Raw genomic sequence first — 72,089 nt, forward strand, 5'->3', positions numbered from 1 at the left:
TTATTTCATTAATTTTTTCACTATTTTTCTTTTTACTGACACTTTCACTTCCTTCACAACCGAGTTGTGATTATTCCGAGTCATTATTCGAGTATTAGCTGCACTATTGTTGTTGTTACTTCATGTAGTTCCTTGTGTCTTCTTACCATTATTATTATTATAACTTTTGTAGAAACTATCGTTAGTTGTTGTACCTACTATTGTGCAATAACACACCTAAGTACATTGTTCAAAAACAGTTACTTTCACTTTTCGCACACTCTTGATTATTTATCATGATGCTTCTTTTTTTCGTCTTGCAAATTATCGCCAATGATTTGGCAAACTTTTGTCACTTTGATAACTCTCGATACGAGAGAGATTGATGATGAGGAACGATGAGGTTCATTAACCGGAAATGCGATGTGACATGGGTTATTCTTGATTTCAATCAATGCGAACGTCGAGTGTGAGTGAAATAAAAATGCAAAGAGAAAACGAGCGTAATAAAAAATATAAATGTCAACATTTACTTGAAACTGGGTTATTAACCTTGATACTTTTTTATCATTATTATTTTATTTCCAGAAGAGCTCGTTGTTAATCGTTCTAGCTGTAAAGTCGGTTGTAATCATTTATCATACAAGATGTCATTGTGCAGAGAGGTTGTCGATTCGAAGGATGTATTTTATCACATAAAGGTCATTGGCATCATTTGTGCGTGCAGAAACCTTCCCTCTTCGGTTCACACTTTCCTCAAAGAAATTCTCACAATTTACGTCATCGCATTTTAGGAAGAAGATCACTTTTTTTCATTCTTTAATGTAATGTATTGAAGTAGAACATACGCAAGGAACAATATCAACCGTCGTCATACGAACAACAGAACACACACAGCAAACATTGAACTATTGAGTTGAACACAGTTCAAGTACACCATAAAGTTCAATGACCGCGTTTGTACACAAAAATCTGTTTTTTGTGTGTTGTATTTCTAATATCATATTTGACGTGAAGCGTATGAAACGACATCGATGTCGACGTTACACACACAAAAAAGTGCGTATCACTAAGTGCCTGCTGCTGTAGAGCGATATGTATCTTCTATTCTATATGAAATAAATGAAAAATAATAAAATACGAATAAAAGCTCTCTAATTTAACTATTACATTGCGAGTTTGTGGAAGAGAAGAAAAAAAATGTGTATGGAATTGACGACAATGTTAGATTAAACTTCATTACAACAAGAAAAAATGGCAATTTAATTGCTTTATGGATGATGTTGTATGAATTTATTGGCCTCCATTGGAGGTCAAGTGAAGAGGAAATGCTCATTTTGTCATTGAAAGGTCAAAAAGTTGCATCGCACATACAAAGTAACATCATAAAACGCAATATTATGAAATAATTTTTATTTTATACAGCAACAAAATTAAATTTTTCTATATTATATGTATATTATATGCTATGCTTATATATTATATGTTTATAATATACATATAATTTTTAAATATTTTTTTTCATACTAAATATCAAAAACTATACCATTAATCGATGAAAAATATCTTAATAAACAGGAGTGTTTTTGTTTAATTTATACAAATTAAACTTATATTTATGTATGAAAAAAATTTATAAAAAAATTATATATAAAATATTATATATAATATTATATATATTTTTATATATTTTTTCTTAAAAATGAATATTAGCTTGAAATTTAAAAAAATCAAGCTTTAAATCTGTTTCAATTGATTTAAATTAAACATATGAACTTAAAAAATAAAAAAAATATATGTTGTTCAAAGATGCAACATATTTAACATAGAAGTTCGTATACCTTTGTGAGACATAAGCAGCAAATGTAGATAATATTGTACTATTATTATTATTGCATTACTTTTGCCTTTTATATTCTTGTTTATTATTACTTGTCTTCTCTCTCTTTGCGCCCGATTATAATCGTCGTCTTCGTGCTTGCTTGGCTTGCAATATATAGACAGAGCAACGCAACAGACCAACTATAACAGACACTCAGCATTATTATATTACTATTTTATTTTACAAATAAAACAGTTACAAATGAAAGTGGTCTGATGTTCACTCAGATATTCTCTCTCACAGTATTCTATGATGATGTATGATTTATTTTTTCTTTCGTTTTCTTTTTTTCGCTTTTATGCAGTTCTTCTGTGTTGTCTGCGACGACGAAGTTATTTATGCATAAATGTAAATAAACAGCCTTACCTTGATTCCAGCAGTCTAACCATTGTCATCTGCCATTCTTACGTTGCACACAAAATTTATTCTCTCAACTTTGATCTGATTCTTTCAATGTTTGATAAACTATCCAAAAAAATGTATTCCGTCTCCTAAAATAAAAAGAAAAAAAATTATTATTATTATTATGTAACGAAAGTTGATCGACAAGACAAAAACAACTTAACAACGTGTTTTTCCTGATTTACATACAAAATCTACAAGAAATGTACAACAAGAGGAAAAAACAAATATGCATTTATATTTTATAAATTTTCCATTGCATAAAGGCAAATTTTTACAACGCCACAGAAACGACAAAGAGAGGGAAGGAAATTATTCAACAGTCGCTTCAATTCGTTCCGATGCTCGATGCTAGATAACTCCTCTCTCTGTCATTAACTTTTTTTGTTGTTGTTGTATTATATTGTCTGACAGAGGTAACGGGAACATTTGTATCGTGCGAAGAAGAAATCTTCAATGAAGAAAAAATAATCAGGTAAATTCTTCTGCTGATGACTCATCTCGTCGGTCATTTGTAAAGGCAAAGCTTATCTTGTGTAAAGTCTAGTTTATTCTTCGCGAGATAATGATCGCACGAAGGTTTCTCGAATGCGAATTTCAGAATTAATAATTAAAAATAGCATTTAGTATTGATTTCATGAAATTTAGAACAAATTAGCTGAATATAATGTACGAGCAAAAAGACATTCACCCTGCTGCTTGCAAAGTACACAAAGTTTTATATTTATATTATATGATATACTCTTATGTGTGCATTTTCACTGTAGTACTATTCTAATATACAAAGTTTTGTATCACTTCCGGGTTCACTCGCTTTAGCGACAATGTTCTAACTATAACACATTTGATGGATTAGAAAAATTATACGATAATCCTTTTAACGTTGGAAGCGTGACAAAAATTACCTTTTTTTTCACTCGTAGATTAATCCACTCCTGATACAAAAAAGTTTTCTTTTCTCCTTTTTCTTGTTGTTTTTTTATAATATCCAAAAATCTGTGATTTATTTAATATTTATTGTATTTTTTTATATTTTTCACTTCATTTCTTTATTATTTTTTTTTTTATTATTTCAATTTGTCACATTTTTGCACTTTTTTGTTTTATTTTTCCTTATTTTTTCTCCTTTGTAAGTGACTTTTATTTTCACCATTAATAATATTTTTATTTCTTTCTTTGATTTTTCAATTTATTCATTTTTTCACTTTTAATTTTCATTTTTTGCAACACGAATTTCTTTTAATTCAAAGATTTTTAATTATTTCATGACATAATATGCACGTTTTTAATTATTTTTTTCATATTTTTTCATTGATATTAATTTTATTATTTTTTATTTTAGTGTAATATTATTTTATGGAAATAAAAAACAACTTGATGGCAGCAAAAGAGTGAATAGTCGAAGAAAAACCGGCCTTTAGAGTTATGCACACAATTAATTTTTTTTTCTTATTATGATTATCATTGAAATATTATTATTAGTTCAAGTTGTAGGAAATTGTGACCGTTTTGTCTGAAATACAAATACACAATATTAGTAGGTATCACGAATACAGCGTCACAGAGGACACAAAACGTGTGTAGCGTTCGTTCGTTTGTTCACATACTCTCCTCAGCGCGGCACATGGGTGTACGAGCGTTAAATATAATAAAGAAAAAAAAAATACGAAGAATAATAATAATAACATCAACAACAACATAGCATAGTGTACCCTTCGTAAAAATTTCACTGAGAGAAATGTAGTGTGTACGACAGTCGTCAGTGATGGGCGAACACACGTTACGGAGAAAAATCCCCTTTGTTTTTGCTGTCACTGCGTTTTCCGAGTTCATTGAACTCCGCGCTACAGCCGCATGTTCTCTATTATATAAATACAATCAAAACAGTTTTAAGCAGTGTGTATTCTCACATCATCTCCTTTAATACGTACACGGCGGTTTGTTATGAATGGCAGTGACTTTGTACGTTGAACATGTGCAAAGCAGCCCAAGAGAGAAACAAAAATCGCTCATGCCCGGTAAATTCAAGAGAGAATTTAATATTTTTTGAATGTGTTGGTGCTTGTATTATTCCGTAGAATTGCATAAGTGACTTCTGAAAGAGATGCAACGATGCACTTCTCATTGAGTACAGCGAGAAAGGGACAAACAATGACAGAAATTGCGATCAGGATGGCAAAAACGACGAATTAATGGGTTATACAATATTAATAATTTTTCTCCGCAAAATGAAAAATAAGTAACAAGGAAGTAAAATATCCATCGGAGATAGGTAAGGTAAAAACGTGCAGACCTTTGTTATTATACTATTTGCACGAGTACTTTGGCAGGAAATATCGTAGAATTGTACGTCGTTAAAAAAGTGAAAGTTGTTAGAAATGTCTTTTTTTCTGTGCAGTAATAACGTCAAGATTACATCAGCTTAGATACTCTTTGAAATATTTATTACAGTTGAAAGGAAATTTGTTGCAAATATTTGTAGGTGTAAAAAAACGACGCGACGTGATATATTAACAATTATGCCAAGCATTTTGTAAATTTATTGAAAACACGAGACCTTTTATTCACCTTTTGATAACAAATCTCTGTTACTTTCATTTTCTAATGACTTTTATACCTTTAAAAGGTTTCAATCTCAACAAGATAAAATTTAATTTAAGAAATTCAGCGAAAAATTTATCGGGTTTCTTTCGTTCTTGCATAATTCGGGAAAACTAAATGTCGTCGAGGAGTCAATCCGGGTGCATACATCACGTCATCGACTAAACTGACAGCATCAGTAATTTTTTCCAAACTATCACGACTTTCAGATGATGAGTTTAAGAAGCCACAAGCAACGCTATAGCCCTTTACGAGTTTCCGCATTTTTGGTTTTCGTTTTTTGTTCGTGTTTTCTTCGATAGATGACGTCGTTGTATTTGTCGCTGAAGATCCTCCTTGTTGTAATCCGCTATTTTTTAACAATTCAACAACTTCACATCGGAATGCTGAAATATCTTGTTTAATTTCGTTCACATCGTCCTCCGTAATTGTTTGACTATCAGTTTTCTTCTGATTTGCTGTGATAAATCTTCGTACCAAATTTCGCATGACATCTTTATAACGCGTATCCCGTTCATTTGCTTTACGAACTTTTTTGATCGTCTTCATTTGCTCCTTTTTGATGATTTTTGAATGATTACAAAATTCACGACGAATCCATTTGATAATGTACCAAATTGTCTTCGGAGACGGAATAATGTTGAAAGGTACGGGAACTGTTCCGCCTTCTTCGAAGTAGCTGATCCAAAGTTTTGAACGAGCAAATTTGAATTCCATGTCAGCTCGATCGAAAATAAGTTGATAAGAGTGATTCATCATGGCAACAAGCAAATTTAATAAAACGACGATATTAATGACGGAATATGTGCCAAAAATTAACATTCCCCAAAAGCGTGTGAAGATTTTGATGCCTTCAAGTTCAAAGCTGTCGAGATCGATTAATCCAAAAACAGCCCAAAATAGGGATTGTGCAGTTTCGAATAAACTAAAAAACAAAAAAAGTTACAAAATTTTTATAAAAAAAATTCAAAAATTTTTACTTTGAAAATCGTCTCCATATGTAGCAAGCATTCGGATCAGTGCCTTGAAATTTGACTTTACTCGTTGTTATGTCGACACATCGTTTTCTTTCCAAACTCGCATAATACCTTAAAATATAATTTTTATTAATTTTTCATTTTTTTTTTTTAATTTTAGGTTTACTTACCATAACAATTGATTCAATCCGCTTGAAAATGCAAACAACACAAGCACGTACAAGAAGAAAAATTTGATGATATCCATTACCATTCGAGATAAGGAAATTTGTAAAGGTCCCAAATGCGGATTTACGGAAAAAATATAAACCAATTTCAATGAACTGAAGATATTTGCTGCACTAAAAAGTCCTTCAGAAAGCAACATTGGATCCCATGCATCCCATTTTTCACGCGGAATATGCGAGTCGCTATCCAACATCCGAACTTGACAATATGAAACGATCCTTAAAGCAACTGTTGCGACATACAACGAATTTGTCACGAAATCGATGATATTCCACATATCCGTGACGTATTCTTGAATCCCTACAGTCCAAAGTTGCTTTACTTCATCCCAAATTTGTCCCATAACCCAGATGAGAATGACCCATTCGATGATTGTTGGGCTTTCGCCACGTTTTATGGGAATATCTTTCAGCTTTTCACCCGTTGCGCTTTCATCGTTGTCCCATAATCCTCCGACTATTGTTTCGATTCGTTGAGATGCGAGAATTAACAGAACTAAAATGAAAAATATTGATCGATAAATCACACCTTTGTTGATAAATTTTGCTTGTTTACTCACACAGAAACATAAAATACGAGGCGCTATGACAAATAAATTTAATGAATGGCTTTCGCATGCTACTGCCGAGTTTCGAGTGAGGCATAATGATATATACTATCGATAAAAAGGGAAACATGAAACCAATTTTGAGAATTTCCAACAATTGTAAAGCCATATTTTTGCGACGAAATCCGGGCAAGCCATCATACCAAATGCTCGTCAAGAGTTGTTGCACATTCGAGTGTGACACAAATTTCTTCTGTTTTAATTTGACTGCTAATTTGAGACGACTTAACTTCATGCGTTCTCCTTGTTCATATGGCGGTCCATACGGATCGTGATTTAAGATGATTTCAAGCTCATTTGAACTTCGAACGTGATCGAGCAACGAAGATGTGAATGTCATACATTTTGCACGTAAATTCTGATATTCGAGTTTGAATTCGTTCTCGAGTTTACTTAAGCGACGTAACTCCCATGAAAGTTCAAATGCTGTTAAAATAGGATCTTTTGATGAGAGACAGATCAAACTTGGGCTCGATAATGCTTGATAAGCGCTAATTCGACTTTTGGAATGTTTCAGAGAGTCATCCATTCGACTGCAAATACATTCGCTGCATCCGCAACTGAAAAGGAAAACAATTAATTTTAATTTTTTGAAAAATTTTACTTACCGTATGTCATGAGGAATGGGCAACGTATATCCTTTATCGAGCAAAATTTTAATAATTTCATAATTGTCACGATGTGCAGCTAAAACCAATGGCGGATCTGTGCTTGTTGGATCAGAATTTTCCTAAAGGTAAAAAAATATGTTTTTCAAATTTTTTTTTTAATTTTTTAAAAAATATTATTTTTTAGTATAAAATTAAAAATAAAATTCACTTACAGAACGAGGCTCCAAATTATCACAATCCAACAAAACTTCTACTGCTTCAACGAATTCTTCGGAAATGGCATGCAAAAGTGCGTCATACGTATTATCGCAATGATCTACCAATAACTCAACAATTTCCAAATTTTCGTTGTCAATGGCGATCATTAACGCTGAACGCCCAAGCGAATCTGTCGTGTTGATGTTAATGTGATTACTTTCCTGATATTGCTTCAGAATTCTGTTCCGCATTAAAACAAGGCATAAATATCGATAATGTGTTCAAATGTAGGTCACGTGAAATTTTTACCTTCTAACTCCTGAAATATCGCCTCTATCGACAGCATTCAAGAAGGATTTCTCATCAGCGGAAATTTGATCCAATTCTTCGTATGGTTTTGTAGATTCATTTGACATTTTTCTAAAAGTTTTTTAAAAGAAAACTTGCGAAAATACTATTTTTTTATGTGAACAAGAATAACAGCTATTCGCGTTGCGCCCCTCTTTCATACTAAAATCATAACTGCTGTTTATTAGTACAGAAAAGGACTAAAGTAGTAGTTAGCGTGCATGTACTAATGTTGCTGTTTGCGTGAATGGCGGCAAATAGCAGTAGAAGTAGGAAAAAGGAAAAACGGGAACAATATGCAGTCAAGTAATAATCAATATTGTGTTCTTTTGTACGGTAAAAGGACTTTTGTTGTGCAATGTGCAATATGAAGAAAAGGTACTTAACAATACAAAGGTTAATAAATTTGCGCTTCACAAGAACTCTCAATATTTTCTTAAAAAATCTCGTAAAACTCTCAAAAAAATTTTTTTTCAAATGTTTTTTTTTATATTTGAAGCTTGAAATTGAACAAAAGTTATGAAAAATGCCTTTGGATGTCTTTTGAATGGTTCTTAAGCTTGAAAATTGAAAAATAAAAAATACGTAATTTTTACGTAAAAAATACGTAATTTTTATTTTGAGGGCCCATTTGATGGTTTTGAAGCTTCAAATTGAACAAAAGTTATGAAAAATGCCTTTGGATGTCTTTTGGATGGTTCTTAAGCTTGAAAATTGAAAAATAAAAAATACGTAAAAAAATACGTAAAAAATACGTAATTTTAATTTTGAAAGCCCATTTGATGGTTCTTAAGCTTAAAATTTATCAAAAATACTTTATATGTAAATTTAACGTTCGAAACATTTGTATTACATGTAACGAGAAAAGAATTTGAATTAACTTACCATATCGACATCTACAAAATAGGACTGAAGGCAAACAAGTAAAAATCGTTGCATTCTGAGGAGGTTTGATGATTAATGAAAAAATTACGTCTTAAAATGCAATTTTATGATTAACGAAGACAGGAAAAATTAAGATATTCTTGAAATTTATCTTTTAAGGAACACATTTCACATTTATTGCAATCAATGACAAAAAACCTTAATTTAATATTAATATTTTGATCAACAAGAATTTTTCACTTCACATTAACTATTTCTCGACTTTCACATATTTCATAGCCATTTCTGTAACGACTTTGAATTGATCCTTCTTAGTACGACATTTTTTGAATTTTTTAATCATCTCAACGGACAGATTCAACATTTCCTCCTGAGACATCAGCTCCTCTTCAGAATCTTCATCTTCGGATAACAACAATTTCAAGTCAATTTCATCTTTTTTAGCTGCTTGAGCTTCTTTCTTTTCCTCTTTTTCAACCATATAAACTACCAAAGAGCGAATTTCATTAATACTTTCCTCATTTTTTAGAATTTTCTTCTTATTTTCCTCCGTTTTTTGATCCACAGAAACAACACGATCGTAAATACTTTTAAAACGAACGTCGATTTCATCGAGAGTCTCGTGCTTGACAACATCGATGCGATTCATCAACTTTTTATACGAATCTTGCGTCTTTTTTGAGTCGATTTCTAATTTGTTGAAAATTTGATCCAAGATGTCGTCATCGCGGGCATTGGATTTTTTCATCAATTTTTCTTGTGTATCGAATCTACGATTAATTGCCGAAATTTGATCCTCAACTTTGACTTGTACATCATTAACGATGCGTTTTATTTCCGAAAGTTTGATTTCTTCGCCAAAACGGGGCACAGACTCACGAATCGGAGTGCTATGAGCAGGCTCGTATGCAAAAGAAGTCAAAAATCCTCCAAAATTGGGAGTTGGACGAGGATTGTATGCATTTGCTGCTCGAGCTCGCATTCCATTTACGCCTCCGGGAGTTGGTCCTGAAGCACAAGTACGAATATTGTGCCCTGAATTTCCACATCCGCTGCACGGCATGATGTAACTTGTAATTTTTTTAATAACTTTTGATAAAATACGAAGTTAACAAGACGACATTTAAATTAAAACTAAGCACGTTTAGCTAATTTCTTCTGCACTTACCAATACAAATAAATAATTAGAAGTGTTTACATACGAAAGTATCTTTTTATCAGTTTTAAGAAAAAAATTAACTCTTTAGGGTGACAAAAAATTTTTTTTCATATGAGACAAAATCTGAATTCCGCTTTTGATCAATCAATCATCAAAATTTATCATTTTTATCCTATTTATAAAGAAAGAGTTCATCATTTATTTATCCCAATAGTAATGATTAATAATAATAATTCTCTAAAAGTACAATAAAAATTGGTTCATTTATCTTCTGGTCGTTTTGTTTCTACTTGAGTTAACAATTGTGCATCAATTAACCCTCTTAAATGATGTTTTCGTTTTGTTCAAGACGAGAAAAAAGACACAAAAGAAACTGTGAAGAGGAATATTATCATCTTATAAACTACTGAGCAAAATACTGATCGGGATTATTCATTATTTATGTTTAATGTTTATTTTAGTAAAAATTTTTGTGTGTGTGAGGTACTGAGATTATTTTAGATTTGATTGTGCTTCGAATGGAAGAATAGATTTTTTGAGCATCTTTGGGACGATAAAGCAAAAAAAAAATAAAATAAAACAAAGAAATCATACTGTTGGAAAGTGTCCGTAAATATATTTGATATAATAAACTTATATACTTTTTTTACGAATAATGATATAAAATTTGTTCAAAAATAAATCTAAAAATATATATAAATATAACAAAATTAACGTTTAACATTAAAATTAATAAAAAAAATGTTCATGGTTTTGTGTCGATTTTTTTTTAGGTTTTAAGAGAGATAGAAAAGATTTTTTGGAATACTGATTTTTGTTAATGTTAAAATATTTCGAGCGTTTTACAAATATAGTTATGATGTTAAAAGAAGACACGCACATTATAATGCAATAAATTGTGTGTTAATAATACTATGGAGAGATAAAAATTTATATATGGGAAAACTAATGTTTTAATAGTTTTTCTTTTCGAGACAAGGAAAAGTTCTTAACATAACGAGCCACTTCCGCCTTGTAAGCTATTCGATGGCTCAGATCCTTCGTAACGTGATCTCAGACTAGATAGTGCATTTAATAATCTGGAATTGGCGGCATCGAGTGCGGCAATTTGTTGTCCTTGCGCTTCAATAACGCGTTGCTTGTGACTTAGAATCATTGACATTTTGTATTGTTCACGGCGGAGCTCTTCTTCCATCGATAACAGTCTAAAATTGAAATTTTTATTGTAATTAAATTGAAAAAGACAATTAGATTAGATAACGTACCTTGCAATAATACTTCGAATTTTGCCGTCACTGTATTTGCCGTCGTCATCTTTGTCATTACTCGTTGGTTCTGTGATATTTTCGAGACTCAGTTTCTTTCGGAGCGAATCAACGGAAGCCTGAAGACGTTGAATTTCGCGTTCGCATTGTTCGACAGATCGCGATGTGTTTCGCCGACGTTTTCCTTCGCTGTGATGATGATGATTCACAATGGGAGTGATTGCTGGTTGGTTTAAACCTAAAAAATGGAAAAATTTTATTGAATTTAAACAACAAAAGCCATCATTTGGGAACGCTCATGAAATGTTAAAAAAGAAAATTTAAACAAAAAAAGGTTAGTACGTTTATTTGTTTCAAAAAAATGTTAGAAAAAGCATACAAGGCATGCGAAAAGAAATTAAGTATCACTAAAAGTACAAAAATCTTCAAGTTTCAACTGAACGAGACGATCATCGAAACATTCCATTCCCAATTCCTCCAATTTTTGAAGTAGTTCTAAAAATTTACCTTCAGTATCTGTTGAGCTATCGGATAGAGTGCGCGCCGATTCGAGACTCAATCTTCGATGATAACGATGATTCGAGCCTTCGCCTTGCGCCTCTTCAAGTTTACTGTCGTTACGTTTGTTGTAATGCAACGGATTTGTTCGTGGCAATCGTGAACGTGAATTGTCTACCAAACTGTTGATGGTATTTGTGATTTTCGCATTTTCACAGTAGTTTCCATTCATGCTCGTATCCAAATTGTAATAATCGCCATTAACTTGTTCTTCGCTACTTGCAGGCGTTAAACTTGAACTTTTGTTGTTATTGTCTCCGCCAATGGATTGAAGTTGATAAAGAGGATTTTTGAATGCCAATGGAGGATTGTTGTTGTTGTTATTGCTGTAAGTCGACACTCCCGTGTATTTGGGGACAATTTGACCGTATGATGAGGAGTTTTTCAGCCCATTGTGATGATGATGATGAATGTGTTGCGTGCCTTCTGTGGGACTCGAGCTCTGTGATTGATTTGTTATGCTTTGGTATCCTGAGCTACAAACGCCGATCGAGACATTGCTTCCTTTTTGTGTTAATTCATTCTTTTGTTTGATATTTTGGTCGTTATTTTGTTCATCGGCATACTTGAGCAAATCATCCAAATCTTCCAAATTGAGCGGCATATTCGAATGATTCGAACGATCTCTTGGTTGTCCGGGTGCCGTTTGAATTATCGCTCCGCATTGAATTCCGTTGTTGCTATGCGGAATTCCGAGAGCATTTCGCCCGAGAGAATTTTCGCTCAAAAGTGACAATTGTGAACCGTTCAAGTTTCTTCCTCGACTTCCATTTACATTCGATTTCGCCAATGGCGTCGGACTTTTGCGGATAAATGCTTTACTCTGATCATACAAGATGGGTTCTTGCTCCGTTGTCGAATCCGTATTTGCAAGAGTCGACATTTGATTGTTTAAAGTGTTGCGCGGAAGCGTACTGGCTCGCACAGCATTGCTTGGCGTCGCTGAATTGCGAATGCCATTAACACTTGTGGTATAAAAGTAATTAGGATTGCGTGGCTTTTCGACTGTGATGTAATGATGATGCACATTATGATTGCTAATATTGCTATTGTATGTATTTGAGGAGCTTTGGTGGGATGAAATACTTGAGGTTGAATGCGAATGTTGAAGCGGATTCAACAACATGCTATTATGATTACTTTGGTTTTGTTGTAAAAACGGTTGAACAGTTGGATCGTTGTATCGGAAAATATTCTTCTCCAACGAATTTGGCGTCAGAACTCCCCGAATAACGCCTCGTTCGCCTGTTGGTTTGATCGGATTGTTCATCGTATGCGAGAAATTCTCCTGATTCGATACGGGCAACACATCCGGCGATTGTAAGGGCAACGTATTCGAGCTAAATTCTTTCGCAAGTTTTGCTTGTGTGATTTGATCCAAAATTGAGGGAAGCGGATGCAATTCTTGTTGTTTTCCAATTGGCAATTTTTGTATACTTTCGATCAAAAGATTATGCAAAATCGACAATTGCTTTCCTTGATCGATGTATCCTGTCCAATCGTGAATTGTTTCAACGGGAGGGCATGCAGGTCTTGTCTAAAAGTGAAAATTAAGCGTTAAAAATTAAAAATTTGTTTAAAGACAAAAAACTTACCGAAATAAGATGTAAGAAATATTTCATCCGAGGCGCTTCTTGTTCAAGGAAGTCATTCAAGAACTCCATAAAGCTCTCTTTGCCTTGGAATCGTGTAAAGTTTGCCAATGTTTGTAAAGTTTTCGCAACCAACGTCAAATTCCTCGTCGCTCGAGCTGATGGCAATTCATTTGTGATATTAAACAAACTCGGAGACAATATCGCAGGACACAAAAATCGCAAAAATATCGAAGCACTTATCAAATTATCTGCCATATCTTCACGATCCAAAATTTGCAAGCGTTCTTTGAATGTAGCAAAACATTCACGCAATTGAGGCGGGAAATTTTTGTGACTTTCAGCAATTGCATTCCATGCTGTACGAACTGCTTGTCTCAAAGCTTGTTGTTGCCTATTCAGAGATCCCGTTGCTTTCAATGGATCAACTTCACAATCCTTATCTGACGTGATGATCTCAGAAATTGGAGCTGAAAGTGTATCTTGCAGATATTGTTCGCCTGTCAACTTGAGAAATGCTTCCATGGATTTTGTAGCTAACGAATTTCCGCGGAAAGTAAGTCTTTGATCGCCAACACGTAATAAGTCTAATGCCACGACGTCTGTTAGAAAAGATCCAATCATTCCTTGAGCATACATTAACAGTACGAGAGCTTGTCCGATATCTTCTTTCGCTTTGACACCGATAACGGGCTCTAATTGCTCACAAACTTGTTTGTAATTCTCCTTCAAGTACTCCAAAAATTCGGAATATGTTTCCAATGGAAGGATATCTGTGCTTTGGAAACGACATTTGATACGTAACGTTGGAATTGGTTCTTTCGAAGAGTTTTTGCTGATACTTTCGTGCTTTTCCGAGATAATTGGATACCAATTTTCCGAAAAAGTTCGTGATGTTACTTCGTGAATGGGAATTTTCACTGAACCGACTAAAACATGCTTGTCGCGTTTCTTCTTTTTCTCTCCTTCACGAAAAACATTCACTGTTATGACGTTGATATCAGGCACGTCGGGAAAATCGAAATATTCTCCCCAAAATAAGAGCTCCGTTCGTAACTTCACTGACGTTCGCCCATACAACGTTTTATCCAAATTTATTTCACAAAAGTACTTTTTCTTCGGCGGAAGTGCTTTGGCTTCATAAATCCACATTTTTAGTGAATTATCTGTTCTTCTTGTGTGTTCCAAATTTGGCGATATTGATTTTCGTAAACTAAAAAAGAAATTTTATGATCAATTTTTTTCGAATTTCATAAAAAAAAGTTAGAATTCTTACCTATAAATCCACAAATCTCGTTCTTGTCGAGATCCGCAACTGTAATATCGTTCTCCTCTCGGATCCCCTCGAACTTGGAAGCAATGTCTTCTTCCTAATACTGATGAATGTACAGGCGCAACTCCAATGGCATTCATACTCGACAAATCTATCGTCGACATCACAGCATGACTCGATAACAGACTCTCATGAGATCTCGATCCTCGTAATCCGCCTGAGCCTCGTTTCGATCTTTCGAGTTTTGTCACAGATTTTGTTCGTTTTAAAGGATTTGATCTAAAAAAAATATTTTTTTTAATTTTTTCACAGAAAATTTTTTTTTTTTAATGTTTACCGTTTCGAAAATATTGAAAATATCGAGTTGGATTGTTGTTGTTCAGGCTTTTGACCTAACATAGGTGTGTTTGGAGCCGATCCTCTTCTACATGCTTTCTCGTATGATGTGTCTGAAACGATAAAATTATCGAAAATTTTATTATTAATGATAGAAAAAAGTTCATAAAAATTTCTCCAAACACTCGAACCTTGATATTTAGACATTTTTATTATCGTTAGTCAAACACACTATCTTATCTAAGTTTAAATTTTGTTTGGTTTCAAATTCATTTTCTACATGTTCGATCAACTGCTGTTTCAAGACTGAAACGAATGAATTTTCAGGCCACACATTCGACTGCACGAACATTCAATTTCGTCGTATTTATGAGGAAATGATAAAAACGAACACTCATTCGCTCACTCAAGTCTTTGTTTTTGTTGTTCCAAATTGTATTATTAAATAATTTTTATTTACAAGAAAAAAAAAGACAAATAACGTCGGTTTAATTGATGATGCCTCATGACTGCGTAAATGATACGTGTCAAAAACTCAAATTCAAACAAAAAAGGAAAGATATTAATCTTAGAGAGTTAATAATTATATATTTACCAGAATGCGGGTCACTGTCGTCATCGTATTCGTTGTTGTCATATTTCGTACTACTTCGATCTTCCTTTGAATGATGTTTCTCGTCTTCAGTCTCTGTCTTGCCCGATTTTCGTTCTACGAAGAACATCTGTTTGACAGACTCCTCAAAATTGCCCGTGTCGAAACAGTGCTCTAACACATCTCGTGGCAATGGAATAATATCAACTTGGAGCATTCGTTGTTCTTGTTCGCTGTATCGATGTTGCGACGAGAAACTCTTCAGCAACGAATTACTTCGCGAGAGTTTTGTCGAATGCGTTCGTCGTACGAAACTGAGAGACTTTTTGGGACTTAACGATGATCTCGGAGACGATGGCGACACAAAATCCGAAGATGAATAGTTAAGATGCCCGAGAATTTTGGGCGTGGATTTGAGCAAAAAGGAACTTTTCGGCGGAAATGTGTTTGCAGATGTTGGCGACGTGAGATTCTGAGGTAATGTTTTTGATTTTTCCTTTGCAGGAGACGGCGGCATAGTTTTGTCGGGCAGCGATAAGATGTTTATCCTACTGCGAGCCTTCATGAGACTGATGGGAGTTGATGTATGTGTTCGTTGGGAATCGGTTGAGACATTACTCGATGGTTGCGGAATTTCGATACTGTCGTCAATGTTAATACTTCCATTCAGTACGATGCCATATCGTTTGAGTTTGTTTTCCTTTTCGCTCGAGACGAGTAAATCTCCTGTGCTGTTAAGCGAACTGTTGAGACTCCAATCGAGACTTCCATTACTGACATCCAAGTTTTTGTCTTCAGACGATGGCGGGACAACTAATGGCACGTAAAACGTTGATCGACGACGCGTCGACTCATCCTCATCTTTGGCAATATTTATCGATGAACTGCTCTTGTTATTACAGCTATCCGTTTGTAACATTTTATTTTTGCTTTTTTTTGTTAGTGAAATAGTTTCGATGGATTTTTGTTTGTGTGTTTCATTTATCGCAGCAACAGGAATGTCCTACTATTCAACAGCGAACCGTTGCTTCGACAAAACAAACCAGTTTCGCATGTATTTCTTACACATGTAACTAAATGGTCTTTTCATATAAAGATATTTTTATTTTTTTTTTAAATTCACTACAGTTCTACACACGAACATTTATCGTGTCTTGTCTCTGATTTTTTTTTTATTTTTCTTTTTTTTTTCAAGATCACTCGCTCAGCTAGATCAGTTGTAAAAATGATATTTTATTATTGGCGATCAAAATTTCATTTTATTTGTATTCCATCATCTCCATTCCGTGTCGTGTCAAGCACATGCTCATTTCATTGTTATTAGATTTCAAGAGTGTGTGTCTGTCTGTTTTTTACTTTGTGTGTCAGTGAACAATCATCATTATTATAATACAATTTAAACAACTATTGAAGAAAGCCCTATAGGCTCAATTATACGACTTTTTAAGTAGGTATTCATGAGATGGTTAATTTTGCTTATGTAAGTCACGTCAAGAGAGGAGGCCAATTGACTAACGATTTTTCGAATAACTTCAAATGAATATCTCGAAGCGATAGTTCTTGCTTCCTTCCTGTTGTGACTTTTCAAAAAAGTCATTGAAAAGTTTTCAGGGGGTCCCATTTGTGATGCAAAAGAATTCGCAAAAAAAAAAATTTTTTTTTTTTCAAGTTCGACGACGAGTGATCGTTTTCAATACAATTTGTGGTTTCTTTTCTTTTTTTTCGAAAACAAAAAAAAAAAATAAAAATTTAAATAATAACACATATGACTGATTTTGAACAACACAAGAAAAAATTTCTTTTGAATTTAAATTCTACTCTTCTCCTGTGTCGGGCATTTGACGTCTTTCTTCACATTTAATAAGCATTAACATAAAACTATAAGTAGGTACAAAATAATAAACGAAGAAGAGACAAATATAAATGTCCATTGTCATAAAAAACAACACAAAATAGGAACGGCTCTTTTGTTCTTTTTTTCACGTATCACGGAGAATCGTATCGTTTAAAAAGCGGAAGTCCTTCTTTTTAAAGCATGATGAATCACTTCCACACAAAAATTCTGACAAAAATATATCTCTCGTGAATTTTGTGTCTCACAAAATAAAAATAAAAAAAATAAAACTGAGAGAGAGGTATTTTGACAGTCAATGTCAATATCACAGCATTTAATATGTTTGTTTATTATAAATCTCTTACTTAGACAAAGTTTCTTAATAGACGTAATAAAAAATTTTCATGAGACATTGAATTTTTTTTTTCTAATTTTTGAGCTTAACCTTTACGTTTGACGCTCGTTCGTGCGTTCCTTGCAACGTGATTCATTTTCTCGTTAATACTCGCAGGTCTTTAACCAAGAAAAAGTAAAATGAATCATAGATTAAAATTATTAAGAAGAATTAAGTAAGGGGCATTTATTAAGAGTAAATATATAAATAAATGAGAAAGAGGAGAAAAAGGTAAACAAAATAAAAAATAATCTAGAGTGTTTTCTATATTCAGAAATTGAGAAGAAGAAGAAATTTCAATCATATGTCATGGATTTGACTCGGTTGTAAGTTAAATATATTTGTATCAACATAATGCCTTTGATTAAATAATTGACATTGAACTAAACGGACCTTTTTGAATAAGCAACACACACATTCACAATTCGATACATTCTCGTTCGAGTCTCGAGAGATGTGTTTCTTTCGTGTTTTTGTGAATAGAAAAGTGTCGATTTTCAAAAATATTTTTTTTCCCTTATGAGTTTGGAATTTTTGTTTGTGCTGCAGTTTGTTGTTCGATTTATCTGCAGTTTGAACGCCGGAAATATTTTTTCTTTGCGCATTTTTTTCGAGAGAGAGAAACAAACATGACATGACACGTTCTTTCCTTCGAGATCGCCCTAAGCGCTCTAAAACAAAAGGCAAGCTGCTTTTTTCTCTACTCTACATTAAACTCAAATAAATTATATTTACGTATAAAACTTCTATCATAATAAATAATCAAGAAGACACGCTTAAACATTTCCATACTAAGCACCTGCCATGCCTTGTTCCCATCTCTCTCTCTCGCTTTCGAGCACCTTTTCAGTTATTTTATGTGTTTTTTTGTACGTTAATGTTTCTTTTTTTGTATCTTTAATGTTGCTGCCTCGTCGAAATGTCGTCGTCAGATACGCGGTAAAGGGATTATAGCAGGAGACAATAACTTTTTGTGCATCTGCAATGTCGTTCTTTGTTTAATATATTTATAGGGTTATTATATTAAATGATCGTGAAGTGAGTACGATACCACAGGAGGCCTTTTTACTTCAAATAATAAGCTTCTCGTTTTTTAATGGTTAATCATTAGCGGTATGGAGTTGCTATTAGACACACAAGGATCCGTTTTATTCACAAATTAACAACAACAATAGTCGATAGGATGATATCATGAAGCAAAAATGATGGTGTGAAATCATTCGGAATGATTTCTTTTGTGTTTGAATCGAAAAAAAAGTGACATGAATGACGAAAACGCATCGATTTTGTCACCTTTTGAGAAGAAGGTCATTAATATTTTATTGAATTGTTCTGTGAAATGGATTCTTATCACACAAAAAGACACCGGAAAGAGTTTTGTTTGGCGGAAGTTGGTTTGATTTTTTGAAATTTATTATTTTTTTCGATTGCATAACGATTTAAAACCGAATTCAATCTTGGTCTGAACGTGCCTTCTTGGTCAGCAAAAACAATTGACCTCAAACACTCATTATGTTTACGTTATTTTAGCGCTTTTTACGTAACACAATCAAAATAGACACACAAATAAATATAAATACTGAAGTGTGAGCTCAAACAAAACCACACTAACAATCATTTTATAGAGATTTCAATTCAATTTCAACCAAAATAACCTTTTTTTCTTCGCTCTCTCGTAAAAATTAATACAAAGATCACTTTGGAATATTTCATGAATAAATTTTTTGTTGTGTTTTGTGTCTTTCTTGCGTATGGAGTAGAGTTTAGTTAGTGCAAGCACATATCATGTGTCATCGTGTACAAATGCCTTCCATATATGTATGATACATATGTGCAACAATATACATTCCAACGAAATGAGAATCAATTTATTCTAAAAAAATACACAGAAATGCAACATATTGCTAGTAGCTGGGATCGTTCGTCGTATTCGTTGTCGTTTAAGGCAAACAGGCAGTGTAATAAAATGGAGACAGCGTAAAAATAACTTTTTTTTCATTATTGTCGATATGCCTACGATACTGCGAGACGAGCATGTGTTAGACCATTTTCGTATAATTTCTTTCGTTTTGAGATGATTGGAATATAAATAAACCGGATATGCAAGTAGTACGTTTTGTTTTGGGTGTATTTGTCTTAAATTTATGATAATTATTACAATTTATTTCCATAAATTTTTTGTTTCACTTTGTCATTATTTTCACTCGAAAAAATCCTCGAATGGCAAAAAAAAGTCGTTTGATTTATTTTATTTAATTTTACAGTTCTATGGTAATTATGGGTTTAGTTTTAAAGCTGATTATTATCGTCGTTGTTGTTGTTGTTGTAGTAAAATATATGTATATCGCATTAGCTTGTATCAAGTATTTGATTTATTTCATTTAATTGGTTTTATTCACGTTTTTTTCCTTCAAACACCGACCGATCGCATTATTTCCTCTTGATTGATTTTTTCAAAAAACATAAGACACTCAACAAGTATTTTAAGAGGTTTTTTCTTTGCCGTTTTTTCGGTTGTGACAATTTTCTTTTTAATTATTGTTATTTATTTTCGATTAGAGGTTCTTACAGCCGATCGCGATACACTCTTTAACTCAACTAAAACGGTTTGTGTTTCATTCATAACATAGTCGAAATGTGTCTCTGTGTTAGTACGGAATAATGTGTGACTAAGCAAGTTATGGGTATGTATGCGTATGCGATATGTATCTCTCTTACAGTGCGACAAGATCTTTAGGGTGATCGTTCGTATGTAACGGATCGAGACATTGATGATATGTCAATTTTAGTCTTTAAAAGAAGACTTTATTATTAAAAATTTTAGAGAAAATTGTTAATTTTAGAGAACTTGTCAAGAAAGATTCTCATGAAAAATTGAATTTATGAAAATTGAAACAAAAATATTTCAAGATCATGAAAAATTAAACTTTTTAAAAAAAAATATTTTTTATTTTTTTTTTTTTGTAATAAATTTTTTTTCTTTAAACTTTTCAATAATGAATATGAATGTATCCAAAAATTTATAAATTATTAAAAAAATAAATTTTTTGAGAAAACTTTGTATATTTTTCTTTCTCTACAATAATATTTCTCAATAAAAAAAATATTTTCAACATGTGTTTTGTGTTTCAAAAATTAAAAAAAAAAAAATAATAAAAAAGTATAAATATTTTCTGAGAAAAAATAAAAAAAAATTTTTTCTTATAAATTTTATTTGAAAAAGTAAAATATTTAGTTTTACTTTTAATTTTAACGTAAAATTTTTCTGAAAATTTAACTTTGAATACTTTTTTATATTTTTATAATTTTTTCACATGATTTATCTCTTATAAAAATAGAAAAAAAATAATTTATGTTTTGTTCTTATAATTTTTAATTAAAAAAGTTTAGGAAAAATTTTTTATAATACTTAAAAAAAAACAATAAAAATAAAAAATAAATTAATTAAAGTTACAAAAACTTTAAAATATCGTAAAAAAATTGAATTTTTGAGAAAAACTCTTTTTGAAAATTTTAATTTTAAAATTTTTATGTTTTTTATTGAATTAAATAAATTATTTTATTAAATAAAAAGAATTAAAAAAATTTTTTTGAAAAACAAAAATAATATTTCAAGATTTTAAGAAATTTTTAACATTTTTAAGCTTTCTATTATCACAATTTCACTTTAAAAGTAGAAAAAAGTTGCATTCACCCTACAATACAAATGGATTAGTATTGCATCCGTAAATATTCACAATAAACGCACACATTGACAATTAAACTCAACACATCGACGGAAACACAGAACACAACCACAATTTTAGTGTGCTACATTAACATACAAAACTCATACCAACTTTGTTTTGTTGTTATTATTATTTCGACTCAAAAAATACAAAAAGAGACTTAGGGCTACTTCATATGTCGTATAACGCGCTGTTACCTGGGCAAAAGGTGTGTCAAAACACAACTGAAAAACAGACGACTTCATGTATCTCCTCTAAGCGCAAGTTACTCGAGTATATGTGACGTGCATATCGAAGAAAGGCGTAAAATTTGTAATGCTAAATAATATTTGAAAGAGCCCTTAACATGTTTTGTTTTTTCTTTCTACGTTTTACATTTTTTTTTTGTTTTGTTTTGTATTCGCCACATATTTAAAGAATTTACACATACGCAGAAATTCACTTTAATATGTGAACACATAGACATCATATTCGACGAGTAACTGACAAAAAACTAGATTTCTTCAGATAGTTGGCAATTAATTAATTGTTGTCCGATGATTTAACATTCCCCTGACAATGTCCCTTCCTCATTTCCTCTTTTTTTTTTATTTTTTCATCAAAAGGACAGTTCCTTGTTTTGTTTGTTTTGTGTCATATCAAACGCATCGCAATATAAAATTGCGTGAAAGAAGTTAGGAGGGTACGGGCCTTTCCTTGCGAGATGCATTTGATTTGGGTTCACTGAACTGAACTATTGACCTGTATCTCATTAAATAGACCTGAAATTATTCAATAAAACTTTTCTTTTCTTTCATACGCTACTCGTCGTTTTTTTTTTCATTTTACGAGGTAACAATGAACGTAATGATGCGATAAAAAGATATTGTCGGGTTTGCACAAGGGTGCCTTTCACATTGTCCTGATTCGATTTTCTTATTGGAATTCACGAAAAAAGTTCATATGAGGAGATTCAACAAGGACTTGTTGCATTATCGATTGACTACTTTCAGGGTTAACAGTTGTTATGCTTTTTTGCCACTTTACTGATCATTGCTGTTGAATATTTATCTCGTCGTTATTTATTTAAAATAACATGAATGGAGAAAAATTATCAAAAGCAGTCTGATCAAAAATAGAAAGATTTTACGCCTCTGCAATAAAACGGTCTCTAAATATAAACATGCCAATGAAAAATGTTCGATTGGAAATATTTGATACTTAAGAATAAATTTATGGGCACATTTCGTGTTGCGGTGACGTCAATGTTCTCCCCTCTGATGTAACATCAGACAGTGTCATCGATCAAGAAATAGTATTTCTGTCGAAAAATGACATTTTTTTCTTTATTTACAAATGAAATTACGCCAAGAGACGCGACACTAAACAATGGATTATTCTGTGATGTTCGTGCATTCAACGACATTAAATGTAAGAATTAGAAACATTTGTAACGCAGTGGGGAAACTATTTATAGAGGAAATAATGATGAGCACGGTTCTTTGTATTAAGTACTTAAATTCTCGAAAGAAGACGACGTGTAGGATGTAAGAGCCCCCTTTTTACGCTTGGCGTAGGTCAGAGCAGGAATGTTGCGTGAGTGTGTTTATTTTTGAACTTTTTATGGCATCCAACGTACAATATGGGGTACTTAAAAAAAGTAATTAATTTGGATTAGACACAAAATGGTTGTTCGTCACTTCGTGAGTGTTGCTCGTAATTTTCTCATAATTAGGCAAATTCAATTTTTGAAATTATTTCAAATTATTTTAGTCCTTTAATTATTAAAAAGGAGGAATGATCGACAGTCGTCAATTATTTTAAGTGAATTTTATTGATTTTTTCTTTAATTTTAATGTTTTTTGTAAATTTAAATATTTTTTTAATTTTTTTTTTAATATCGTTCATAATATTTGAGTCCCTACATAAATTTTTTAAATAAGAAAAAAAATTATTTTTTTTTAAATTAAAAATTTTTTTAAAAATTAATTTTTTTTAAGTTTATTTTTTTTTTTTTAATTAATTTTTTTTAATTTGAAACTTGTATTTTTTTTAATTTTTTGTTTAAGAAATTGTTTAATATAAATTAATTTTAGTTTAATTATTTATGACTTTAAAAAAATTATCAATTAATTATTTTAATTAATTTTTTTCAATTATTTATAATTTTGTAAAAAAAAATAAAACAAAAAGAAATATTATTTCAAATTGCATTCGCCTAATTATGCAAAAAAAAAGCTTGTGTCAGCTATTTCCGTCGATTGCTTCAAAATCAGCTAAGAGCATAATGTCATACTTTAAAAATAGTGTTGAAATGCGATTTGTTTCTAATTTCCAGGTCAACACTTTTTATTTAGTTTACACTCAAACAATGGATTTAATTGCTGTCTGTTATTATATTATCGATTGCAGCAGATTATTATTTACAAGTACGCATAAAACACGACAAACCCACAAATTAAAATAGTTTAATTGCAACAATGCTGGATGAAAAAAAAAGTATTCAACGGATGTTGTGTGTGAAGTGTTGTTGACCTGCTATGGTAAGTAGTACTATCATTATGTCACTCTTGTTTTTTGATCTTTCTTATAAATATATGAGTGTTTCTTTGAATTTCAGTCGTCTTAACGTCTTGTTCTTACTTATATGGGATGGCGGATATAGAATCAACCCACGAGATGTCTATGAGCTCGAATGTTTATGTCATTAAAACTTTAAATTCTCTCAGAATTTTATTGGCAACAATCAATGAACTGATATCACACGTTGAACGAAATATATAGGTAAATGTTGAGAGAAAATGAAATTAACCATAAATCCTGTTTCAAACTCTTTTTTCAGTAGATACGAATGCTAACCGATATTTACAACATTCAACTCTACTTCGTATAATAAAATCATCAAACCAAATCGTGTGTAATTGGTAAAAACGGAAACTGAGTTGTCATGTCACACACAGACATATTTTTCAGTCGTCGTCAACAACAACAAAAAGAGAGCAAAAACGTAAAGTTCTACCGCGGATATCATGACACACATACAGCAAAAAGTTGGCCTGGTTGACTCATTCATCATCGAAAAACGCGACGACTGTGATAGAATTTTAATCAAATCATGTAGTTGTTCAGTTTTTGTTTCGTTCCAAAGCGCTTAATTATTAAAATTATTTTATTAAATTACCTTCGTGACTTGTATCATCAATGTAGATTCGAGGCAATGTATGTGATTTCAACTCACCTAAAACGAGAGAAAAAAAAGAAAAATTTCATTAATTGAATGTTCAATTTGCTGGACAATGCAGGCGAGTTTCAATTATCGCTAATTTAATGAGATCTAATTTGATATTACATTTTGTCGCGTCAAAAGTGTGCTCGTTTGTCACTTCCCCGTCGACGTTCTCAGAAAAGTTCTTAATTAAAACGAAGATTTTGTTTCTTCGCGCGCATCTGTTCGACATTAGATACACTGTTGTTTGTTTCTAATTGCGTTGTCTCGTTTGTTTGTTTGAGAAAAAGAGAAAAAAGTCAATTTGTTTAGAGCATACGATGTGTGTTCAGTGATGCCATGCCTGATTTAAACATAATCAAATGAATTAATTGGAATCAACCGTTGCGCTTTCATTATTTTTCATAAAAATATTTGCCTATTAGCGAGAAACAGCAGCACTATAGCGAATATTTGCATCAAAACAGACAAATTTTTATTATTTTATTACATTTTATATGAAAAATTGTACTTTGCAGTATCAATGTGAGCAATTTATTCAGAAACGGAGCATGATAATTTTTATTTTGCGTTGTTAGAAAGTATCTGCAGTGTCTAGCTGGGCATGAAGAATATTTAAAGTGTCTTTATCTTTGATGATTGAGTGATTTTTTTGTTTCACACAACGAGAAGTTAACGTAATTGAAGAAAATGAGAGTCTTTTTGTGTGTTAGTGTTCTACTAAAAGTGCTACTTACAATCCAAATCATCTCGTTCTCCCTTTAGACATGACGGTAATCCACGTGGAACACGTCGATGGTCTTTATATCGTTCAATTATCCGACTTTCTGACAAATTGTCATTGTTAGAAGATGCTGATTGTACCGTTATACACTGCATGTTTCAGTTTTGTGTGACTTTTTTTGTTGAAATATTTAATTAGATCTTTTTTCGTGTTTGCGTTTAACCAATTTTCTCGTTTTTGCGCAAGAATTAAACTTTAACAGATACAAAAAAAAATAATTTTTATCTCCGCAGTCTATTTGGTACAAGGTGCGTTTGCGGTTTTCTGTGTACAATTTTATCACTTTATTCATTCATTTTATAAGTTTATGATTAAAAGTCACGTATTTTTTCACTTTTCCTGACTTTTGTTACAATTTGATTCATATGGCGCGACGTGAAGAAACTCGCTTTTTATGATGATGATGATGAAACAGCAACTACATTGAAGAAAACACTCCTTATTTGAAAAAGATTACGAGAGAGTGAGATGTCTTGAAATGGTAACTGGATGCAAAAAGTAATTGCATTTCCGTTCTCCTCTTCCTTTCTTCGTCTATTTTTGCGATTGATGATTATTATTACATCCCGAGAATTTTTGCTTTAATCTCTCTTATTATATTTTTTTTTGCTGTTGTGTGATAATGACCACAATCAATGCCTCTCAAAGCACGACTGAATGAATAAGCGAGCAGCGAGAAAGAGAGACGACGAGATGCAAAAATAATATAAACGCCAGTTAATTATAACACAGTCACTTATATTCATTGTCACTTCACATCCATCTATTGTTCCGTTTGTTTTTTGCATTCATGTGAATTAGCAAATTGAATAATGTAATAATTATAAAAATGTGAATCTCGCTTGAGAGACAATACAAATATGCGTCGTCGTCGTTGTTTCGCATTTGCAAGTCAGCGGAGGAATTTGGATGGTCTACATTTAAATGAATTTAAAATTTTTTTGGGTTTGAAAATTTCGTAAGTGATTTTCGTGTGTCTTACAATCATTTTATGGGAGTATTGTCCAGCGTAATTGTAAATATTTACGAGAGAATGAAATTGAACCGAAAGTATTGAACCGTCTAAAAACTGTTGTTTATTTTAAGAATTTTTATAAAAAATTTTCATTTTTTTTTCATGAGACAGTGTTAAAAAATTTTAACATATTTTTTACAAAAATTAGAAATTTTGAAAAATAAATAAAAATTTATGAAAAATTAAAAAAAAAATTAATTTAATTTAAGAAATTTGATCAAAATTTTTCATTTTTTTTTTTTCATAAAATAAAAGTTATAAAATTTGAAAATTTTTTGAAAGTTTAAAATGTTTGAAAGTTTTTAGTTTAGGTTAATTTGTTTACTTCAAGCAATTTGATAAAAAAAAATATTTTTTTTTATTAAAAAAATTATGATAAAAATTTCAAAAATAAAATTTAAAAATACAAAAAATAGAAATTTTAAAAATCATAAATTTTAAAAGTTTCTAATTGAAATTAATTAAAAAAAACATATTTAAATTAATTTTAAAAATATTTTTTTTATGAATTTGATAAATTTTAAATTAAATTGATCAAAAACTTGAAATTTTTAAGAATTATGAAAATTAAATTTAAAAAAATTTCATAAATTATCAAATTTTAAACTTTTTTAACAAAATTTTTCAAACCGGTTGTTTTATTTCATGTAATTCAACCTCCAACTTTTGTTCCAAATATAATTAAACAATAACTTCAAGTAAATATTTCATTTGACTTATATTTCACACATTTTGTGAAACAATTTTCTTTTTGTTTATATCTCTTTTTAAGCATTTTTTCGGTGTTAATAACAACATTTAGTTACATAAAATTATTACATTCCGTTTGTACTCAAAAAACAATTTGAATGATAGAAAGTCACTTTCTCATATAAATAAAATTTGAAACAAAACTTCTTGAAGTTATAAATAATTATGATTATGATTCGAGTTGACAAGTAAAATTTTCCTTTGTTTTTTGTTTTCGTTAATATATATGCATACACACGGCTTTGTACGAAAAATTCAGTGACACAATTTAAAATCAGCACCTTTTATGTTCTATTTTTATACAAAAACCTAAAGCAGAGAGCTATCGGGGTGTTGTGCATTCATTAGTAAATATTTGCATGAACAAGTGACTGACGGAGTGATAGAACTTGTAACGTAACATATTTATTATGGCTCGAAGTGTACTAATAATAATAGGTAATAGATAATCGACGATTCATTGTATTTTTTTTTTCTTTAAAGTTGTTTGCTGTGTTGATATGTGCGAAAAATTTTTATTATATTTAAAAGTTTATTATTATAATGTATTACGTTATTAGTTCTGTTATGTTTTTGCATCGTGTCGTCGATGCAAGTTCCTCATATTCATAACTTTAACTACATATATATTTCAGCTGTCGGTATATAACTCCAACAATGGGAATTGTCTGTTGTTTTATTTCCAACACACAATAAAAAAAAATACCCGAGCAATGTCATCATTTTTATCATACACACGATGGAGTCGCCACAGTGTAACAATTGAGTTATCATGTGAACTCTTTTATTTATGCGAATTGTATTTATTTATGAAGTAACTGGAATGTAGAGCTAAAAAGACGAACGAATATTAATTAAAATAAATCTCTGCTCGCTTATTCAATCGAAGAACCGCACTCGGGGTGTAATATTTCATCTATTTTTTTTTTTTACACTTTGTTATCTCAAAAAAATTATTTTTTGTTATTTTTCTTCATTAATGACAATTTTATCACGCACTTGTCTCGAATGTCACATATATAACTTTTCGTTTCATTCTCTGTGAATGAAATTTACTTTTTTTTTCTTCAAGAACGTTTTATTTATTTTGTTTCACGTTCGTCGCAGCAACAGCAACGTCGTTGTCCTCTTGAATGCAGATGATGAACGAATTATTATTATTTAATTTTAGAGACAACAAACAATAATAAACTAATTGACAAAAACCGCGGCGCAACAACCATTCAAGTCGACCGACACAATTTGACTGAATGGAAAAAAGGTTTGTTATGAAGAGAATCGCACGACGAGAGAGAATGAAATTCGTATGTGCCGGCAATACAGAGACGTCAGTTAGTCAGTAGCATTTGCTATATGTGAATGAATTGAAAAGCAGTACTCTACTTGAATTTTCAACGCAACGCAATGTACGTGTCGATATTTTCTTGTGTGGATCAGCAATAATAAACATGAGTCATGTTTGCATGTTTTTATTAAAAAAAAAAAACAAAATTAGGATGAATTTTTTGGATTGACGGGATTATATCATCGAGAATAAATAATTTACGATTATTGCCAATTTAAGGTTGATTTTTTTTGGGCAAGCTTGAGTAAAAAATAATTCTAATTCAATGACAAAAGTTTTTTTTTATCAAATTATAGCGGAAAATGATAAATTTATCTCTTTAGAAGGATTTCCTGAACGCACTTGAAAAATGCTCCGTTCTAAAAGAATGATTTCATAATCAAAAAATGAACTCATAACACACTTTTCCATTCACTCAAAAATTTTGATTGAAATCAAATCGATTTATTTTTATTCGTACGATTGACGGCTATGGCAATGTTAAAGATCATTCGAACGCGAACAGCAATATATAAAAAAAAAATCTAAAAATTTAAGAAATTTTTTGTATAAATATTCTGTCGCGATTATACAACAATTAGCCATTTATAAGAGTAGATCGTTCGATAAATACACGACTTTGTAGGTGTTTAGAAGGTCATTTTGTTGTACAAACCAGTGTGCAAAAATGTGAGGCATCAAGATTGTCTTTGAGCGTCGTCGTCGTCGTGTGGGAAGTGTCATATATGGAAACTCGCCATAAACGCTACTTTATGGGTTTGTTGTCACAATATTATTTTTGATTTTTTTTTTGTTTTTTTCGTTAGATCAACCAACTTACCTTGCATATTTTGAAGAGTCATGTTCAACTGGATACTCTCGCCGCCATTAGAATTGTTCACATTTGACGATTGTTCGCATTCCCCGTCTTCAGGTTCTTCTTGCAACGTTGGAGGAGCTTCCCAAAATTGCAGGACTTTTGTACGATTCACCTTATCGAGTCGGATGCGAGGCAAATCAGCAAACAGCATATCGGCCAACTACGGAAAGAATGAATGGATTAATTTTTATATGGAAAAAAAAATCGGAAGGAAGTTTGATTCGTGTCTCGTGTGTGAATAAAATGTGTGTCAATCATGTTTTAGAATTTTATTCTATTTATTGATTTTTACCTTTATTTCCTTATCAGGCGTGACAGGAAAAATCTTTTTTTTTTTTGAGCATGAGAGAGAAAGGATGGGAAATTGTTAGTTAATGAACGTTTAAAACTAAATTGTTAGCGATCAGAAAGAAATTTTCGAAAAACAAAACTTACGGATAATTCTTCACTGCAATATGCAGTAAATGTTTGTTCATCCTGTTGCAAGACACAATAAAGAGGTTGCCATTGTTTCTCATTGTTGATGGGTTTCTTCTCTGTCTCGACATCTGTAACGAAAAAACAAACGGTTTTATTTTTATAGCAAATTCAAATCGTTTCACTCAGACACTATGGATTTCACGCGCAATTCAGTCACGAGCCTCATGTATACAGATGTATAACAGTTCAATTTCAGCCGACTCACTCAGTTTCTTTCATTCGCGGGAAATTCAAATTTATTGACAAAAAATTAAATTAAATTTTATTTGAATTTTTTGTTCAATTATTTTCATGTTTTCAATTTTCAAACTTAAGAACCATCAAGAAAACATCCAAAGAAAATTTCCTTAATTTTTTTTTTATCAATTTCTGGCTTAAATCCATCAAAAAAAAAATTTTTTTAAATTAATTAATTTTTTAATTAAAAATTAATTTAATTTTTTTTATTAAAAATTAATTTATTTATAAATTAATTAATTTAAAAATTAATTTATTAAATTTTAAAAAATTTTTTAATGTTTTTTTTTAACTTTTGAATCTATTTGCTTAATTTTCAAATTTTTTCATCAAAATCATGAATTGACTTTTCTCAAATGAAAATACATATAACGTTCTCTTTCTTATTTCCATCTAACTGTCTCGCTCTAACGAATCGGAAAAACAGTAAGATTTTCCCTTAACGTTATGGGAAAACTCGATTCAACATGTTGACGATACAAATGCTTGACATTAATTTGTCGTTTAATTAGGGGATTCAATTAAACGAGGAAGGTTGTGGCTGTTAAATTAATTTAAAATTGGGCCATCAACGTCTTTTTTTTTGTTAACTTTTTTTTTTGATGAACGAGTTGAGTTGAGTTGAGTTCAAGAATGAGAAGATGAAAGAAGACGTCAGTTCAAATTAATTAATAATTTCTTTGGAATTAGATTTTATTGCCATTGTTGATGATAATAAGTAATAATAATTTATTAATTGCCGCGATGCGAATGGAAGAAGATAATTTCCTCTCATTTTTTAAATTTATGGGCGGGAAATGAAACAAAGTTTTTTTTGTAAGAATTTTTTTTTCTAACAAGATCCTATTTACTTTGTAATTTATAGTGTCCCTTTTTTTCGACAGTTACTAAATAATTTAATCATTACGACAAACTTTTCTTCTTCTTCTTCCTTCTAAATATCTTTCTATTTAGGCACATGTAGAGAGGATTGGGCTATTAAAGAATTCTAACATAATGGGCGGAAGATGCTCTGATTCAGCATTTCAGAGAAGAAACTTAAACATAATGGTGCGAAAACAATTAAAAACACTTAGGCAAGAACACTTCCAATGTCTCCGGGCGTTTGTCTTTTTTTGCGATGGCAACGGAAGATTTACATGGGAAAACACACAAAAGGTCCCGACTTCTTTAAATTTTGTGTGAGTGTGAATTCTAACAAAACAATTCAGTTCTAAATAGCTAAAAACAAGAAGACGTTATAGAACGACACGAGAAAATGAATGAAATAGCGTAAGAGGAAAGAACTGCGACAATTTCATTAAATACGAACATAAATCAAAACGAAGTAGAGTACTGTCGTCACTTCTGTTTGTTGTTCGTTTTATTCGCATTTGCGGTTACGGTTGCTTTTCGGTTATGCGAGAGAACACTTTGTGGGTCTTTTGTAGGCGAGTAAACACATAAAATTGTGTCTCTTTGTGGCTTTCCGAAATAAATGCTTTTTAATACATAAATTATTTCTATTAGAAAAAAATTATACCGACGAGCAAAGATGGAAAAAAAACATGTTGTGACCCAAAATTTATGTTTACTTTATAACAAACATTCATTACGATGATTACTTTTATTAAAAAAAGAGGAAAAATATATGAGCAAAATAAAGCATTAGACCGCCGCGTGAGTCAACAACATACGCATATTGTCGTCATCGTCGTCGGAGATAAATATTAAGAGTAGTATGATAGACTTGGCAATTTTTTTGTCACATCAGCAACAGACAGACTTTCCCTTTACTTACTTTTACACATATTTATCAAAAGCAGCGCACAGACAAGAGAAAACATTACCTGCATTTTTAATGACAACAACTTCGACGTGTTGCATATTGCCTCCTCTCTACATTAACGTTATGGATATGTAAGTAACTCTCGCATCTCATCTCAGACACATCTATGTCTCACAAGGGAAATCTCCGAACGATTTCTTCCTACCGTTGCACGGGCTTTTGGATTAAATATTATTATCAAATACGATTTTTTTCTCGTTCCGTTCGTTTTCTTGAGATTTATTTAATATTATTAGCACTATCGTCGTCGTCGTCGTCTGTGCTGTCACGCACACATGCACTCTCTGAATGGAACACTTTTAATGAGAAACGTGAGACCCCATTCAAACGACATCAACGACTTTTATTTATTTATTTTTTTTTCTTTTAGGAAAAAATTTCGGACCCATGAAAATGACGAAATTCCATTCAATTTTTCCTTTTTGAAGCGCAAATTAGTTACCGGAGCTTAACCGATTCATTTAATGGCCCATCAAGTCGAGATGTTATTTTCCGTCATTTGTTGCGATTTACCGTAGCAGTGCTCGAAGCGACGTGTACATTTTACTAATTGATGGTATATGTTTAGGATTTTTGACACAAAACACGTACTGCATGCCATGAATCATACGTCTCTACTTTTTGCTTCCCCCTTTTAGCTAAATGAATTTTTTAGTAGAGATTTTGGAGTGTATGAAAAAAAATAGGGAATTTAAGATGAGTGTATAATATTTTATAAGATTTGTTCCCCTCTTTTCTTGTCGTCTAGTTTTCAGTTTTTCTTGCATTGTAAAGAAAATTTTCAATTGTTCAAAATTTAAGTTTTTCTTCTTTTCTTTTTCAGAATGCTGGTTGCAAGATAGCACATAAAGAAGCTCACCAAAGAGACAAGTTATTTTTATTGTTAAATCGGGAGTAAAAGAGTCTCTTAAATTTTCTCTAAAGCGTTTTTATGACAGGAATTTTGCTGAAAATGTTGAATGTAAGAATCTAAGGGTAGTCGTAAAATAATAATGGAGATGGAAAATTCCTCGTGTAATCATAAAATCATATTTTGTCGTAGTATAATAATACCGATGTAATTTATTTATGGCATTTAAAAAGTATTACCAAGCTAAATTAAAGTTCTGTGCCATTGTGGCAAGAGTGTTTATGATGATGACGATGCGATGATGTTGATTATTGATTAAACAAATTATATTATTTTTCTTGGGAATCGGAATTTTTAATCATATTAGGTGTGCTTTAAGCAAAACTCTTGGGCGGATTGTTATAAAAATTACAGCAAAAATAGGTCATAGCAGTTATTACAATTCTCTCCCCCACACATTTGATCAAATATTTTTATATAACTTGTGAAGATTGAATTAACTAAGATTTTTATATTTTTCTTTTAGATGCGGAAAATTGCCTTGCGGTGAAAGAGATTTTCTCGGAAGCACGGAAAGGGGAATCAATTAATTGCCATTTAATGATGATCGATTGCTCTTTGCGGAGATTTGTCGCCATTGACCATCATCTTCATCAGCTTAAAAGCCAATTATTTACGAAACTTGTTCGAAAAATGACCAATTATTTACTTCTGTTGCCCAAAAAAGATGAAATATGTGAGAATTTGTTCAACATTCGTTCTACCTTCAAAGGAACAAGCAAATTCGAACGATGATTACTTTGTTGTACGAGAATTTTTACGCATATCATTATAAATCTGTGCAAAAAAATAATAATGCGGAGTCCATTGTCTTCTTACACGATGAGAATTTTACTTTGGCGCTGAAGTCATAATAAGTTGTTTGTCTGTCAGTAAAATATTACCACGCACGAAGGCCCGTTATACACACAGTAATAATAATAATATGTACAAAAAAAAATAAAAACAACATTCAGAAGAGAAGAGACTACGTAATTCTTCCAACGAAACAAAAGACCTTAGATTTTAAGAGTTTCTTTAACTTTACTTTACTTTTAACAACAACAACTCACACACACAAAAACGCAAAACAATTGATATTTATCCAAGTAATAAATTTTTTGGAATGTTTGATGCTGATTAATATTAGTACTTTCGATGTAAAATATGCGTGTTTTGTTATTCTATTTGCTTTGTACGAACGAAGAAATAGCTCACAGAGTATAAAAGAGTTATAAACATTTATTAATCTGACATTTTTAAAGCGAAATTTGGCTCATCATCATCAACATTAACATCAACTTTGTCTTTGTCATTCACGACATCAAGAAATTTATACATAAATTTGAATACAAGCAGGGTTTTTGTCATAACTTTTGTCATAATATTATTAATATTTTCTGTAACTCATTTGAATTTTAAGAGATTTTTGTATTTGCGACACCTTGACGTTGGTGTCCTTAAGCGATGCTCCGAAAGAAGAAAAAAAGTGAAAGAATCATAACAACAAAAACTTTTTTTCCGCACAAATAATTTATCATTTCTTTCATTCTTTCGTGTATCATCACTCATTCAATCATTCACAAATCTCGTGCTTGAAGGCATTTGAATGCTCGAAACGAAAGAGATGGAACACAGTCATCATCTTCGGATCGTTTTGTTTGCATAAGTAATAATATTATTATTTTTATATTTATATGAAAATAAAAAAGTCAAATAATATCTTTTATTTCCTCTGGAAATGTATGCATAACTGTTATGTGCCTGCCTGCTGGTGTGAGAAAACTCTACTCTATACACGCCAAATGTGTGTCAAACTCTTTAGAGTATCGTTTTTCTGGGGTGCTTTTCGAACGCACATTGCTTCGACCATCGTCTCGATCGCAATTGACATCGAAAAGTGCCATTATTTTATTCAAATTCACATAAATTCAAGTTTTTTTCGCATAGAATGCCGCACACCGGTTTCGTTGATTAAAAAAAAATATTACAACATACAGCTAATTCACCTTGTTATTGCTTCTAACTACACGATACCTGTTCTTCATATCAAAACCTGAACTGATTATCGTTTGAGAAGATTTTAGTCATCAGACGACAAAGACAAAAAAAATAATCTCGTACACACATTCAAATCTCATTAAGATGTGACATCAACCAAGACGCTGGACAAGACGATGACAAGAGTTTCTCATCGAAATTGTACGGAAATCGTGAATGAGATGATCATTCAAGGATGAAAGAACGCTAAAAGTCTTCAGAAAGGTAAGAGATTGACTTACAGACAAAAAAAATGTAACACACCTCGTTTCCCAACTGCATCGTAATTTAACATTTTTTTACGCTAACGGTCTCTCGTTCGTTCTTGTATTTTATTAATTTTAATTTTTTTTCGTGAGTTAATAGTTCCCTTGAGACAGGCAGACAGCACAGAGCACTTTGAGACAAAAAACTTTTTCCTTTGATTGTTTTAAATTACACAAACTCTTCTTGTTCGTGCCACGAGAGATGGAGACGACAAAGGATATTTATATAAACAAGCTGCCAAGACAAGCAACGAGGAGGATGATGTTGTTGAAAAACATTAACAAACACCTCTCTCATGTAAATTAGGAGTAATTGTTTTTATTATTATTGCTTAACTTGCGATGAGCGAGACCATATTTTTTGCTCTCTGTGTGTTCATCATGATGTTTATGATGAGACTCTTTTAGTTTAATTGCACAACTCGTAATAAAGTACATTTTTTTCACGCTATGATTTTGGCATGTTTAACATATTGTTTCATTTTCAGGGGAAAGATGACGACAGCAAGCCATAAAATCCTAAATCTAAAACATTCCTTTAGATTTCAAGCGAAAAAGAAGAGGAGCCCTTTTTATGTGTGTGAATTTGTGATGATGTTCCATTTCTGGAATGAAAATTTTTGCATAAAAATAAAATATTTACTATATACGAGAAGTAGAAGTAGCAAAAAAAGGATGAGGCGGTTCAAAGGAGACACTTACACGCTTTGGCATCATTTAGATACGTTGCATAATAAATTTTACTGTGAAATAGTGCGGTTTGAAGACAATTTTCTCGAAACGTTTCTAACAAAGTTGCAACCAACCTTTTTTTTTGCTCTATAGTCGGTAAAGTTGGTAATATTTCACAGCACTTGAAACACAGGAGAGCAGCAACGAGAAAAAAACCAAGTTTTTAATACATTAAATGCGAAAACAGCAAGAAATTTATTTGCAACATCAAACAGCATGATGTGCGAAGGGAAAAGGGAAAGCTTAGCGGTTGCTCATAAATAAAATGCTAAATTGTGTACGTGAATCGTGGCATGGAAATCGTTTGAATCCTTGAGGATGTTGGAATTCCAAGTATGGAGAAAAGGACAAAATTATATGGGGAGACGATGGGAATGGGACTATAAGTGGTCCATTAAATTAAAAGGGTAATTGTCTCCTTCTTGGATTTTTTTGTTCTATGTGCCCAATTTGAGATATCTGATTTCTTTTTATTGCATGAATAAGAAAGTAACGGTCAAATTATGGCTTTATGACTTTTTTTTGAGGATGCAATAATCATAAGGAACAAAAAATATCCTTTTTGTTTCATTTCATATTCAAAAATATCTTAAGTTATGAACAATAGTTGAAAAATTTTATTTCTGATTTTTTATAATTTTCATATAGAATCATATTTTCATATAGAATAAAATCTAACTTTAAAACATATTTTTTTTTTCAAAATTTTTGATGAAAATTGAAATTTTTAGATTTTGCATGATTTTTATGTAAAATATGATCGTTAACAAAAATGTAACTTTAAAAATTTTTTTTTCAAATTTTTGATGAAAATTTAAATTTTTAGATTTTTGAAATGATTTTTTTTTATGATTGTTAAAAAAAATGTTTTTAATTTAAAAATATTTTTTTCAAATTTTTGATGAAAATTAAAAATGATTTTGCATGTTTTTAAAAAATAAATATGATATTAAAAAAAATGTAAAAAATTTGGTAAAAATTTTACGTGAATTTGATAATTTATCATTTTCATTCGTCTCTTTAACGAACCAAATTTCAAATTTTTTTTCCGAGCATGGGATAGTCTTCTTGTCGTAGCGATAGAACGATAGCGTCATCACACATTTTAGAGATTTTTGTGCCGAAATTGGTAAATATTTGCATGAAAAACTTGTGAAAATGTCCTGTAAGTGTTCCTAAATGTTCATGCTACAATGTTTTCTTGTTCGGTTTTGGTTTTCATTCGAAAAATTGCATTATTACGAGAGACGCCGTTTTCATTTTGATGGCTGTCTTCTAAAAAAATTGTCTTTGTTTCATTGCAGGTCGCGTATGAAACTTTTTTTTTGTTAAATGCAATAAATACTGCAAAAAATCGTGTTATGAACGTGTGAGTCCTTTTATAGCCGGTTTTAATTTTATACGAAAAGGAAATTAAGCAACTTTTGACATCACCAAATCCGATCGATTTGAACCGGGATTTGTGTGCTATGAAAAATCTAAATTACGAAGAAATTTGAAAGAGAAAGAAGCAAGACTCACAATGGCGTTGGTAAATCTGAACAACAACAACAACGTAATGCAACGCGACAAAGATAAGGAAAACGAACGAACCGATATCCCGAGAGGCAAGAGTTTTATGATTTCGACGGGAACGACGGCGATTGCAAAGAAGGAACACTTGAAATACGACATAAAACCGAAATTCGTGGATAATCAGCAAAACAAGGGCAAGAAAGATAAACTGCGACGCAACAAGAATGGAAGCGGCAATAATATCAACATTGTTTCGGTATCCGTCACGAAGGCATCTGTTGATGCGAACAAAGATTCGAATCGACGAGTCTCCGCAGGAACAATGACAAACATGAAATCACAAAAAAATCCGCGATTTCAATACGATACGAACCAACTTTATTCATTGAGTATGAATCAAAACGGAATGTCGCCTACTTCGAATCGAAACAATTCGTGTTTATCTCCTCCAAAGTCAGATTCTTCGACTTCATCCTCTTCACGTGCTTACGAGACATCAAATCAATTGCGATATCAACCTCAATGGCAACCGTATCAGAATCCCGAACGATATTATCAACCTTTACAGAACGAAAACCATTGGCCTCAACAAAATTCGTATCAAAATTGGAATTCGAATCGTGCTCCAAATTACAATTCGTATCACAATCGTTACAATAGATCATGGCGATCTGGAAATTATGGAAACAACAATCAATTAACGTATCGTAATTCAAAGTCTTACAACGATATAAGTCGTCATGGAGGCGGAGACGGTCCACAAATGAATCAAAATAACAACAAAACAAATCTTGCTTTGTCTCCGATTTCGTCAAAAAATGAAAATGCGACGCCAACATTGAGCAAATCTTCGTCGAGAAGTTCCTTAAATGACAAAAGTTCACGATCTTCAGTCAATTCCTCGCCAGATGCGCATGCTAGCGAATTAGAATATGACTCTGACACATCAAAGGTATCATCTGTTACGTCATCGTTCACATCGAAAACGAGAATTGTTTCCAAAGGACGCCAACTTAGCAAACATCATACGTACGAATCGAGATCTGCGCCCGAAATGTCAACATTGAACGAATTTCGATCATCAACGGATAACGTTACGCCGCCTTATCGTTCGATGCCTCACGAAACATTCACAGCAGACAATCGAAACGGATATTATCAACATCAGCAACAAAATTCTCAAAATGGGTATTATGGATCGCAATATCTTCAAATCAACAATTGGGTCTCGAATTTGGGAATTAATGGAAACATGCCGAATGGATATCAAATGTACGCGCAGGATGTGTCGTATGATACTTTGAACAACAATGGAGAGTTTTTCGTAGATGGACAGAAGAAACAAAGGTAAGATCTTGTCTGATCTATTATTTGACAACTTCTGATCACGTTTCATTTCGATTTTAGATCTCTCAGTAAGGAAAGTTTGAATTCAGTCGCTTGTTCTGATGCGAATTCAGCAATTATGCCAATGCATCAAACAGAGACAAACAATAATTATATGTTTTACATGAATCCGAACAACTTTCCGCAACAATTTCAGACGACAAATCGTTCGAGACACGTAATGAATCACGTGCATCGCTTCAATCCGTCGCCAAACAATAAAAATCAATCGACACAGGTAAAAGCAACAAACACAATAGCTCCAATAGTGTCTCCCGATACATTTTTCTACAATACGACATTGCCATTTGTGAAGGATGAACCAAAAGAATTGCTTTCTGGCTCGAAATGGGATCCAATTTCCAAAGATATTTGGACAAAATTCCTTTCGGCACAGCAAAGCGAAGCAATGTTCAATAAGAAAATCCAATTGTGGCGTTATCTGTACTACAATATTCGACAACATTATCCGCAATTCGGATTGTATATGGTAGGATCAACAATTGCTGGATTCGGAACAGATTCGTCAGATGTAGATATGTGTCTGGTTTGTCGTGAAAATCAAACAGTACTCGATCCACGCATGAATGCAATGATTACTCTTTCACAAATTCAAAAACTTTTACAAGCATATCCAGGTAACTTTTGTATCTAATTGAAAATGACAAAATAATTGGATTAATGAATTTTCAGTATTCGATGAATTCCATTTGATACAAGCTCGTGTTCCTATATTACGATTCAAAGATGTCGATAACAAGATAGAGGTCGATCTGAATTACAATAATTGTGTTGGCATTCGGAATACTCATTTGCTACATTGTTACGCTCAAAGTAAGTTTTTTTTTTCCTATTTTTCATTTACGTTGCTCCTAATTTATTTCGAACTTTTAATCCCAAAAACTTTTTTCAAAGTTAAAAAAAAATATTTTGAAATACTGTTTCATACAAAATGACAAAATTTAAGCAGAAAAATCTCAGAGTATTTCAAGTTAAAAATTTAAACAAAAAAATTTCACTTCAAAAAACGTTGAAACTTATTTTTTTTTTTTTAAATTTTTAGAGAAGAATTTAGAATCTCTTGAAAAAATATAAAAAAAGACCAAAATAATCAATTTTGATGAAATTTTTAACTTTTTTTTTAATTTTGCCTCATTATATTTTTTGCTTTTGAAATGAGACATGGGTCAAAAAATTAAAAAAAAAATTGGAGCGGCATTAAACAAAAAAAATATTTATTTTTTATTTTAGTGGATTGGCGCCTTCGCCCGTTAGTGTTAATTGTCAAACTTTGGGCTCGTTTTCACAATATCAATGACGCAAGAAATGCAACTTTGCCGAGTTATTCGTTAGTTTTGATGGTAATTCACTTCCTTCAATGCGGAGTTCAACCCGCAGTTTTGCCATGTTTGCATAAATTACATCCCGAAAAGTTCTCTGCAAATCGAGATTCAACGCAGATCGACATGAATGAGGTAATTGATCCCGTCAAAAGTGAGAATCACGATAGTTTGGGAGAGTTGTTTGTTAAATTTCTCGAGTATTACAGCAAGTTTGAGTAAGTTTTTTGAAATAATTTCTTTCGATCTAAAAAAAAAAATACAATTTTTTTTGTAGTTACGCACGAAACGCGATTTCCATCCGTACAGCTTCTTGTCTTCCTATTGAGCAATGTCGACAAGTGCGAACGCCAAAGAATGATACGCATCAATGGAAAGTACTTTGCATCGAAGAGCCATTTGATTTCACGAACACGGCTCGTTCGGTATACGATCACGAGGTATTCGAGCGTGTCAAAACAACATTTTTGACGTCGTGGCAACTGCTGAGTAACAGCAATCGTCTCGATTCCGTTTTCAGTATGCCTCTTTTCACGCCCGTGCATCTGTATTCGCCGCCTCCCGTATCGAACAACTTCCCATTGCTTTACTCGCCGATACCATCGCCAACGAATCGTACTGATAATACAACCGAGGTTCCTTCTTCTGTCGCTGGAGACACAAAAACCAACAACAATCATTAGGAAAGCTGTGCGACGTCAAGTCAAGAAGAAGTTTTTTTTTTTTTCTAAATGTACAATTATTTTTTTGTTTTTATACATATTTACGCACATTAACGCACTTCATCATCATCATCACCATTACCAACGACAGACAAACAAAAACAAAACATGAAACGAAGAGAAATGTGCTAATATTTGTTAAGTGAAAGCAAACAGGGGGTGACCATAACACAAAAAATCGCAAAAAAAGAAAGAGCTCTGTACTTTATTTTCTTATTGCTGTCATTTATTTTTTCTTCGGTGCAGTAATTTTCGGACAAGCTCAGTTCAGTTTATTTATTACACGAATCAAGAAAGGTTACCCCCGAACAAATTTGATAATGATCACAAGTGCAAAAAAAGAACAGAAAAAAGACCGAAGACAAACTGTTCATACAATTAATTATGTTGAAGTCTAAAAAAAAAATTAAAAAAAAAAATACAAAAAAAAAATAAAAAATTTTATCAAAAAATTTTGAAACACAAAAATATAAAAAATTAAAAAACAAAAAAAAAATTAAAAATATCAAGAAAAAACCAACAAAAAAAAGAAAATAGTTTAGTAATGAAAGAAGACCTAAATTGGTCAACGACTTTTTTGAAGAGAATAATTCAAAAATATTTCACAAAAATGCAATGCCTTCAACACCCTTCATTCATCATCATTAACTTATTAAAACAAAAATTTTGTGTGGCATTGAAATCCGTACTGCGTTCGATTGTCGAAAAAGAAAAAGAATTCTCAGAATTAGAACAAATTTCAAAGAAGAAGAAAAAAGAACAACTCAATCGAACATTCGCAAGAACAGAAAATTAGCGGATATGAAGACAATTATGTTTTTATCAATTAAAATTCCATCATTTTTTGTCATTCCACAAATAACTATATTTAACATAAAAATAAATCTGTAAAGGCCTCATCATAGAAGAAGACAAGTCAACAACTTCAGACAATACATCAAAATTAACCTCAAGTGATTAGATTTATTATATGAGAAAAAAAAATAGTAAAAATTTTGTTCATAATTTTTTTTTGGCAACGTTTTGTTAAACATCTCACTTATTATTTGTAAAATTTTTCAAAGCATCTCATTCACGAAAATTTTATTATTTTATGATTTTTTTGTCAGTTCTGTTAATCAAAAATAATGATCGTTAGAGAAATTAAAAAATAAACATGTTATACAGATGAGGTACCAAAAAAATAATTGAATGATGTTTTATTTTTTGAAAAAAGTGCTTCGACGATCAGCGACACGCAAATAAGGAGTGTCTTTCATTATGTCGAAACAGGTAACGAGGTCAATTCGATTGATTTCTGTGTGTGGCAATAAATATTTTCAAACAATGGATGACCGATTGACAGAAAATACATCAAAAGTCGAGCACCGTCAGCTTTCCCCCTTGTAGAAAATCGTTTCAAGTGTGTGCACTTCCGATATTTATGACGCTCATAAGCAAAGTTGAAGTAAGAATGTCACCAATCTCATTCCCTTCCTTTGTTTTTTAATATACTGGAGGATGTCAAAAGTGTTTTAAATAGGAAATAAACGTTTTTTAACACATTCTGCTGTCGTCGTCATCGTCATGCTGGGCGTAAGATTTAGAACGTGTGCACTGCTGACACAAACTTTAAATTTCATTTATTATAAATTTCAACTACATTAACCACCTGTCACCGCGCGTACCTACCATTCTTCGTGCATTAGAATATTTTTACGATTCTCTTTTAACATTGATATACACTTCCTCTGTCGTCGTTGCTCTTTTACGGAATCCAGAGCAGTTCATTGTATTCCATAAAGCATAAACGGAGGAAATTGTTTGACATTTAAAAGATACAACAACGAAAAAATGGTGTTTATACCTTTGCTGAATTATTAAACAACAAGTTAATGCTATTTGTTTTTTCATGCTCTTTTGTTTTTATCTCATGTTCACGCTCGCTTCATCCAACAAAGGAAGTTAGATCAAATTTAGAGTTGTTTATACAGCATCTCATTCACGAAAAAAAAGAAGTAATAAAATTCAGAGGAAATGTACACTGAAGAATGAAAAGACATTAAATCAACTACTTAGTGTCTATTTCTCGTTTTATTTCCTTCTATAAACTCAAAAACACAGGATGCCCGAGAGTAGTTGGAGATGTTTACGATTGAGATAAATCTTGGATGAATCAATTACGATTATAACCGTTTCTCCTAACTGTGGTAGCCGGTCGATTACACCGACTTAAGTTTATGTAAAATTGCATAATGCATGTTACAAGAAGAAATACGACGCTGAGAGAAAGAATTTTTTCAATCCAATTGAATTTCTTCACTCATATGTAGAGCAAATGGGAATCGTATTTAATAAATGTTAGATTTATTTATTTTTTTTTAATTAACTAATGTAATTAGCTGTAACTCAATATATGAGTTTTTTAGTTAGTCTATTAATAGACTCCAGCAGTTTTTTGTAAAAATTAATTTAATTGATGCCAAACAAAAAATATAAAAAAAAATTGTGTAACGAATTCTTGTTGACAATTCGATGTGATTCATGACAAATAGTGTCTCTTACATAAATTTTGTTATGAAAGCGCATTTCTAACTTTTTTTATTGCTTTTTTATGTTACATAGCTTCAAACTAAATGAAGCTAAATGTTTGAACAGTAATTTCAGTTGATTTTGCCGTTAGTTGAAAATCGATTTTTTTTAGCTTTTGTTACAGACAGGATTCAGTACATCTGTTCACTATTTCTCGTGGTTGCCCAAAATGACATACTATAAAGTATATTTCATGTTTCAAATTACAACTCAAATTACTTTTCGGTATAAATGTCACCCATAAATCGAATGGTATGTCAACCAAAAATAATTTTATAGTTTTTTGTGTGACCTCACGCTTTCAGTGATGGGTCTCTCTATTATTTTTATTATTACTCCAACTTGGTACTTTATTTTTATTTATACTATCAACAACATCGCTATGGAAACTATAGATTTTTTCTTTTGTGGGTGAATAATTCGAACCATGAACCAAAAAAAAACCATCAACGACAAAAACACAAAAATAACGAAGCTACAATTGATTTATATAAAAATATTTATGATATAATAAAAGTATGTTTCTTACCATAAGCATCGAGCCAACCTTCGACCCGACTTGGATAGACAATTTCCAAAGTTTTGTTGCTTTGACGACGATTCATTTTTTTTTCTTGTTTTTAGCGTTTTTTGCCGTCGTTAATAGTATTGTGCTTAATAAGGTGTCAAGGTCTCTCAACTAATGTCATGTATATGTATTACTGTTCGTCGCTAAGCAGCAATCATAATAATTATTATTATACTAATAATTCACCTTATTTCTTTAATTTCAACTTTAACTTCACTCAGTCAATCATGATTTTACAGAAATATTCTGAGCCAAACAATGTTCGATGATATCATGCGACACGTTACGTTATGATGTCATAATGTTGCTTTGTGTGCTACAATAAAAACGAATTACAGGCAAATAATTGATTAGATTCTCTTTTTGTTTATAATATTTTTTTTCTGTTTTGTAACGCGACGTTCAGATATAAATAAATATATTTGGGAAGCTTTCTCTATTGTTATCGCTGTCGCATACTTCATTACTTAACCCGTTGATTGGTTTAAATTTATTGACCTACAGAAACTTCATTTGAATTACAAAAACAAACGCCGATGTAGTTACAAAAAAATATTTTTTTTTTATTTATATTTATGTGTCCGGATGAACATCTTTGGAGCGCAAGTAACAGTACATCGCATCGATTTTTAATTAAAAATTTAAAAAAATTTAAACAAGTTACACACATAATATTGTGTACCAAATTTTTCTAAAAAATAAAGTAAAACAGACACGCGTTGAACAAATATATAAAATATTTAATGAAATGTGTGTGTTGAATGTTAATAAAAGAAAAGATCATCTTCGGAACAAATGTTATCGCGATTCGTATTTGCTTGTCTTAACTTGCAACGACAAACTTTCACTTTTATCGCACAATGTTATCAATTTCCGATTTACAACTTTTGATAACGAACAAAAAAACCTTCATCTAAAAAATAGCGAGTTAAAAGTATCACACACCTTGTTCAATTCATGTTTTGTTACAATTTCATACTCGATGTGTGTACAAATGGTTATCATTATTAAAACAAGACATTTGATTTTTTTTTCTTTTTCTGTACAATCTCCGCATGTACCCGGTTTTGTTCCTATTTTGACGTGATACGTGTACCTGTGTAATAAAATCTTTACGTAGAAATTTATTTTTTCATTGTGCACCTTGAGTTTAGTTAGAGAGAAACCGAAAACTGCACCTTTTCAAATATGTAGAGTCCGGTTTTATTTTTTTTTTTTATCTTTTTTTATGAATGTAGACCTTTTTTGGAATATTTTCTAAACATATACACAACATATGTATTATCAACTGTAGTATACAGCTTCCCAATAATATCATTTATAAATGAACGTCGAAGCACACACACGACGGAGTCGATTAATTTTACATTTATTAAAATTTTTGGGTAGTATATAAAGTGTTTAAGTTTATTTTTGGGAGCACTTTTTAATCAATTATAACGTTACTGCGAAAGTTTTCTCCTTTCCGATCGATAATGGAATGCACGAAGACATGATTTATCAATTTATTTTTACATTTTACGTTTTATCACTATTTTCAGCTAGATTTCGTGTGACACGAAAAATTAATAACACACAAAAAAATGATTCTGTGTGTACCGAAAAACCGATTTTTGTACTTCTTCTGCCGAGTATATCTTAATCGATTGCCGTGTCAAGTCTGACTGACGAGCATCTACGCAAAAGAAAATACAAATTCATGCCCCCATATGGACAAGTGAATCTCATTCATGGAGATTCTACACAAATACAGAGACACGTCAACGTTTCTTGTCTCGCTCTCTCCTTAGCAACGGCGAAATTCATTCATACGCAACTGTTATATTGAATGAGGGCTTTTGAATGTAATATTTTTGAAAATACGTTTATTTTTTAGTACAGAAGTTACATATTTTTGTTCAATTTATAAAATATATAAGTTTACATCATTGGGAATTTTTGTTCAAATCTTTTAAATCAAATTATCATTTTTCAAAATTTTAATTTTTAAGTAAAAATCAAATTTTACTTGCGAAAATTTTTTGTTAGAGCGTAAAATCGATTCATTTGACTTTCGTTTTGTTAAGTAAAATTATTTCTTTTTACTTTAGAAAGTCGGGAGTGTTTCCAAAATGTTCTTTCGGTTGACAATCTAAATCAATTGGTTCGCAGCTACGTGAATTGTTTGAACTGTCAAATGCGAAACTTGTCTCGAAGTCATCATCATGTGAAAATATCTTCTTTGGGTTCATTTCGTCGTCGCTGCTTGCACTATCCGTATCTGCCAAAGGAGATGGAGAACGTTCACGACGACGAGTCATGATGTCGTTTTCCTTTTCGATCAAAGCACGACGTGCGGGACTCTTCTTCATTTCGTTTGTTGCCTTTTTCTCGGGAGTTTTCGGATTTTCTGCGGGATTTGCTTCAATATTGGATTCGGATCGTTGAAGAGAAGATTGTCGCGTGATAATTGGTTCACGAGGCTCCAAAGGCTTGAGAGGAAAGCGTTTGACACGTTTCGGTTTCAACAAAGCAGGTTTCTTCTTTGAAATTTCAATCGGCGGATCAGGAGGAGATTTTGCACGTAAAGCTTCGCGTTTTTTCAATGCACTTCCTAAATCGCGTTCGCTTCGTGTGCGACGTAATTGACCTCGAGTGGTTGGCGGAGTGTTTGCAACAAGCTTTTCTTGTAATTTTTTCATTTGCGGAGCAATAACAATCGGTTTCTTTTGCTTGAGAATTCCTTTTTTCGGAGGAGGAATTGCAGGAACCTTGAAAACGGGCGATTTTGGAGATGTTGGTTGTACATTGGCTTTTGGGCTTGTCGATTTAGAAGTGCTTGGAGTATTGACATCAACTTTACATCCAGAAGAGTTTGCGTTTTGAGGAACAGAATTCTTCAGAATTGTTTTCGTTGGAGCGTTAGATGTTACGGGAGTTTGTTCAGAAACGACATTCGGTTTGTTTTGAGAGACAGGAGATTTCATCGAAGCATTGGATGTTACAGAAGTCTGTTGATGAACAACTTTCGGAGTACTTGGCGATTGTTTCTTGTCGTTCGGTTTCGTTGAGACACTCATCGAAGTGTTTGCGTCGTTATCCGGAGTCTTGAAATCAAAAAGATCTGAGAGATCAGACAAATCAGATAAAGAACTTTCGGGAGTTATCGAGCGATAAGATGAATTCATGTCGAAGCGAACACGTTTTCCAATCCAAACCTCTTCTTCAGATGATTCATGAGGGCGTTTTAAACTTCCATCGCTATGGCGACGATCGTTTTCAGCTTCCTTATCATTCTTCTCGTAGCTTCGACGAATCCTGTTTCGACGCTTGGATGGTTTGACGACTCCCTTTGAATCACGGAAAATTGCTTTAAACTCTCGTTGGAGCTTGATCGATATAACCTGCTGATCCAAAGAGTCTGGAAGATCAACGCTTTCAGCAGAGTCCGAATCTAAGAGATTTCCTGATTTGCGTTTTGGGCGTTTTTCGTTTTCCAAATTTTGCTCCTTTTTCCATACTTGTACCCATTCAATAATCTTATCGCGATATTCCTTCCAAACTTTTTCTTCGTTCTCACGCATTTCCTTCTCCGATTCATCAAGTTTTTCCACATTTTCACGCAACTCCTTCATGTACGGAAGCTCCATAACAAGTCCATTTTGATGCAAAATCATTTCAAGCGATCGTTCATCTCGATCCATTTCCTTCTCTTCCTCATGTTTGATGTTGTCTCTTACTCTTTCCTCAATCTTATCAAATTCAGCGGATCGAACAACTGCACGAACTTCCTCAACTTCTTTACTCATCTTTTCCATTTCATCTTTCAGGTTGTTAATGATTTCCTCGGCAATCTTCAATTCCTTGTTAGCTCGTTGTTTTTCACGCCGAACCGCATTCTTGACGACAATTTTCTGCAAAAGAATTTGTTTCTTGGTTCGCAACAATTTGAGCTTACTCTCGAACTTGACATAAGCAATTTTCCTTTTGAGCCTTTTTTTCTCCGAAATATGCTTCTTCGGCAAATCCTTCTTATCCATTTTGCTGAAACGAGAATTGTGAACAAGAATTTCATTAGTTTGAGTTTCTAAAAGGAAATTAAATGCAATTACTTGACGAAAATAGGCAGAGCACGTGTAATTTGCGACTCGTATGAATTGCGGCGTCAGTTCGATTTGGATTTCAAAAAAAGTATCCGGAGATGTGAACAAAAATTTTGAATTAGCCTGTTGCGAATTTGAATGATTTTTAATTTTTTAACGAATTTCTTTCTTTTCCTTTTTAAACATGTAGTTTCATTTTTAAGTTTGTTTGTTAAATGAATATCATGAAAGAAATGGAACATAGTAAAAATAAAAATATTTTCATTTTATTTTATAACGACACAAGAAATTCAAATTTTAATGTGTTTCACTTTTTTCGTTCACATTTCAATACTCCTCAATAAAATTTGAAATTTTTGTCCGTTTTTGTTTCTTAATTCGTTTTTCATATAAGAAATTAAAAATTTCTAATTAGAATAAATTGAATTATGTCTTCACAAAAGAAAAAATTATTAAAAAATGTAAAAGTAGGTTAATCTTCCATTCAATTAAACTCAGGTAAAGATAGCAAATCAAAAGTGTGTTAAATTCGTTCTCATCCTTAAATAACAAAAATGAAAAAAAAATCTTCTTATAAAAACACTTGAAAAGGGGAAACTTTTTGCAACCTTGAACTCTTTGAACACAATGAATCTACGAAAGATCATTAACGTCATCGATCACATGCATGCATTGCAATCTTATCTCCTCCTTTTTGCTCGAAACTTTTTACATTGTTAATCTTATGTAAGTGTTTGCTTTAACTAAATAGCCAGTAGTTCGATGGAGAGAGAGACGAGAAAAAAGAAAACATGTAAAGTAAATATTAATGACCGAAAGGTGAAGGTGTGAAGAGATTTTTTTCCTTCTTACCTTCTCGAGTGCCATTGTCTTGTATGTTACTTGCATTTTTTGCGCTTTTAATTCCTCTTTGCGCATTTTGCTACTTTAATGTTCTACTTTTCACACTTTCAATACCGTGAGTCATCAAATTTCTTAAAAATGCATATCCTGAAAATCAATTCGTACATAGCAGCAAATAAATAGTTTATTCGCAATAAGGCCTCTCCAAATGAAACTTGATAATTTTGTCCGATGCCCCATTTTAAAAGTCGAAAATCCAATGAGCCAAAATAAAAAAGTTAAAAATTTACAATTTGATTTTTTTTTTTTAATTTTTCAATTTTTAGTAATTTTTGTATTGCAAATCGTATTTCGACATGAAATTTTATTTTAAAAATTTTTTTTATAAAAATTATTCATTTTTTTTTTCAAAAAAATTTTGACAATTATTTTTATGATATTCATTTTTAAATGAAATAATTTTTAATACACAAATATCAATGTAAAAAAACTCAAAATTGATTAAAGATCAAAATTTTTCAAAAAATTTGGCATTTTGTATGAAAAAAGGTATTTTTATATTTTACAATTTTTTTTATATTTTTTGCCTCCCCCATTTTTATTTCAAAAATTTTGGACAAAACTATTGAGTTTTATTTGGAGCGGCCTAAATAGTTTATTCTCAATAAGTAAGTAATGCGAATAATTAAACTCCCAACAACAACATTCATGCCGACAGTCGCCTCTACATAATTTTAATTAAATGTTTGCATTGTTTGTTCAAAAATGTGTGCAGCAGCAGCTTAAGCGCAGTTACTGGGTGTTATAATACATGAAAATATCTGTAAATGTACATTATTCATGGTGCTTTTTATTTTTTCAATTTCAGCTTCTCTCGACTTACATGATGATGATGCAGCGAACAAACAGCAGCACAAACGCAGAGACTCAGCATGAAAATTCAATTACTCCTTTTTTTGGCATATTTTTCTGATATACCCAAGAGAACGTGCAGCAACTACAAGAAAAAAGGTAATTAACTATCAATAAAGAGTAGAATTAAAAAGATTTATTTTTATGACTTTAATTGGCATTTTTCTGTGGAGGTACGAGGCATCGACAACGACGACGACGGCGACGTGCGTTATTGTAAAACTGCGGAATTCATAAGCATGCAACGTTAATTGTATCTTATGACTTCGAGATGAGTTGTAGAGTCGAGTTTATAAAGTGACATTCTTCGTTGGATCGAAAATTACTGCACTTTATTAGATTAAATCACCGTGTGAACTTCAAAAATTGATTCAAACAGCTTCTTTGTGATAATTTTTTACTATTTTTTTTTGTAACCAGATCATTTCTTTCTACCTGACACATATCTGGAATTATTTCGTCTTTGTAAACATAAACATCTGAGAGATGCACAGGTACATTTGGATTTTTATGATTTTTTACTACATTTTGTATCATCAGCTGTTCAAGATTCCCATGTATTCGAAGAATTTTTTGTTCAAACACTTTTTTTTTACTATTTTTTTTAGGAGCAAAGTGATGATGCGTTGATAAAGGAAACATAATTTTGGCTTAAGTGAATCTAATTATCGGATAAAAAATATTCGAGTTTGGAGTAAAAACATAAAAGTCGTGTGTGACTTTTCTCAAAACTCATCTTAAATTACACAATTTCAGCGGAATGAATTGTGTCGTGTTCGATGTGCATTAACAACATCTTTAAAAATCGTAAACAGATAATATCTGGGCAAAATATATAAATTTATTTGTTGATCGCAAGCAATTTGTACAAGAAGTTTACCCTTTTTCGCGATATAATTCAATATTTTCCTCGATAGACTTCAAAATATTGAAACAATTTATCGCTCTAATCGCATGTTAGACAATTTTATACAATGTTATGTGTCTGCACGCACGATCGTCGTACATACACTTGTTGTGTTTGTTACGAGAGATATCAAATTGCCTCTGATCTATATCGATAGATTAATTTCCAATGGGTTTGTTGTAGACAAATATCTGATTTGGCGAACAGCATGTCTTGTTCGACATGAACAGAACGGGAGATTTTTGTAAATTAGTATCATTTGAGTTGGTTGTAATCTCCCAAGACATAATGACACATAATTAGTGCACTGTTGGTGTTTGTGTGAAACGAGACATTTAAAGAAAGGATTGCAAAAAGAGCAATTAATCCAACGATGATGTGTCATTCGAAATCTGAAAATAAAAAAAAAACATCCGAACAACAAAGCAGTGTTTGATTAACGACAGCCATTAAACGTATGAAGGTCAAACATTAGATTTATACTTCATCAACTAACTGATCTAATCACGTTACAATAGCGAAGTAACAAGCAAGAAAGGGATGTCGTCGTGTTCCGGCAACGACATTCATCTTCGCACGACCTTTAACTTGAAAAGTTCCTTCATTCAATCATCTCTCGTTAATTATGTTGGAGCTTTTTTGGGTGTAGTTTGTTTGTGTGTCAACAGTTATCATCATCTCGTTGCCGAACAATGCACAAAAAAAAACTATCTTCGTCATCATCATCATCATTATTCACTCTGCGCAGATTTATAAGCAATTATTTTGTGTATTGACATCGCGTACATAATTTTTGCGGAATAACAATAAATATTCAAACGTAACAATAACTAACTGCGCGCTACTGTGTCGAGTGGCAATTTTCAAAGAATTCATGTATGTGTATAAAAATAGTTAAAAACACCATAAATTGACATTTTACTCTAATAATTCATGATTTTATTCACATTTTGTGAAAAACGCTCTCTTGTTATGTTACGAACAAAAAATGCCTAATAATAGTAAGAGAAGTAGTGTTGAATGAACAAAACCAAATAACATGCACCGATATGCATCTTCACTATTAAAATTTTTCTTGTTTGATTTGAAACTCTCGTGCATTCAATAAACTACCTTTAAAAAATATTTATATGACACTTGTGAGAGCAAAATATTTTTCATACATATTGTATTGGTCTTTTAAGAGTCAGTCATATTTTTCGTTTGGTTGTTGCAGATTGGCGGTTTTTTAACAAATCTAACCATTGTTCCAAAAAAGGGATTTGTAGACAAGATTCTCTCTCTTTTTCTCGTTCATACATATTCATATCATGTGTTTTATTTTATTTTGCACAACAAGTTGACAATATTCGAATGTTTTCGAGATTTTTACACGAAACCATTGAAATATCACACACATTTTCTATTTTACATGAAATTAGTTGTTAACATATGTAACAACTCGATTTTAATTGAAAGGAGCATTTACAGTTAGAATTTCAATTTTGCGGAATTTCATTGAAGATATTGTGATATGTCACTCAGCGAATAGTAATAAATAATAAAAAATAAAGGTTGGTTGTTTGATAGTAAAAAAAATATTATTACGATGCAAAAGAATATTAATTCAAGAAAAATTTATTTTTTTCAAAAAAAAATTTCTCACACAGATTTTTAGCATTTTATTTTAGCAAACAAACGAAAAATAATTGAAGGCAAGCAGCGTTGGTGTACTTTTTTTTATTCGCCATACATAGAGTGAAAGATAAAACAATGCGAAAAAAACTAATAATAAATGTTAATAAATGTACATTAAATCAAAAAAAGAAAGGTTTGCACAAAATATAACAACTTAATCACTGATTTTAAGTTTCCCATGCAATAACAGCAAAAAAAAAAGGTAAAGAGACACAAAAGTAAATCAAATTCAAATTGTAACTGCAGTAAATGTAGATATAATAATAAAAAGAAAGGTAGCTTTTTCTGTGAGCGCGGCATGAACACGCATCTTACAATTAATATTTTTAATGTTATTAAAGCCGCTCCAAATTTTTTTTCTATATTTTTGTCCCATGCTTCATTTTGAAAGTCAAAATTTACCCTTTTTTGGTCTTTTTCCATATTTTTTCAAAAAAATTTTTAAAATATTTTCAATTTTCAAGAAATTTGTATTGAAAAAAAAATTTCACATGAATTTTCTTCTCCAAAAATTTTTTCAAAAAAATTGTTTTTTAAATTTTTTCAAAAAAATTATTTTTCGAAAAAAATTATTTTTCAAAATTTTTTGACATGAAATTTTTTTCTAACTTGAAATACTCAATTTTAAATTATAAAATGTTAATGAAAAAATCATAAAAATAACTAAAATATTGATCATTTTGTATGAAAAAGTATTTGAAGTAAGAAGAAAATTTGGAACGGCCTAAGTAAGACGTCTCTTTTTTTCGAGACAGTCAAAACAGGCAGTTGATAATCTTTCTTTTATTGGAATTGGATGGGACGACGCAATTATCTCTTCTTTGTCTTTTTTTGTGTTCCTCTTTCCTTTCTTTCTTTCCTGATCTGATTAAATCTTTTCTTCTTCTTGACATACTGCTACAATTATAATTATAATGATGCTGATACAATAAAAATTGTTTTAATTGGATTTAAATTTGAGAGTTTTTTTCGTTGCAACAGGTTCATAAGTTCCTTCTGGTAGGTCCTTTTTGATGATGAATTTATGTGTTTGGTTTGAATAAATTTTGATTGCATCAGAAACTCGAACTTTTACTTTTATCATAAACTTACAACGTTGCCGCCTCATTTGAATATAATAACAACAAATTTTTTGATCATAAAATGCCGCCACTCCGTTCCATTGTAATAAAGTTGACACAGAATGTAATTGCAACTCATTAAAAATTCGTCGATATATCCATTAATTAGGCAATATTTTACAAAAAAAATAATTTACATTTTAAAAATGTATAAAAAAAAGAGAATTGCAAATCACACCTTTTTGCAGTTAGTTTTTTTTCTCATGCACTTTTGAAAATATTGTCTCATTATATCGTCTACTATCATGTTGCGTTGTTTCGTTCATTTTCCGTCAATCACCCATCAGCAATTTGCATATTCGTATTAAATATTCAATTCAATTAGTATCTTTTTCTAACTTGCTCGCACTGACCTGACAGCTGACATCGCAAGTACTTAAAGAAGCATAAACATGCCAATAAAATAAAATACGCGTACAAGAAATTTGTTGCTCGCTTGATATGTTGTTTGAATGTTTCTGCGTGATGTGTGCAAGATTGATAATTTTTTATTTGCTGAAAAAATCGCAATACCAATAAAATAGACGTAAAATTTCTTCCTTATTGCAGAGAGCTTGTAATGTCGTAAATTTCACAATTATCATCATTATTTGCAGGATTTGAGATGGATGAATTTTGAACACAAAGTTTGGAAAGTACGCTGACGGCAAACAAATTTATGGAGCACTGTAACGGATTGGATTTGTTTTATTTTGAAATGGAAACAACAAGATTAGGTCAACTTACTTCATTGTATCTCTTTTTTATTTGCAGATGCAATTCATTAACGACACGACAATCTCTTTATTTTCGGCTTCTTCGACAAGAAATTGACATATCTCGACGCACGAATCTTTGTTTTGCGCTTAGTTTGGCAACATTTTATCACTAATTTCGATATTTTTACGAACATCTTCTTTGGCAACCGTGCGATCGACGATTTTTTCTGCCAAATTCGAGATCCTTGTTAGGTAAACGCCAAGATTTTTATCATTTTCCATAAATATTTGTACATTTTAGTGTTGTTACAGTTGTCGTTTTTGTTGTTTGTTTCCTCCCGTCTTGATTGACGCAATCACTATCGTTATCATTTGTTGAAATGCTGCAAAAAAATATGAAAGGAAAATTTTTAGTACATACATTTTATCGACTTTAACTATAATTATTTAACAATTTGCACCGCACACACGCAGTAACAACTGGAATAGTCATTCATATCATTTATTTGCGTTAAATAACATTTAGAAATGCGTTTTGCGCGTTTTTATTGCATCGCATATTATTAAAAACAAATTAAATGGTAGTCGTTTCATATTTTTTTAGAGCGCACTAATGAAATGTTCGTTAACTTTGGCAAATCATGCAAAAGATTCCTTTTATGATTTTTATGACTTTACAGAAGCTCAGAAGATTTCTCAGGAAAAATGCTTCTCATGTAAATTTATTTAAATCGCCCGCAATTGTGGTTTAAATTGAAATTGCCTTATCTGTTTCCTTCGTGTTTTCCTCCATTTATTTAATGTTCTGCAATTAAAATAAACACACATTCATTAATTATTATTGCTTTGATAAACGATAAAATTAATTAGAGATTATTTGAATAGATTTCGTCTAAAACAATGAGATTCGATCTCATCCTGTAATTAAAAATAAAATTTTGCTTTTAAAAAATTAGTTCTAATTAATAAAAAAAATGTAATAACCTTACCTTGGACATTAGACACATAAATAACAAAGTCTGTAACACCTTCGAAGACCTTAACCATGGTACAGAATTAAACAATAAAACAGGCATTAATGTCACCAAAAGCATTGTGTGTGTAATGACAAAGTTCGATTTCAAACAATGAGATAATTTTCTAACAAAACTGCACTTTTTTAGTCATACCTAAAACAAAACAAAAACTTTGCCCGCTGAGATGCTGCGTTGGTGTTTACATGACCCAATTTTCTCACGCGCGCATATTGTACGTCATTTGTTGTGACACATCATGTCTATATAATAATAGTAATAATTTTCGAAAATGAAACTATAAATTTATCTGTTATTAGTATTGAAAGACGAAATTTGTTACACTCTCTCGTTCGATCAAAGCAACGAAAAAAAAGCGATCGATGAAAAAATAATTGCAAAAAAATGCAGCAATGAAGGTGTGGCAAAGAAGCAAAGCAACACGATCATCACATTGATACATTTTGTTATATAAAGACATTTGATGAGCGGACAAGCAACAAGCGGTAATGTCAGTTTACTGTTCACGATTTTTTGTTTCCATAAAAAATTATTTACAACAATGTCTCGATATTCCTTTATCTCGCTTGCTTTTAACTTATGATCGAATGTTATTACCTTTTATTATTGTTATTAAGGCAGCAGTTTTATTGTTTGACTCGAACAATGTCATTTTTGTTTTCGTTACAAGATCCTCCTAAAATGTAAAATTCTATTTAGTAATTAGTTTCATTAAATGATCATTACCTGAACACTAACGTCACGAAATAGCAAAAATTTTTACACAAAACGACCAAATTAGGAGATGACACATGATCGCAATTTGTTTACCGCTAAAAAGATACAACAGGTTAGTTTCGCGTTATTGTTGTTAAATATTTTTGTGTACAATATTCTTTTATGTTGTTTACTTACGCAGCAAAGTAGGAGGAGGATTGACAAATTATTCGCCTGTGATGAATGAGTGTCGCTTTTGAATACAAAAATAAAACACATTTTCAGACAAAAGAAGTAACTTTCTCATAGCGACAAACGAAACAAACGAAAAAGCCTCCCACGCGAGCTCAAATGACAAATTTCACTATAATAGAGCAGCACGAGTAGTTGTTACTTCACAATTTTTTGTTTTGTTTTTCTATTGCGATACTATAAATATTAAAATTGGAATACTTTTAGGCAAAAAAGTTATAATATAATACATCATCGTAACCCACAACAAACTATATTGTACCAAAATATGCGTTTTATGGCTTTGTCATTAAAATGTCACGCGAGATCCATGACTTTCCAAAATATACAAAGAAATACTGAAAAGACAAAGGAATAAAAAGAGTCATAAAAAATAAAGTTACAAAGTTCACAATATAAAAAAAAAACTTACTTGCTAACTTTCCTGCCTTTTTGCTTAGAATATGAAGTAATACAAGCCATTTTATTTTTATTTTATTACTTCTTTTACTTTTTTTTTCGTTTATCATTTCTTTAACATTATTTTATATTTCTTTAAACTTCTTATTTTCTTGTATTTTTGTAACGTACGAACGTTTATATGATGCATGATTAGAGAAAAATAGTGTTTATTTTAGCATGTTTTGTTGTATTGATTTTGATCTAGGTATGCAACTCACATGCAACATTCGAGTCGTCACCAATCCATACATTTTCGCCAAAAGTTAACTGTTTGCAAAAATATTTCGATTTTTTTTTTGTTTGTTGTGTCGTTGCAAGTCCCCTTTTTTATTAGTTTACAATCTCATTTTAACAAAAGTCGTGATGTCTCTATTTAACAACGGAGAAAAAAGCGTTTTGTTTCCAACTGTCTTCTCTCTGTTTGTTGTTTTGTTTTGTGTCCCTGGAGGAGGAAATTGCATTGTTATTTCGCTTTTGTGAAGAGATCAGATCATTTTTGTGGTTTCAGCGCGAGAGAGAAGGAGAAATGTGAATTAAAAGACGAGAAGCTTATCAAATATCAATAACACTTGTAACACAGAGATGCATCAAAAGTACTTACTTCTTCGTTTGCAAAAGTTCCTTTTTTACTGAAGCCACGTCTCTGCCTTGGTTTGTAATGATTACTTAATTAAGAAATGTGTTCCCTTTTATATTGATCAGTTTAACGTTGTAGCACGAACTTCCTTCCACGAATGACACTATTGGTGTTGAAAAGCGACTAACCTCCATATAAAGGCATTTCGTAACTGATAAAAGCTAAATGAATGCACGGTATGATAATGAGAGCGTAATAATATTGGTTAAAATGCAATGAAAAAAAGGTCTCGCTACTAATAATAAATACGTTGATCAAGATATCACACTCCTCTGTTACTGCTGCTAAAAACACTCCTTGCACGGTGGCAATTTACGGCAAGAATATTTGTTCGGTATTTATATGTAAATTAGTTGACTTGTTGGTAGATTTAAGTGTTCAATTTCTGATAAATGATGAATATGACTTGAAAACGTGTAAATATATGGGAATATTTTTCCCTTTGTAATTCTATTCAAATGTAATAATTAACGCGATGTAATGGAATAAATTTGACGACATTGTATTTTCAAGTAGTTTTCATGCAATTTTTTATATTCAACCGTTTTTAGTCAAGGAAACGATTCACTCGATCCCCTTTATTCGAAAAATTTAGCACACACCAAGTTACTTGTCGTCCTACTTTTATTATTATAATAATTTCTAATGCAGAAAAAAAAGTTCATGACGATCTGCATGCAATTTCTCATCTCACAACTAATCGGATTACTGCCGTACTCGCCACACACATAACTGAATATCATCTTCTTTTCGCATAAATAAGAGTTTCTCGACGTTCTATTCGTTGTGCGCGCGCAAGCGAGAGAGAGAAAAGAAGAAAACTTGAATAAATGAATAATCACTACTGATAAAAATTTCTATTTATTTTTATTGTATTTCCTTTTTTTTCGTATTATTGCAAAATATAAATATTATATGACACCAAATAATAGCACAGAGAGATGCACACGAAACGCGCACTGTGTCATGTATGATTTTTATTTACAATTTTTTTTACAAATATTTTTGCTGTTCAAACATTTTTTCTTCTCAGACATAAACCACGATATTCCTGATCATCATTTTAACCTTATCGCGTATTTACGACAACTCTCGACAACGACGACGAAGAAATGTTTTTACGCACACTTTCTGCAACATGTCGACAAAGACGACACTTCAGTGAACTTTTCTCTGAATTCGCCATAAATATTGGGATTATATTTATTTTTTGTGCGATTGTACGATGGTTGGCATTTATTGCCTTTTCTATTATGATAAAATGTAAGGTTCGGCGCGATTTGAAAAATCTACATTTTTCAATGAGACTCTAATTAAAAAAAATACTGAAAGAGAAACATTAACAAGTTATTGTTACATTCATTTTTAATTAAAAGTACAAATATTTTAATGAGACACTCTGAAAATAATGTCAACTAACATCGTTTTAGTTTTCTAAATAACGAAAAAAAAATTGTATAAATTTAAATAAAAAAAGGAATTTGAAGAATCATGGACCAATTAAATTATTTTCCAGCAAGACACACTTTGTACTATTTTAATGAGCAAAATCAATAATATCGACACGTTCGATTTAAAAGGTAAGTTTTGATATTGGTTTTTATATAAAAATAACTTCTTTTTTCTTTAATTTGACGGAAAAAATATTTTTTTATATTATACGTATATATAATGAATTTATACATACATGTATACAATAAAATATATAATATATATTTTAATATTATTATAATATATTATTGTACATATTATTTATATTTATATAATTTTTGTATATGTATTTTTTAATACTAAATATTGGAAAATTTTTTTTCTTAAAAATTAATTAATTGTTAACAAAAATATAACTTATTATAAATTTTTGTTCAGAAATCTATATTGAAAAAAAAAATATATATAAAAAGGATATGCATGATATGTATATAATATACATACCATTAAAAATATTAATATATTTTATATTATATTATAAAAAATATATTTATATTATACTATATTATAAAAATATTATATTATAGAATGTAATATAATATATAATGAAAAAAATTAAAAATTATTTTAATTCAATTAAAAATAATTTTATTTTAATTTTTTTAAAAATTGTTTTTAACTTTTTAGGTCGATTTATGAAGTTTATGTCAAAAAAACGCAAACAGAAAAAAATCATCAATATAAATTTCAAAATTAACTTTTTTCTAATGCGAAAAATTTATCACTCAATGAAGTTTAAGCTCTACTTTGCGGTGACATATGCCATGCTGAACATAACATAGGTCTTACTCTTTTTATGGAGAATAACGTGAGAAATTTTGCAGTTCGTATAAGGAATATATTGTAATAATAATATAATTGTGCATGAGCACACGTCTTTGCCGTATACTTTGCGGTTGAATATCAAAAAAAAATGATATAATAAAAAGAAGTAAAGATCATTATTATTAAATCTTACAAACAAAGCCAACCACACACACAAGACACGAGAGAGAGAGACGAAACACAAGTTTATTGAATACTTTTTAAAGGTAATAATAAATTTGTAGGTGTCGCGTTTTATATATCAACCGTTCGAACGTTTTGAAGAAAAAAAAAGCTCCCATGCATTAAAAAAAACGCAAAAAAAGAATGCAAAACAATAATCATCATCTATTGTTGTCGACTTTAAATGCAGTTACTCACTTGTAATGTTATTTGTGTAGTAATTGAAAACGAAACTTTTGCATTAATAATATCATTTTTTTTTCAGTTAAATGCTTGTTCCAAAGTTGTATTTTATGGCAATTGTTGGTTGGCTCGTTGAAGAGAACACAAGTTGGCTAATATAATGATGAGCGTAAGCGTGGGTTTGATCAATGGCAACACAATATTTAGGCAAATATACTCAAATGCCTGTGTAATTAATCATGTGGTTGATTGGGCTCGGCAATGTAGCTTCTGCGTTACCGCAAGAGCCTTATGACGAAAAAATGGCGTTCAGAACGAGAAATGAAGATTGCATCTACCCCGTGCAACATGCAGTTATGTAAGTACCATTGAACTCATTTGACAAAATAATACGTGATGATGTCTCTATTTTTGTAACAATTGTATCGATTGCCATTCTTACACTCCGCAGCTCTATTTTAGTGCATAATATGTATTTAAGTCATGTAAAAGATTCAATGATAAACTATTTCTTGTTATATTCTTTCGTTGCAATTTCATTTTTTTTTTGTAGGTAGAAATTGTTTGTTTTTGCTATTCATTTGCGTTTGTCTTGTAATGAAACAAAAAAAAACGGAGAATACAAAGAACAAATAAGAAGATCAATGTGATTTGAATATTCTCTTGTATTTCCTCCTTTTCTAACTTTTTTTTTTTCTTTACAGTTGAAAGGTCAAGTTCAAGTTTCTGACATATTGTATGAGTAGAATTTTAATTAAATTCTTGCAGCTCAATTTAATTAGCGGAAATTTTCCATTAATTTGTTCAGAATTAACTTGCAGCTCATTAAAATGTTACAAAAAGTAACTTTCACTGTGCAACTTGACTTAAACTGCCGATAAAAATCACTCCAAGCGATTGCCACAAACTGCCGTTTTAAATGTCAGTCATCACTTCAGTCAGGCAGCGATTGACATCACAATTTGACAAATTTCACTTGAACCTAATTAATCGAAAAAGGCTGCAATAAAAACACATTTTCCGTAATTACATGCAACATGTAATGTAAGATATTGCACCGCCAGAGCACAATCTTTTAATGTCAATCTTGTTGAACTTTGACTCGTATCGCTTATGTGTTTTGATTGGAATTCTCTCAAATGAGGTATTTATCTTGACATTCAATTTAGAGTAGATTAATCTCCGTTTTGATCGAAATTTATGTCGTTTTGCATGCAGAAGATGCGCGACTTAATGATGATAGTTTACCGTTTCCTTCGTTTTTTTCTTGCAGTTTCTTTCTTGTACCACTGTTCAAGTCTTTTGAATGACAAAACTTGTTCATGTTCATAAAAAATCAATTGAACTCGGTAACTTTTATGAAAAAATTATTTCGTAATGTTGTAAATAATATTTTTAGGCGTAACTCATTGTTATTAAAAATATCGACGACAACGGAAAAAGAAGGCGTCCTGTAAAGATTTTAATAATTCATAGAAGAAAAAGTTACGAAATGAGAGGAAGACACTCCGCAATTGTCACATTAACATTCAATAAAATTTTATGTACAAGATCATTAAAAGTTGTCGGCGAAACTGTCTCATATGTGTTTTTTTAACGCATACGATGTGAACAAGTGTTCAATCAAAATCACATCAATAAAGCAATAATCGTCTTTATATGGCAAGAAGGACGTAAGAAGTGTATCTTTATCAATAAAAGTGTGTTTGTTGTGCCAACTTCTTTCGTTATCGTCGTCGTCGTCGTGTCATAAATATCGGATGGCAAATTAATAATATAGAACGTTAAAGTTTTTAATAGCTGTGTCGTAAAAAACAAACTTTTAGATGAGAAATATTAAAGATTTGCATAAATTTCATGCGCGAAGAGATAACTTTATCTCAAAACATGCAAAATTTGAACGAAAAAATGTCAAAATAAGTGATTTCCGGTTAAATTTAATAATTATTATTATCAGACCCCCTTCTGAGCTTAAATTATTAGATCGCGATCGTGTGTTGCTCATTCTCGAAAATGCACCTGGCGTCGTATTTGATGACGTTTCGCAAACAAAAAACACGGATGATCTAATCTTTTTAGAAAAAAAAGTAAAGATTGGCTCATTTTTGGGCGTAAATTACCTACAAACTATAAATAATAACGCAAGTATCAAATTTCAATTGATTCGCAGTACGAGCTATACAAAAATGTGGGAGGAAATAACAAAGCAATAATATTGAAGCTAAATTAACATATCATAGTTCTCAAGTCAAAAAAATTATCGATGAATATTTTGCGATACGAATAGTAAATAATAATAAAAAAGCTCCTAAAGGTCTCTCACTTGCCAATAAACTAACAAAATTTCCGCACAGCAAATTATGCGCAACGTTTTAACGGCGTGTGGCTGATCGTGTGTAAAAATTATGGGTTCAAATATCATTTTAAGGTGTTTACTTTATGGAATTAATCAAAAAATTTGCGAGGCCTACGGCGAGTCTCTCTCACTCTCATGATTATGATGATTTTATTTGTTAGTTATAAATAATTCAAATTCACGAATTTTAATTTTTGCAACGTGCGCAAATGCATTTGACGACAATGCAATGCGATATGCAGTGAAAGTACTTTTTCGAAAAGCTCAGAAAAAAAAGTGAAGGCTTATAAGCCAATCATTCATCCCACGTAAGGATCCGCGAGACACACATTACACATTATTTTTCTCTAATTGAAATTCCATGATTTATTAAGAAATGAAAAGAAAAGAGTGGAAAAAAGGCAGCAAAACCTTTAAAACGAAACATTTCAAGATAACTGTTACCTTAATTGACACTTAAAGTGGCTGATTGTAAATAAAAACATTTTGAAGCCTGTGTGAACAGCATTGAAGGCTGTTTGCTCGCGAGAGTGATGTGTAAGTTTTAATATAAAAACCTATAAATTTTTTTGTCGTTAGGCCGCTCCAAATTTTTTTTTTCTATGTTTTCGTTCGAAAGCTTAAAATCCAATGGGGCAAAATAAAAAAAAAGTTGAGAATTGACCGTTTTTTGATCTTGTTCGATATTTTTTAAAGAAATTTTCTTTTTTCAATATTTTCAACTTTGAAGAATTTTGTATTGAAAAACGAAATTTTACATGAAAAATTCATTCTCAAAAAATATTGTCAAAAAAATTTCTTCTTAATTTTTAAAAATTTTTTAATTTTTTTTTTTTATTTAAAATTTTTTTTTTAATTTAAAATTTTTTTTTTAATTTTTTTTTTTTTAATTTTTTTTTATTTTTTTTTTTTTTTTTTAATTTAAAAAAAATTTTTTGACAGCTTTTTATGAAATTTTTTGGTTTAAGTTTTTAATTTAAAATACTCTGAGTAAAAAAAAAGTATTTTATGAAAAAGTATTTCAAAACTTTTTTTTATTTAAAAAAATTGAACATTTTGTAAAAAGTCTTTTGGGACAAAAACATCGAAAAAAATTTGGAGCGGCCTTAACAGTAAATAAACAAGGAACAGCATTATTTGATGAACTGCAAATATTAACCATTTAGTTTAGATGATTTTACAATTTTTCGTTCGCTTTTCCTACGTTATTATTTGTTACTCGTCGTCGTCGAGACACACATAATCATCATTTTATATCGCCAGTGCGTGTATTCAATTATTATTATGTTAGCTAACCTGTTAATATTTACTTTAACGTTCTCAGGTATTTGCATTTGCGAGTGTTAAAATATGTGTTTATTATAATTGCATTGATTATAAATTTATTTTATTTATCTATTTAAACCAAAATATAATAAATTAGCGAAGATTATTGTAATTAGTGTGGAACGTTGTCGTACATAGCAGCGAGATATTGAACATGTTTATTGATAGCTTCTACTCGACATTACAATTTTGATTAATTACAAGTAAAAGGCATTAGAAACTTGTTATCGTTCGAACGAAAACTGAGCAATTATTTTATACAAGAGGTCAAAAATTCATGAAAAAATACAAAGTAACTGCATTCAAATAAGGAGTTTTATTTATTTTTTCGAATTATTTCTCATAATCCACAGAGTTGGCAAACAATAATTGGAATTTTGTATTATTTTTCACAAAAAAATATCGAATTGAATTACAAAGATCGCACATTATGATTTTTCATAGCGTTTTTTTCGTTGTTTTGGTTGTTATTATTATGATTTTGTTTGTTTCATGTCATTAAAAACATATTTCTCTATTGTAAATGCATTTACAATAAGAGACAACTGTCACCGTAAATATCACAAAACTTTGATAAAACTCATATTTTAAATCATCAACACAAGTTTGATTTATGGAATTTATCCGCAGTGTATCATTAGCAAAACTAAATGCAATTGTGACACAAATTCCAAAAAAATATTGTAGAAAAATAAATATTTTCTTTCACAAAATATTATTTCTCTCACACATATGCATTGCGGATCCAATTTAGAGCCCAATTTAAAAAGCGTTGTTAGATTTTTAATAAGCCTCATAAATAATATTAAGAAGTGTGCGACTAAGCTCAATCAAATAGTAGATCAAAAATACAGAAAAAACGTAAAAAAATTGTATATAATACCTTCCCTTGATGATTATTTTATTTTCAGCCAAACTAAATACATGAAAAAAAACTTTTCCTGCCAGTCTGGGCTTTTGGTGCATTATTACTCTCTCATGCAAGTCGTATGGAATGTTTTGTGGCAAAAATATTTATAATGATACACAGATTTGTGTCAATGGATCGTGTTTATGTTTTATTCATAATTTTTTCATGTTCAGACACGGTCTCACAATGCCTTAGCTGATAGAAAATTTCTGATCTAAGTTACGTGAAAAGTAAATAAATCTCCGATACTGATCTCGAGAGCTACTTTAATAATTGAGATTTATTCAGAAAAGCGGATTGCTGATTAAATGCGACGATTTGTGACACATTTTCCATCGTAGAAAAGGAAAACAATAAAAATGGGTCAAATATTTGCTCAGATCATCAATCATACAAAAAAAAAAAGTGTGTGGTAAAATCGACCGCCCATATAAAAAAATTATATCTATTGTAATTCAATTGACGATTCTCCTACCTTTGTTGATTAAATTTATCTAAAATTTTGTTTACATTAAAATTAAACAAATATTTGTATACGAATGTGTGGTAAATTTTTTTCTCATAATGATCCCGAGGGCATCTGATATCAATAATAAGAGGCGATGAGATATCATAATAGTCATAAATGATAAATGTGTCTCCAATTCCGTCTATAACAATATTATTATTCTTAAATTATATTTACTCATAAGCCTAATAATACCGTGATAATCAGCTAAACAGCATAAGATATAATGATATTCATTTACATAAAAATATGCTTAAGGCAAATGACACGAACATACATACACACGCGTTTAGTAAAAAAATTTTAACATAATCATCAACACTGTCTCAGTTTCTGTCTCTCATTCCATAAATTCTCCTCAATAGTAAAATCAATCGCTGTAGGTCTCGTTTCTGTGGTTTTCTAAATGGAAATTGATTATAAAAGAGTGAAATGATAACTATAGTTACTTAATTTATTCTAATTGGTACGTTCATTCATAAAAGAAGAAGTTACAGGTGTATTTTGGATACGAATAATATTAAACACAGATGTATTTTTGGATGCATTTATCATAAATATCATGATTTTCCATCAGTCGCATTCGTGAGATCGAAAGTAATTAACTTCCACTCCTTTTGAGTATAATCAATTCAATAAAAAAACACTTTGGATGATAAATTTTTAAATATTATTATCAAATGTACAGAAAAAAATATAATAAACATAACTTATTCGACGTTGCAACGCTACTACAACTATATTTCTTATAAATAATAGATTTAGATAACCAATTCAATTTATGGGATTCTAATTAAAACATTTTATTATTTTTATTTTATTTTTTTTTTGCAGAATCGGTCACGGAGTTCGTTTTGTGAAACAACGTCGTTACTGCCATTGTGAAATATTCCGAATATCAGATGAATTTTAAGTTATAACAAAATTTATATTTATATATTATTTTTATGTTCGTTTAAATATCAGCAGAAGAAGGGGCATTAAGGATAAAATTGGGTCAACAACGAATGAATTATTCGAAAAAAAAAACAAAATGTTGTATAAAATGGAAGATGCTGATATTTTTTTCTAATTTTTCAACTCACCTAACTGTATTTGGATCAAAGTTTACTTTGCGTGCTCAAAATAATTTATAAATTTCACGATAATCGGAAAGTTTGTGCTCGTAATTATTATATACGGGTTCCTTTGGTAAGCATTTTCACAAGCTTTGTGTTTTTTTATTTCGTTATAAAGGTTGTTAGATCTGTAAGTTTATTGCTCAACAAAGAAAGTTCAGTTCTCTGAGTCATAACAATAAATATTTCTGGTCCTTTTAACGTGAGTGCCGCGCTCGAAATTCAATTATTATTAATTGTTTTACAATAATAACCACATTCCATACTGCCGATTCGAGAGACATTAACATATTTCATACATTAACATCATTTGCCATATTCCACACGCTAATAATCATATATTTTCTATCTTTATCATTATCATCGTCATAATAAGTTGCACACACGCGGATGACACACTGGCTTGAGGTCTCGTCGTCGTCTTCATTTTATTTTAATTTTTATTTCACTTAATAAATATGCAACTAACTGCACAGCGAAGAGGGGAGAAAGAGATAATGTTCGTGACTTATAGTTTATTTGAGACCGTGTCGAGTCGAAAAAATACTTTTTTTTCTAAATCACAGTTTAATCGTGTGGCATGGATATTCCACGGTACGTTTGTTTTTAATTAAATTATTTGAACTTTGTCAGTGATGTTTGCTGCATTTTTCTTCTTTTTCAGATGCATGTTGCATGTTTGTTGTCCCGGGAGTTGTACAGCAAAAATTATAATGATGAGCACATAAATTTTACTTTGGTGAAAGGTTATCTTTGCGCAGCGGAGAAAATAGCGAGTGTCGTATGAGCAAATTGTTATTGAAAAGTAATCATAGAAAATGTAAAAAATTGTTTAGATAAACGGAATTTAAACAAGCTTTTATCTTCGATGGTGTCTTGCCGAATGAAACTTATTATTATTTTTTTTTGCTTTTGTCTTAAAAAAAATTGATTATTATTTTTTTAAAAATATCTTTTGTTTCTAAAAATAAGTACTTTTTTGTCAAGATAAGGTTTGTTTTTTGTTATTGATTGCAATATTGTCACAGCTGCTCTAAATATATTTATTATCTCTTACACAGGTATATAAGTAAAAACGACACGTGTTACAAATTCAGTATTAATTCAACCTTTTAACAGTTCACATAGCAAAAAATGGCATTTTATGGAAAAGTTGTCATAATTACGGGAGCTTCTTCAGGCATTGGAGCTGCAACTGCCTTAAATTTCGCTAAAGAAGCAGCAACTTTGGTATTAACAGCTCGATCTTTGCCGAATCTCGAAAAAACACGCGACAATTGTTTGTCTCTCGGAGTGAAAAATCTTCCAACGCCTTTGATTATCACAGCAGATCTCACAAAAGAAGCAGATATTGAGGAAATTGTAAAGCAAACTACTTCAAAATTTGGTAAAATTGACATTTTAGTCAATAATGCCGGCGCGAACAAATATCACACAATCGAAAATGTCACCATGGAAGCTTTTGACTTTGTAATTCGAACAAATTTGCGTTCCGTATATTATTTGACGACATTATCAATTCCCTATTTGGCGAAAACTGAAGGATGCATCGTTAATGTCTCGAGTATCACGTGTTATCGACCAAATGCAAACACTTATTGTGCAAGTAAAGGAGCTTTGGATCAATTTACGAGAGTTTCCGCTGTCGAATTGGGTCCAAAAAAGATTCGAATCAATACCGTAAGTCCCGGATTGGTCAATGGAACGTTTCAGAAGAAATGCGGCATGGCAGATGATCAATATGAAAAAATGTTGAATGATGCGAAGAGTAGTTATCCATTGGGAAGACCTGCTGAACCTGAAGATATCGCAAATGCAATTTGCTTTTTGGCATCGGAAAAGGCAAAATACATCACGGGAGTTATTTTACCTGTAGACGGAGGAAAAAGCTGCGTTTAAAAACAAAAAATTCTTCGATAGACCACACCGTGCCCTATGAAATTGTTTTAAATTTTTCATTTTAATTAACCAATAATAATAATAACAAACATTGTACATGATAAATTGCTTCTAATTCATCATCAAAACAACAGTGGTTTACCACACGATACGATACTCTATGAGAAAGTTGCTCAAAAAAAAAAATTAGTAAAATTAATTTAAATTAACGAGAAATAATATCGTGGTTTAAGCGCCTTTTGATAGATTTCATGAAAGAACAGACAGAAAAAAAATAATTTTATTTTTTTTCAATGGAATTTCCGTAAATTATTCAAAAAATATTGTTTCAAATCAATTTAATCACGGCTCCGTAATGCATCATCAACGAACAAACGAAACTTACTTGCGTTGCGAGGAAAAAATGTATCAGAGCGTAATAATCAATCTTCAATTTCTTGTTGTCTATTGTGATTGAGTGGTTGTTGCTCAAATAAAGTTTAATTAAGTAATTAAAGCAGTTGTGTATATTCAACAAACCTTCTTTGTAAGCAAATAATAACATAACATCGACTATTTATTTAACTAATTTCTTGTTTTCTTAACGTTTAATTGGCACACGGCGGCTTTGTGACGAGGATTTTGTAATTGTAATTAGCCTGCAATGGAAATTGAGCTTTCAAAATATTATCACATACTTTTACTTTACTACCAAAAATAGCAAATGTTTCATTTTTTTTAATGAGTTAATTATAACTTTTCAGAAATCTCCGCTTTTGATCAACACATTTTTTTATTGCTATATTAAGAGACACGAGAATACGTGTGTGATGGACAAAAGCATCAAGTGACATCATTTCGGTTGTAACTTCAGCAATTCTTTAATTTGCAGCGAAAAAATGTTATTTTTTTCGTATTCGACAGATAAAGATAATTATTAGAAAAAACTAAAAACAAGTTAATGAACATGCAAAAATCGTGCAACATTATTCGCTCTTACAATTTTTTTTCGTCTATTTGTTTGGTGTGTGAAATATTGGAAATGAATTATTTTTTTTTTGTGTAACGCGAACGATTTTTATGCTAAAAAGTTTTTTTTTCTTTCGAACTGTGTTCAATTATTGTGCCATTTTCATAAAAATTACTCGAGCACTTTTGAACTTTGAACACCATTTTCGTGATTTAATTGATTTTTCAGCGAATAATGAGAAGATAACATCGAACATGGCTTTGTTCGGTTGCGCTGTCAAAAGATTGCTCCAGATTTCTTGCCAACTTATTCTGAGAAGTCTCACGGAAGTTCCTCAAAGAAATTAAGTTAAGTTAATAAAAAAAGCAGATAATTGATCATCATTCATCTAATTTCAATATTTAACCGCGCTCGCGTCGTTTTCTCTATGAACAGGCAGAAATTATGATTTTGATCGATGAATTCTGTTTTTCTGCGTTTTCATTGCCGACTCCATGCAGCATGGACAGTGACTGACTGTTAACAATTTATCACATACCTGAACGCAATGAAATGTTGTCCCTGAATGATTCTTCATTCTTATACCTAAACGTTCGCGTTAACGCTTACAATTGAAGTAAATGTGTATGAATAATAAGAAGAAATTTATCTAACGTTATAATCAAAGTTAGCTAGCTACCTGTTGCGCGTATCAAATAAATTATTTGAATAAATAATAATTTAAATGTTCGTTGATTTAGTGAGAGAATGTATGCGTCATCGTCTTGTGAAGCGTCGAGTTGCTGATTGAAGGTGAGTGCAAATACAATGTAGCACAAAGTAAGTTTCGTTCATTATTCGATCTCGAACTGCTCGCTATGATTAAGTACTTTAAAGCGAATTAAAGCGTTCATAATTTATATTTATATATAATATTGTTTATAAATATCTTACATGCGTCGGATATAAAAGAATTTTTTAATGTCTTTTTTTTTCGTTTACCCTCACTTTGCGAAAATGCATCGTACCTGCGATGAGGATTTTGTGTCAGATCCATGGAATGCGAATTTGTTTTGCAATTTTATGGGTGTGACGTTACCTTTTGTCTTCCATAATTATGGGAATTAAGAAAAATTGCAAGTGCTAAAAATTTCATGTTCAGGTTTTGGTTTCGCAAAATCTCACAGGAGCAACAAAAAGCGTTCAAAGTCTTAATTATTATCGTCAAACACAAGAAAAAACGTTTAATTTTCTATTCGTGTCATTTTACTTCTTTTTTTTGTCTTTCACAAAGTCTAAAAAGTACTGAGCAAAAAAGTCATAAACAAAGTATCGGCAAAACATCAAGAAATTGTAATAAAATTAAAATACTTCTTTTTCTATACATTACGCCACGTATATAACGAACAATAATGCACTTCTTGTTAGTAAAGTACTAAAAAAAATTTTTTTGCTTGTTTCTTTCGGTGTAATGTTTAAAATATAATAAATTAAAATAGCCATATAATTATAATGTTAAAATTGTTTTGCTTTGTTTGTTACTTACTGCGCTTGCAGCTCATTAACGTAGTACGTAAATGATTTTATTATATTTTAAAATTGTTACAAATTGTTATAAATCTTTAATGAGAAAGCAGGCAGCCACAGCAAAAACTGCCTAAACAATAAATTAACGGTAATTAAATTAAGTTACTCTGCATTTTATGGTCATTCGAAGCATTTTTTGTTGTTGTTTTGACTCTCAGTGCGATTATTATGTACTTTTGCGATGATAAGAAGTTTCATTCATCCAATACCTTTTTTTGCGAATATTAGCAAAAAATGTAACATTTTTTATTTGTAAATGTACATAAGAAACGCAAGATAAGAAAACTGGATCAACAAGATCATCGTGAGTGGTCCATATTTTCCGATACTTGAACTTTATACGTGATCGTTTTTATGTTATCGACATTCACTTTAACTTTTTTCCCTTTTTATTTTGTATTCGCCAGAGACAAAAGTTAATTACTTTGTTATGATTATCGGAAAGAGCTTTCTGATTTTTTCTTTTGTAAAAGCTCGAACGTATTAAAAATTAAAATGACACAATATTCATCATTCACGAAAGTATGTTGGTTTATTTGCATTTTAAAAGTGCCTCCGATAAAAAAAATAATAAAAGAAAAAAAGTGAGAACCAATAAAAGAAACAAAAAGAGAAGCAAAGACACAGTAAAAGCAAAGGAACAGGTTGTTGTTGTTTTATTTTAACGTACGCTGTAAAAAAATAAGTTCGAACAATGATTAAATGTATTTTTTTAACAGCAGCACAGGTAATGTAATGGGTAATGACTTACTTGATGCATTTGTCTGATAGATTTCTTTGGGAAAGGAATTTTTAGATTGTTGGTGCACAAGTCGACAGGAAATCAAACTGGATGGATTCCCACAGTTGAAGCAACGAACAAGTGTGTATTTGGTAATTAGATTTTTTTTTGCAGTAATTGTAATCCTGTGATGTGCAATATTGGGCAAGGTGTTTTATCAATGAGAATTTTTTTTTACGAAAACGAACAAAACTGAAAGTGATTTTTATGGGAACAGTACTACCGGAAAAGCAATCGTTTCCTGTTGAGTAAATTCAATCAAAAGGTAATTTCAAAAATCAAAAAATCTACCAAATATTTCGTGTGACATGACACTGAACGATAAATTGCCTCATGAATGTTTATTTTTTTTTCAGTATCTTTACAGAAATACTTGCACTGAATACGAAATCAAGCGCTGAAGGTTCAAACCTATCTTGATCATTTTCAAACTTGAACTCCAATTCTTGTGAGATTTCAACATTTTTTTTTTTATTTTTTGCAAGTATGTTGCTCAAAATGTGTTAATTACTTCTTCAATGTTTACTAATTAATTGAAGTAAAAGCAAAGCATCGACGTAGAGGAGAGGAAAAAAAAACAAAGAAATCGCAACCAGACTCATTATCAGTAAATTAGCAGTTTAAACATCTGCATTCGTTCTATCGATAGAGACGCCACACACATCAGCGGAGGCAAAAAAAGTAATAATGAATGAAAAAATATACCAAACAGTGCTAAAATAACAATAAAACAC

At 31.1% G+C, this 72,089-nt stretch overlaps 4 protein-coding genes across 8 annotated transcripts; 2 read left to right on the forward strand and 2 right to left on the reverse strand.

Moving 5' to 3' along the window:
• Window positions 1–4,939: 4,939 nt before the first annotated feature.
• On the reverse strand, window positions 4,940–7,901 carry LOC134837938 (transient receptor potential-gamma protein). The gene is made up of 7 exons (XM_063853335.1): window positions 7,795–7,901; window positions 7,500–7,725; window positions 7,285–7,406; window positions 6,629–7,236; window positions 6,012–6,564; window positions 5,845–5,952; window positions 4,940–5,789 (listed from the first exon to the last, which is right to left on the reverse strand). The coding sequence occupies exons 1-7, from the start codon at window positions 7,899–7,901 to the stop codon at window positions 4,940–4,942; spliced, it is 2,574 nt and encodes an 857-aa protein (XP_063709405.1).
• Window positions 7,902–10,598: 2,697 nt separating this feature from the next.
• LOC134827378 (ras GTPase-activating protein raskol) lies at window positions 10,599–45,468 on the reverse strand. 5 transcript variants are annotated; one of them, XM_063839982.1, is made up of 11 exons: window positions 45,349–45,468; window positions 43,943–44,297; window positions 29,843–29,955; window positions 29,700–29,732; window positions 29,369–29,567; window positions 14,903–15,014; window positions 14,569–14,844; window positions 13,296–14,505; window positions 11,650–13,237; window positions 11,143–11,380; window positions 10,599–11,082 (listed from the first exon to the last, which is right to left on the reverse strand). In XM_063839982.1, the coding sequence occupies exons 2-11, from the start codon at window positions 44,016–44,018 to the stop codon at window positions 10,866–10,868; spliced, it is 4,062 nt and encodes a 1,353-aa protein (XP_063696052.1). In that variant the 5' UTR covers window positions 44,019–44,297; window positions 45,349–45,468; the 3' UTR covers window positions 10,599–10,865. The 5 variants fall into 5 exon arrangements, with proteins under 5 accessions (XP_063696052.1, XP_063696050.1, XP_063696053.1 ...); XM_063839980.1 differs by having other exon boundaries at window positions 45,328–45,352; XM_063839983.1 differs by lacking the exon at window positions 29,700–29,732 and having other exon boundaries at window positions 45,328–45,352.
• LOC134827381 (GATA zinc finger domain-containing protein 14-like) lies at window positions 36,955–42,013 on the forward strand. Its single transcript, XM_063839988.1, has 6 exons — window positions 36,955–37,008; window positions 37,184–38,741; window positions 38,802–39,418; window positions 39,474–39,614; window positions 40,032–40,338; window positions 40,398–42,013. Exons 2-6 carry the CDS (start codon window positions 37,402–37,404, stop codon window positions 40,801–40,803), a joined length of 2,811 nt encoding a protein of 936 aa, XP_063696058.1. The 5' UTR covers window positions 36,955–37,008; window positions 37,184–37,401; the 3' UTR covers window positions 40,804–42,013.
• Window positions 45,469–67,294: 21,826 nt separating the features above from the next.
• LOC134837939 (3-oxoacyl-[acyl-carrier-protein] reductase FabG-like) lies at window positions 67,295–68,059 on the forward strand. Its single transcript, XM_063853336.1, has one exon. The coding sequence runs from the start codon at window positions 67,295–67,297 to the stop codon at window positions 68,057–68,059; it is 765 nt and encodes a 254-aa protein (XP_063709406.1).
• Window positions 68,060–72,089: the final 4,030 nt, after the last annotated feature.

Source organism: Culicoides brevitarsis, chromosome 1 (assembly GCF_036172545.1).
Source record: "Culicoides brevitarsis isolate CSIRO-B50_1 chromosome 1, AGI_CSIRO_Cbre_v1, whole genome shotgun sequence".
Lineage (NCBI taxonomy): Eukaryota > Metazoa > Arthropoda > Insecta > Diptera > Ceratopogonidae > Culicoides > Culicoides brevitarsis.

Coding starts and splice junctions, on each gene's coding strand:
- LOC134827378 (XM_063839979.1), bottom strand. CDS start 16,412: ATGTTACAAACGGATAGCTGTAATAACAAGAGCAGTTCATCGATAAAT. Junction 14,845..14,902: donor TTTTCAATATTTTCGAAACG/GTAAACATTAAA, acceptor TATTTTTTTTAG/ATCAAATCCTTTAAAACGAA. Junction 13,238..13,295: donor ATTTCTTACATCTTATTTCG/GTAAGTTTTTTG, acceptor TTTCACTTTTAG/ACAAGACCTGCATGCCCTCC.
- LOC134837938 (XM_063853335.1), bottom strand. CDS start 7,901: ATGTCAAATGAATCTACAAAACCATACGAAGAATTGGATCAAATTTCC. Junction 7,726..7,794: donor GATATTTCAGGAGTTAGAAG/GTAAAAATTTCA, acceptor AATGCGGAACAG/AATTCTGAAGCAATATCAGG. Junction 5,953..6,011: donor GGATTGAATCAATTGTTATG/GTAAGTAAACCT, acceptor TTATATTTTAAG/GTATTATGCGAGTTTGGAAA.
- LOC134827381 (XM_063839988.1), top strand. CDS start 37,402: ATGGCGTTGGTAAATCTGAACAACAACAACAACGTAATGCAACGCGAC. Junction 38,742..38,801: donor GATGGACAGAAGAAACAAAG/GTAAGATCTTGT, acceptor TTTCGATTTTAG/ATCTCTCAGTAAGGAAAGTT. Junction 39,419..39,473: donor ACTTTTACAAGCATATCCAG/GTAACTTTTGTA, acceptor ATGAATTTTCAG/TATTCGATGAATTCCATTTG.
- LOC134837939 (XM_063853336.1), top strand. CDS start 67,295: ATGGCATTTTATGGAAAAGTTGTCATAATTACGGGAGCTTCTTCAGGC.